General features: G+C 46.8%; 2 long non-coding RNA genes across 2 annotated transcripts in view; both read right to left on the reverse strand.

Annotated features, from left to right (window-relative positions):
- Positions 1-5,988: 5,988 nt before the first annotated feature.
- LOC142907324 (uncharacterized) lies at positions 5,989-32,300 on the reverse strand. The gene is made up of 3 exons (XR_012930949.1): positions 32,172-32,300; positions 25,893-26,027; positions 5,989-7,129 (listed from the first exon to the last, which is right to left on the reverse strand). It is a non-coding gene; the product is annotated as an uncharacterized LOC142907324 (long non-coding RNA).
- A 37,817-nt stretch (positions 32,301-70,117) lies between these two features.
- LOC142907339 (uncharacterized) overlaps positions 70,118-72,089 on the reverse strand; it is a 12,756-nt gene continuing 10,784 nt past the window's right edge. Inside the window, exon 3 of the long non-coding RNA XR_012930950.1 lies at positions 70,118-70,389. This is a non-coding gene — a long non-coding RNA (uncharacterized LOC142907339). The remainder of the gene's footprint in view (positions 70,390-72,089) is intronic.

Raw genomic sequence — 72,089 nt, forward strand, 5'->3', positions numbered from 1 at the left:
GCCACGGTGACGTCACCACGGCGCGTGCTGTGCCGGGCGAGGTGCAGCAGGTCACGTGACAGACCCAGCAGGTGACATGGGTTGACTGCTGCTGCTGCTGCTGTGCCAGGCTATGTGCAGGAGGAGGTCACGGGACAGACCCAGCAGGTGACATGGGTTGACTGCTGCTGTGCCAGGCTAGGTGCCGGTGCCGCTGGTGGTGGCCTCCTTCCCTAGGTCGACTCGGCCTCAAATGAGCCACCAGGTGCCGTGATGCGTAGCGGTGGACGTCGTCGCTAAGGGGAGAGAGACAAAGGCGGCCGTGGCGCGGTGGTGGTGACGACCACCCTCACCCACCTCGTGTGCCCACAGTGGCGGCCTTCATAGGAAGCGCTGCTCGCTACTGACAGCACTTTCCCCGACAGTCTGTGCAGGCTGTCCTGTGGGAACCTTTGTCTTTGGGTGGGTGAGTGAATGAGTGGGTGGGTGAGTGAATGAGTGGATGGCTGAATGAGTGAGTGAGTGGGTGGGTGAATGAGTAGTTAGGTAAGTGAATGAATGGGTGGGTGAATGAGTGAGTGGATGAGTGGTTGGGTGAGTGAATGGGTGGGTGAGTGAGTTAATGAGTAGATGTGATAGTGAATGAGTAGATGGGTGTGTGAGTGAAAGGGTGGGTGAGTGAATGGGTGGGTGAGTGAATGAGTGGATTGGGTGGGTTAGTGAACAGAAGGATAGTTGTGTGAATGAGTGGATGGGTTGGTGAATAAGTGAGTGGGTGGGTGAGTGAATGAGTGGGTGGGTGAGTGGTTGAGTTAGTGAATGAGTGGGTAGGTGAGTGAATGAATAGTTGGGTGAGTGAATGTGTGGGTGGGTGGGTGAGCGAATGAGTGGGGGGGGGGGGGGGCGGTGAATGAGTGGGTGGGTGAGTTAATGATTAATGGGTGAGTGATCGAGTTGGTGGGTGAGTGGATGAGTAGTGGGTGAGTGAAATAGTAGGTGGGTAAGTTGATGAGTGTATGGGTGAGTGAATGAGTGAGTGGATGGGTGAGTGAATGAGTGGGTGGGTGAGTTAATGAGTGGGTGATTTAGTGAATGAGTGCGTGGGCGAGTGAATGAGTGGGTCTGTAAGTTGATGAGTGTATGGGTGAGTGAATGAGTGGGTGTGTACCTTGATGAGTGCGTGGGCGAGTGAATGAGTCTAATTGCGGTTTGGGGAAGGCTCCTGAAATCTAGGCGGGGGTTGTTGGATCACCACACACAAGATGAGTGGATGAGTTGGTGAGTGACCCCACCCTACCTGGCCATTATATACTCATTCTACCGGCCAATTATGAACCCAACCTTTCATTATCACCAGCACCAATAATAATAATCATCATCATCACCAGCACCAATCATCATCACCAGCACCAATAATCATCACCAGCACCAGCACGAACCATTATTATCATAATCAGCACCAATAATCATCATCATGGCCAGCACCAATCATCATCATCATCATCCCCAGCACCAGGACCAATCATCATCATCACCATGACCAGCACGAACCATCATCATCATCATGACCAGCACCAATAATCATCATCACCAGCACCAATCATGATCATCTTCACCAGCACGAATTATCATCATCATCATCATAACCAGCACTCATCATCATGCTCATCATCATCACCAATCATCATCACCAGCACCAATCATCATCACCAGCAACAATCATCATCTTCATTACCAATCATCATCACCAGCATCAGCAATAATCATCATTGTCATCACCAATCATCAGTCGTCATCACCAGCACCAATAATCATCATTATCACCAGCACCAGCACGAATCATCAGCGTTATGACCAGCTCCAGCATCAATCATCATCATCATCACCAGCACCAATCATCATCATCACCAGCAGCAATCATCATCATCACCAGCACCAATCATCATTATCATCAACAGCACCAATTATAAATCATCATCACCAACCACCCACCACCACCCACCACCACTCACCTCCACCACTCACCACCAACCACCACCACCACCCACTACCCACCAACCACTAGCCACCACCACCAACCACGAGCCACAACAACCCACTACAAACCACGCACCTCCACCACCACCCGCCACCCACCACCACCAACCACCACCCACGACCAGCCACCACCAACCACCCACCACCACCCACCACCCACCACCCACCACCCCCCACCACCATCCACCACCACCTAGCACCACGCACCACCCATCACCACCCATCACCACCCATCACCACCCACCACCACCACCACCCACCATCACCCACCACCCACCATCACCCACCACCCATCTCCACCAACCACCCACCACCACCAAACCACCAACCACCTACCACCCACATCCACCAACCACCCACCACCACCCACTACCACCTCCACCACCCACCAACCACCACAACCACCCACCAACCACTACCATCCACCAACCACCACCCACAAACCACCACCACCACCACCCTCCAACCATCTCCATCACCCACCAACCACCACCACCACCCACCAACCACTACCATCCACCAACCATCGCCCACAAACCACCACTCACCAACCACCATAACCACCACTACCCACAAACACCCACCAACTACCACCTACCACCAACCACCACCACCCACCAAACACTACCACCACCCACCAACCACCACCACCCACCACCACCCATCCCCACCCACCAACCACAACAACCCACCACCACCCACCACCACCCATCCCCACCACCAATAACCCCCACCCACCACCCACAACCAATCACCACCAACCACCACCATCCACAACCAACGACCAACTCATCCAACCACAACCACCAGCAACTACAACCACCACCAACCACAACCACCACCTCCCCTCATCATCACATAATCATCATCCATCATCATCATCGCCACCCAACATCACCGTCACACATCACCACCCATCATGACCACCATCCTTCATCACAACCACCCATCACCTATCATCACCACCACAGACCCATCATCACCACCACCCATCATGATCAATCACCCAATATCACCAACCACCACCATCCACCAACCACCACCACCAACCACCACCACCCACAACCACCCACCCACAACCACCCACCCACCACCACCCTCCAACCACCACCACCCACCACCACCCCCAAGCAACCACAACTGCCACCCAAGAACCACCAATCACCACTAATCGCCAAATACCACAAATTACCAATCACCGTTAATCACCAATCACAACCAATAACCACCAACCGCCAAACACCAATCACCACCAATCACTGTTAATCACCAATCACCACCAAACAACACCAATCTCCAAACACCAATAACAACCATTCACCACGAATCACCAATCACCAACAATCACCAATCACCACCACTCACCATGAATCACCAATCACTATCAATCACCACCAATCACCATGAATCACCATGAATCACCAATCACCACCAAACACCATCCATAACCACCAATCTCCAATCACCTTTCACCACCAATCACCAATCACCACCAATCACAAATCACCACCAATCACCAATCATCACCAATCACCACCAATCACCACTAATCACCACCAATCTCCAATCACCACCAATCTCCAATCACCACCAATCACCACCAATCATCATCATCACCCATCATCACCACCCATCATGATCACCACCCTTCATCACTACCACCCTTCATCACTTCCAACTATCAAAACCACCACCAATCAACCATCATTATCACCATGACCAATCATCAGCACCACCCATCATCACTTTTACCTATCATAACCACCACCCATCAACCATGATCATCACTATGACTAATCATCACCACCACCCATTATCAGGGACCACCATCATCATCATTGCCACCAACCACCCAACATCACCATCACCCATCATTATCCTCACCACAAATCAGCATCATCACCCATCATAATCACCACCCATCGTGATCACCACCTTACATCATTAACACCAATTATCAGCATGAACACCCACCATCATCACCAACCATCATTATCACCATCTATCACAATCATCACCACCGATCATCATCAACCACCTATCAACACCACCACCACCGACCATCATCAACACACATCATCACCCATCAACCATCATCATCAACAGCCATCAGCACCAATCAAAATCACCACCCATCACCATCTATAACCATCATCACCACCCACCATCATCAACCACCACCACCCATCATCATCACCCATCATCATCACCACCCACGGCCACCACCCGCACTGCACCACGTGGTGCGGCAGCTGTGCGCGTGGGGGCGAGGCCTCGCGGAATTGACGTCATTTCTGGTACGTCATAGCCACGCCTCCACCGCCAGTCGAGAGGAATGCGCACGAGGGAGCAGCTGCAGACGACGTTGGAGAGCGAATCCTCAACGAGGTGAGCGTCCCTGTTGACGATGAGTGTTGTTTATCTTTATTTTACATTTTGACCGCAAACTAAAGCCTCATTATTGTTGATATGTTGGTATTTTTATTTTCTGCAATCAAATTAGGACTGCTAGATAGGTTACTTGGCATGCCCTGATATGTTGCTTTTACTGTCACTGTTTAGACATAAGCGAGTCAGCATTTTAAAATTAATAACTAACTTGTTTAAATCTCAGACTATGAATAACATGTCTACAATTATTGTTTTCTGATTGCTGGCACAATTGTGCCCTACATTTTATGTATTGAATGTTATTCAACATTGGGGAGGAGTCTGCCTTCATGTTCAGACCCCAGCTGCTGCCATAGTTGTCTCTAATCTGTGATGTCACAGCCACATGGGTGGTGTCTCTGACATCACGTGACCGACGACGTCATGCTCGTGTTATAACAAATAATTTAAGTAAGGTCATATGACCCTCATGACCTACAAGGCATAGGGGGGTTTTATCAAGAATTCGATTAATGCAAATGGGCTGTACAATAACATGCATGTGTGGATTAAATATCATTAAGTTTGGCGATTATGTTTAATGTAATAGGCTGGTGGAATAAACATGTTTGTGTGGATCGATGAGTGAGTGCTCAGAAGCACGTATGAGTGGCAAACAAGTGCGGGCGTTGGCTTGAAAGCAACAGGCATGGAAGTGATGGGATTGGTGCAGTGAGTGGCCAAATATGTAATATTTGAGAGGATGAGTGATTCAAATTGTTGCTAAATCTTAGCGTTGTTCCAAACTCCACAGGCCATCCAACTTCACGCAGAATCTACTCTTTCCCAACATGGACAGCCAAATCAAGTGGGCTGAGATCGTGGATGACTATGAGGGTAAGTCCCAGATACCTGCATCACGTGGCTTATATACAGAGGAGGAGGCTCCTTGATCAATTACTTTGAGTAGACATGGGTTGGTGATGGGAAGACGTAATGATCGAGTGTGCCAGAAACGATGGGTTTAAATCTGAATTTCAGCCATTTTTGTTTAAACTGGGGTCTCAAGCTTATGGAATTAATGGTCTCAGCATGCCCACAAAAACATGACTTGGACAGTTTTACTGCCATGTGATGAATATTTCTCAATAGCAGCTCCTGTTGTGTGGAAAGAGCTAATTACAGGGATCTTAAAATTCGTTCTGTGAAACTCCATGTTCTTCGTTCTCTAATTCATTACTCGTCCTTTGAATTACCTGTCTGCTCTTCGCAGGCCGGGAATCGTCGCGCCAGTCGACCACCTGGGGTGACATTATGGATAAAGTGGACCCTTTCCCAGGCCAAGGTTACAAGCATCGCTCCCCAAAGGTGTGTATGGGGTCTGTGGGGATCAAACACACAACATTCTCTACAAAACTAGCACACCATCTCTCCACATCACTTTTCTCACCACACCACCACCAATTAAATAGACCATCATAGAGCCTCATCATGTATCTATACCATCACAAGACACCATTTCTCTGGAAGATTCCTCTGCTTCACCTCTCTGTATATCAAAACCAGCTCCAGACACCATCAGCCAATCTCTCCACCATCCCACTCATGCATTGGTCATTTATTACCAATGAGGACAGAATGATATAAATCAGTCACATTAATTACGTCTGCTAGTTCAGTTGATTGGAAGTAGCCATTCCAGTTGCCCACTATGGGCACTGCGTGAAATTTGTCGAGATTATGGGCTACCAGATCTTTATAATGTAACATTCTGTGGAAACTATTGCCAGTGATGATTGTTGCCAACAATTGCTATGAAATATTCCCAGTCGATCACAGACTTAAGTGCATGTATGGGGTGTGTGAGGATATGAGGATGTAACATGTATTTTGATTATGTAGGGGTTGGGATAATTAAGGGTTAGGGCTACACGTACAATGTGATAAAAGTATTGATGGATAAGGTGTTATGTTATCAGGTGATTTTATATATTCAATCTTGATTTGAAATTTTCTTGACTGTGTATATTCATGCGAGTGTTAAAAGCGAGTTTGAATGAGTGAACGTGGATGTCTGCATCTGTACAAAGATGTGCGAGTATGCATTTGTGTTGGGTTTATGTGCACGTTTATGTTTGCGTGCATGTGGGTATTAATTTTTGTTTGCATGTGCATGTCTGAATATTAATGTGGTGATCTTTGCTTGAACAGAGGATAATTGGGGAGTTGAAAGACTTCAGCGGGGTGAAGCGTCTCCAGGAGAAGGACCTTGGGACGGTGAAACGCCTCATGATAGAGGAGCGCCTCTTTGAGGTGCAGCGCCTGGCAAGGGTGAAGTGCCGCACAGAGGAGACGTGCTTCAGAGACTATCTACTCAAGAAGAGACTCGTTAAAGTGAAGTGTTTCACGGATGAGAAGCGACTTCGTGAAATGAAGCTTTTTGATAAGAACTGTCTGGAGGAGGATGAGGAGAAGCACCTCATGGAGGAGAAGTACCTTGAGGAGGAGCAGTGCCCCGTCAGGACTGCTACCATCACCACCACTGCCAGCAACGCTGCCACCACCACCACCGCCGCCACCGCCACCACCGCCAGTGACACCAACGCCACTGCCACTGCCACCGCCACCACTGCCACCCCCGCCACGACCGCCACCACCGCCGCCGTCACCGCCACCACCGCGGCAACCACCACCTCTGCCACCACCACCACAACTTACTCCACCGACACCACCGCCACCACCTCTGTGGACGAGGAGGTTGCGGAGGATGAGGAGGAGAGAACGAAGAAAACAGAGAAGGGGGAGAAGATGGTGGTGGAGGATGAAGATGAAATGGAGGACGAGACAAAGGAGCAGGAGATGGAGGAGGTGCAGGTGGTGGAGGAGGTGATGCAGGGAAAGAAGAGGAAGCGAGGGGGCCTCGCTCACGTGGCAAGAGCGATCACCTCACTCCTCCGCCGCGTGCTGCTTTGTGGTGGCATGTCCACCACTCAGTAGGGGTGATGGTGGTGGTCGTGGATTGGTGCCAAGCATGACCACTATCACCATACTACCCACCCACCCCGTGATACATGCCACACACTTACCACACGGTTCCCCAAAGAGACGTTGCCACTGGGACCACAGCTGTTGAAGTGGAGAACGATTGCTACCAAGACACCACACACACACACGGGACTAGCCCAAAAGCATAGCTGGCCCCACCCTGGGCCCCTTCCATGCTGGTTTTTATCCAGGCAGTACTCATGGGATGACCTTGCCATGGTTTCCAGGACATGGAAGGGGCAGCTGACCCAGGGTGAGAGAGCTGGAGGGGTCTGGATCGGACAATGGACGACACCTGCCACATGGCAAGCCCCAGGGCCACCCTGTAAATAATACGGTTAAATACCATTGTTGTTGTTTGAACTAGAAACTCTGTAAAATAAACCCATGATGACAAAATCTCGTTGAATTGCTTGCAAGCGCTGCCTGCGTTGGTTAAATGTGCCTTGGCTCGGGTGTGCGGTTTTCCAGCTGTGTGGAGGTACAAGGACAAATATATAATGAGAGCCGTTTTGAGAGATGGTCCTTCTTTAGAGCACATACAAATGTCGGTGGGAAAAGATATTCAGGTGATTCGCCTCCTTCATAACACTGCCACTCTACTCCACTGCCCCACTGATCCACTGCTCCACTGCCCCACTGCTCAATTGATCCATTGCCCCTCTGCCCAACTGTCCCTTTGCTCCACTACCCCACTGCCCTACTACCCATTTGGCCCACTGCTCTTCTGCTCCGCTGTCCCACTGCCCCACTGCCCATCTGCTCAATTGCCCTACTGCTCCACTGCTCCCCAGCTCCAATGCTCCACTGCCCTTCTGCTCCACTGCACCTCTTCTCCTCTGCCCCTCTACCTCCCTGCCCCACTGCCCATCCGTTCCCCTCCTGCCACAGCAGTTGAAACAAATGTTTGAGTTTCTTAAACCCCCTGCCTCTGTCCACCAATCAGTAGAAATGGGCATGCCACAATCAAGCAGCAAGGTGCATGTGGTGTGTTTAAGTGTGGGTACTCCATCTTCTAAAATATCTGCCCAATGTGGAAGAGTAGAAGAAAACATCCTGTAAAGGGGCTCTCTAGAACTCGGTCTTGTAGAAATTATTCCTGCAACCAGAGGTATGATAAAGCAATTGCGAAATTGTGCCAACACTCCACAATTCAAATTGTTTTGGCAGAGTATTCAAAGAATGCTGCTGCTCACGATACAGGTTGCTACTTATGTATTTAACATGGCGGGTGTTTAGAGGCGGCCCAGTGACCGAGAGGTCAGAGCACTGAAGTGGGACCACGGAGTAACTGGGTTTGTATCCAGGCACCCGCCTGTGATCAAAGTGGGTTCTCAAGTCTAGCGAGTTCATGATCTCAGCCTGGTCGTCAATGACTGCGAAAAATAAACCATCACATGGCAGTAATGTGGTTCTGTACTTAAATTGCATGAGGCCCTCATAAAACCATGTTTTTACAAGGTCTGCATTGTGCACACAGAATCGCCCCTTGGATACGGAGAATCGGAGCGACCGCCCAGGGCCGCGAGCATTGGGAGGCCCTGCGCTTCAATGTCACGGGGGTGTCAGATGTAATACTTGCGGTGGAATTTGAAGGCGTCGGGGGCCCACATTCTGGGATTTTCCCCTGGCCTAGCACCCCTACGGACGGTCCTGTGTGTACATTGTTCAAAGTCTCGCACAGGCTTTTGCCAAACTCAATTAGGGCAATAAAAATAAAACGCATTACAGGACTGTGAAGGACATGGCATGTGAGCCCTCTAGCTCTCCCAAGTGCTTGTGGGTTGAACCGCGTGTTGTTCAGCAGGAATTCAGTGTTTTTGAAGGGAGGTGAGACAGTGAGACCCAGGTTAGTGTGGGTAGAGAGGTGAGTGTGACAGAAAGACAGACCCAGGTGAGTGAGTGTTGGAAGACAAGTGAGTGAGACAGTGAAACAGACCCAGGTGAGTGTGTGTGTGGGTAGAGGTGAGTGTGACATTTAGACAAACCAATTTGAGTGTGGAATGAGGTGTCAAAGTAAGACAGACCTAGGTGAGTGTGGTAGAGAGGTGAGTGTAACCGTGAGACAGACCCAGGTGAGTGAGTGTGGCTAGAGAGTTGAGTGTAACAATGAGAGACCCAGGTGAGTGAGTGTGTCTAGAGAGGTGAGTGTGACAGTGAGATAGACCCAGGTGAGCCCGGTCGTCCTTGACAACACAAAGAAGTAAGAACATTGTTACGACCAACGTTACAGGAGGGAGGATCCTGCTCTTTATTACGTGGATGAGAGGGCACTTGAATGGTACTCAGAAGTAGCTCCGTGATTACAGCTTCAGTGGGCCATTCTCTAACACAAGGCTTGCAATCTTCTGCTCGAGACACGAATGAGTAATTGTTTCCACGGCAGGATGGCAACATCCAACCCAGGTTAAAATTTGGGCAAAATTAGAAAATGCGGGTTTATTAATAAAAGACGTTGCAGTTTGGTTACCAAAGCAGTGGTTTTTCGGCATGTAGCATGGAGGAAGGGTAGATGTGAAGTTTAACGTCATTGTGTAAAAATTCAGAATGAGCGTACATCCACTGTCATTACGATCCACGTGTAGTGATACACTCAGAGACACTAGGAGCAGGAGGTACTCTATTTATTATAGCCTTCACAGGGTACAAGGGTTCATCTTCTTTGGTTCTTTCGGTAAAGTCACGTAGAATGAGAATAAAGTAATAAATTAATTAAATAAAATAACACGATAAAATTCTCACGACGTTTCGGCCACAACACAAGTGGCCTTCTTCAGGTGAAAGGAACAGACCTGTCAGGACGACAGAGCTTCAATGAACGTTGTTAAGCTTTGTAGCGTCTTTTAAGCTGGTTTAGAGAAGTGAGGCATCTTGACAAAGGGGTTTACATATCAAACAGGAGAATTTAGCATTGAAATAGCTAAGTGATTAGCTTGTGACTGGTCTTAGAAATAGCTATGTTAAAGTCAAAGCTTAAACATCCACAGAGACACCTAGTACAAATCAAACAGGATAATTTAGCATTGAAATAGCTGAGTGATTAGCTTGTGACTGGTCACAGAAATGGCTATGTTAAAGTAAAAGCCTACACATCCACAGAGGCACCTAGTATAAATTAAACAGGAGAATTTTGCATTGAAATAACTGAGTGATTAGCTTGTGACTGGTCATAGAAATAGCTGTATTAAAGTCAAAGCCTACACATCTACAGAGGCACCTAGTACATAGACACCAAAGGGGCTGCAACAACTCGACTATCATATAGTTAACCGATGTGAAAAACCTAAGTTTAAATTACATCAATATAATATATGTACTCAATATATTCTTCAATAAGCTGAGCTATTAACAGTAACTGGGTATACACTACACTATATAATGAATACCACATAGTAAACCAATAATTTTTTTTTATAAAAACTACCTCAATGTTATCAATTTACTCTATATATTCTCCAATCAGCTAAGCTACCAACAATAAGTCGTTATATATCAATGCTATATGGGGTAAAAATGGGTGGATTCTTACCTTCAACTTCCGCACCACAGATAGCTACGAGCCCCGTTCAGACGGACGAGTTCATCCATGGTCGGAATGGAGGAGGGGAGAGAGACAGCTGCGAGGCGCTGTTATACTCCATGTTGTAAACCATACCATTAACCGTGGTGTGAGAGGTGTTAAGAGTCAATGCCAGCGAAAGAGCTGCGGTCTGATGGTCATCGTAAAATACAATTAATTAAGAACAGAAATGGTTTAAAACATCTTTCCAATGGTTACCAAGCCAGAATCCATCTTCTCGGTTGAAATTGTCTCTGTGCTTGTATATGTGAATGGCCTCATGAACGAATCTCTCATGGTAGCCGGTTGGTTTGCAAAGAACCTCTGTCTTGGAGAAGTCAATGTCATGTGAGCCCACTGAATTATAACAGTGATCTGCTACGGCAGAGGAGTTAGTTCTACCGTATTTCAAGTCAGCTTTATGTTCGCGGATGCGGTCCGAGATATGTCGTTTGGTTTCTCCAATGTAGCTACTACTACAGAGGCACTTTGTTTGTAAACGCCCGTGTACTGTATGTCTGGAACAGCATCTTTTACAGATGGAACCAGATCACGGATTTTATGTACTGTGTTTTATGTACTGTGTTGAATCGGACCTGGATCTTGTGTAGGGTAAGGTGATGGTATTGAGTGGCTCCACAAGAGGATCCTTCTTCATGACTGGAGTGATGGCTTTGCGGATTGTGTAGTCAGAGTAACCATTAGCCCTGAGAGCCTGGTGTACGTGCTTGAGTTCACTGGTAATTTGTTCCTGGTCGGAAATTCATTGGGCTCTATGGTATAGAGTCTTGATGAGGAAGTTCTTCTGGGATGGATGGTGGTGGGAATCCGGTTTCAAGTAAGCATCTGTATGGATAGCTTTCCTGTAGACAGAGTGGCTCATTGAACCATCATGTTTCCTTTTAATTAAGACATCCAAAAAGGGTAGTTTGCCATCTTTTTCGACCTCCATGGTAAATCTGATGGCTGGGTGTATGGAATTGATGTGGTCGCGGAATTGGTCTAGAGCAGGCTGGCCATGTGGCCAGATGACAAAAGTGTCATCCACGTACCTCTTCCACAAGGTCGGGCGTAGAGTGGCAGTCTGGATGGCGTCAGTTTCAAATTTTTCCATGAATACGTTGGCTACAACCGGAGATAGGGGGGAGCCCATTGGGGTGCCCTCAGTTTGTTTGTAGAAAGTTCCATTCCAGGTGAAGAATGTGTTCGTTAAGCAATGTCTCACCAGGGGGGGTACATCAGTATGCAGTACCTGATGAACCAGGTCTTCAATGATAGCGATGGTGTCAGGTACTGGGACTTTGGTGAACAAGGACACCACATCAAAGCTGACAAGCAGGTCGTCTGGGGACAGAGAAATTTCCTTGATTGTCGATACCAGGTGAGTAGAATTTAGTACCACAGAGGTGTTTTTTTCCAGTGAAAGGTCGCAGTATATCAGCAAGAAAACATGCCAGTTTATAGGTGGGGGAGTTGATAGTAGAGACGATGGGACAAAGGGGTGTATCTTCTTTGCGTATCTTTGGAAGGCCATTTAATCTTGGTAGTCTGGCAGCAGAGGGTTTCAACGAGAACTGTTTGGTCTGATCAATTAATGCTGTTGAATCAAAGATGATTTTGTTCGTTTTGGTAACCAGGCTGTTGGTGGGATCTATTTTTATTTTTGTAAAGCTGCCATCGTTGAGTAGTTCTTGAATTTTGTTGTTATATTCTGTTTTGTCCATGATGACAGTGGCATTACCCTTGTCAGCTGAGAGGACGACAATATCATCTCTCTTTTTTAATTGCGATAATTTAAAGCGTTGATCTTTGCTGATGTTGCTAGGTGGCAACTTAGCGTTTTTGAGGGTTGCAGCGATTTCAGATCTTGCTACATCTGCAGAGATGTGACTCAAGCCCTTGAGTGCAACGTCGACATGGGCAATGATATCATTAACCGGTATGTGTCTCGGTGTGACAGCAAAGTTTAGACCTTTAGCTAAAACGGATTTCAGACCATCAGAAATGGAACTGTTTCTGCGATTAATTACGACTTTGTTGACGTCTATCTTTTCGGTATGTGGATCCGATTTTTTATTGGAGAGGTGATTGAATTTAGAAATCAAATTGTCCCTACATTTGGTCGACATAGTGGCAGCCGAAGAGGTAGTCATATTGTATACATGTTTACATGTTCCCAATCCGATGTAGACATTGTTGCTGTTAATGTTAAGTGTGATTTGTAGAGTGTCTTGTCTAACTGATCGAGTTCGGTGTGTGTAAGTCTGATTTTTTCCGATATTAGAGCGAAGCTAGTTCTAGCTAGAATTCGTTTTGCATTGAGAGAAGTTGCAGCAGCAGAGGTTAGTGTAAATGCGGTTGGTATTACCTTAGAATCACGGCATCTCTTCAGAAAGGTGAGAGACTCGATTAGTTGAGCCTTCTTATCCCGGAGTCTGTTGAATGATCTTAAGGTTGTGTGGAATCCCTCCCCGTAGAGGCGGTTAAATTTCGATTTAAAGCTTTCGTGACTGCAAGGATTCATCTTCTTTGGTTCTTTCGGTAAAGTCATGTAGAACGAGAATAAAATAATAAAATAATAAAATAAAATACCGCAATAAAATTCTCACGACGTTTAACATAGGTATTTCTATGACCAGTCACAAGCTAATCCCGCAGTTATTTCAATGCTAAATTCTCCTGTTTGATTTGTACTAGGTGCCTCTGTGGATGTGTAGGCTTTGACTTTAACATAGCCATTTCTGTGACCAGTCACAAGCTAATCACTCAGCTATTTCAATGCTAAATTATCCTGTTTTATTTGTACTAGGTGCCTGTGTGGATGTGTAGGCTTTGACTTTAACATAGCTATTTCTATGACCAGTCACAAGCCAATCACTCAGCTATTTCAATACTAAATTCTCCAGTTTGGTATGTAACCCCCTTTGACAAGGTGCCTCACTTCTCTAAACCAGCTTAAAAAACGCTACAAATCTTAGCATTCATTGAAGCTCTGTCGTCCCGACAGATCTGTTCCTTTCACCTGAAGAAGGCCACTTGCGTTGTGGCCGAAACGTCGTGAGAATTTTAGTGTTATTTTATTAATTTATTGTTTTATTCTCATTCTACCTGACTTTACCAAAAGAACCAAAGAAGATGAATCCTTGCAGTCATGAAAGCTTTAAATCGAAATTTAACCGCCTCTACGGGGAGGGATTCCACACAACCTTAAGATCATTCAACAGACTCCAGGATAAAAAGGCTCAACTAATTGAGTCTTTCACCTTTCTGAAGAGATGCCGCGACTCTAAGGTAATACCAACCGCATTAACACTAACCTCTGCTGCTGCAACTTCTCTCAATGCAAAACGAATTCTAGCTAGAACTAGCTTCGCTCTTATCTCGGGAAAAATCAGACTTACACGCACCGGACTCGATCAGTTAGACAAGACACTCTACAAAATACACTTAACATTGACAGCAACAATGTCTACATCGGATTGGGAACATGTAGACAATATGACTACCTCTTCGGCTGCAACTATGTCGACCAAATGTAGGGACAATTTGATTTCCAAATTCAATCACCTCTCCAACAAACAATCGGATCCAAACACCGAAAATATAGACGTCAACAAAGTCGTAATTAATCGCAGTAACAGTTCCATTTCTCATGGTCTAAAATCCGTTTTAGCTAAAGGTCTAAACTTTGCTGTCACACCAAGACACATACCGGTTAATGATATCATTGCCCATGTCGACGTTGCACTCAAGGGCTTGAGTCACATCTCTGCAGACCTAGCAAGATCTGAAATCACTGCAACCCTCAAAAACGCTAAGTTGCCACCTAGCAACATCAGCAAAGATGAACGCTTTGAATTATCTCAATTAAAAAAGAGAGATGATATTGTCGTCCTCTCAGCCGACAAGGGTAATGCCACTGTCATCATGGACAAAACAGAATATAACAACAAAATTCAAGAACTACTCAATGATGGCAGCTATACAAAAATTAAAAGAGATCCCACCCACAGCCTGGTTACCAAAACGAACAAAATCATCTCTGATTCAACAGCATTAATTGATCAGACCAAACAGTTTTCGTTGAAACCCTCTGCTGCCAGACCACCAAGATTATATGTCCTTCAAAAGATACACAAAGAAGATATACTCCTTCGTCCCATCGTCTCTACTATCAACTCCCCCACCTATTAACTGGCACGTTTTCTTGCTGATATACTGCGACTTTTCACTGGAAAAACCACCTCTGCGGTACTAAATTCTACTCACCTGGTATTGACAATCAAGGGTATTTCCCTGTCCCCAGACGACCTGCTTGTCAGTTTTGATGTGGTGTCCTTGTTCACCAAAGTCCCGGTACCTGACACCATCGCTATCATTAAAGACCTGGTTCATCAGGGACTGCATACTGATGTACCCCCCCTGGTAAGACATTGCTTAATCAACACATACTTCACCTGGAATGGAACTTTCTACAAACAAACTGAGGGCACCCCAATGGGCTCCCCCCTATCTCCGGTTGTAGCCAACGTATTCATGGAAAAATTTGAAACTGACGCCATCCAGTCTGCCACTCTATGCCCGACCTTGTGGAAGAGGTACGTGGATGACACTTTTGTCATCTGGCCACATGGCCAGCCTGCTCTAGACCAATTCCGCGACCACATCAATTCCATACACCCAGCCATCAGATTTACCATGGAGGTCGAAAAAGATGGCAAACTACCCTTTTTAAATGTCTTAATTAAATGGAGACATGATGGTTCAATGAGCCACTCTGTCTACAGGAAAGCTACCCATACAGTTGCTTACTTGAAACCAGATTTCCACCACCATCCATCCCAGAAGAACTCCCTCATCAAGACTCTATACGATAGAGCCCAATGCATTTCCGACCAGGAACACATTACCAGTGAACTCAAGCACGTACACCAGGTTCTCAGGGCTAATGGTTACTCCGACTTCACAATCCGCAAAGCCATCACTCCAGTCATGAAGAAGGATCCTCTTGTGGAGCCACTCAAAACCATCACCTTACCCTACATTGCAGGGGTCACTAAAAATATCTCCAAAATCCTGAATAAACACAAGATCCAGGTCCGATTCAACACAGTACATAAAATCCGTGATCTGGTTCCATCTGTAAAAGATGCTGTTCCAGACATACAGTACCCGGGCGTTTACAAACTAAAGTGCCTCTGTGGTAGTAGCTACATTGGAGAAACCAAACGACATATCTCGGACCGCATCCGCGAACATAAAACAGACTTGAAACACGGTAGAACGAACTCCTCTGCCGTGGCAGATCATTGTTATAATTCAGTGGGCTCACATGACATTGACTTCTCCAGGACGGAGGTTCTTTGCAAACCAACCGGCTACCATGAGAGATTCGTTCATGAGACCATTCACATATACAAGCACAGAGACAATTTCAACCGAGAAGATGGATTCTGGCTTAGTAGCCATTGGAAAGATGTTTTAAACCATTTCCGTTCTTAATCAATTGTATTTTACGATGACCTTCAGACCGCAGCTCTTTCGCTGGCATTGACTCTTAATACCTCTCACACCACGGTTAATGGTATGGATTACAACATGGAGTATAACAGCGCCTCGCAGCTGTCTTTCTCCACCTCCTCTGTTCCGACCATGGATGAACTCGTCCGTCTGAACGGGGCCCGTAGCTATCCGTGTTGCTAAAGTTGAGGGTAAGAATCCACCCATTTTTTTCCGCCATATAGCATTGTGATATTTAACGACTTATTGTTGGTAGCTTAACTGATTGGAGAATATATAGAGTTTATTGATAACATTGAGGTAATTTATATTTTAGTTTTTTATTGGTTCACTATGTAGTATTCATTATATATTGTAGTGTATACCCAGTTACTGTGAATAGCTCAGATGTGTAGGCTTTGACTTTCAACATAGCCATTTCTGTGACCAGTCACAAGCTAGTCACTCAGTTATTTCAATGCTAAATTCGCCTAGTTATTTCAATGCTAAATTATCCTGTTTGATTTGTACTAGGCGCCTCTGTGAATGTGTATGCTCTGACTTTAACATAGCTATTTCTGTGACCAGTTACAAGCTAATCACTCAGCTATTTCAATGCTAAATTCTATGCTAATTCCTTTGTCAAGGGATGCCTCTGCGGATGTGTATGCTTTAACTTAGCTATTTCAATGCTCAATTCTATGCTAATTCCTTTGTCAAGGGGTGCCTCTGCGGATGTGTATGCTTTAACTTTAACATAGCCATTTCTGTGACCAGTCACAAGCTAATCACTCAGCCATTTCAATACTAAATTCTATGCTAATTCCTTTGTCAAGGCGCTTTGTTTCTTCTCACACAGCTTAAAGGTCGCGATCTGAGCGTGGCTTTGTTCGCTCCAGCGCTGTCCTCCAGACAGTCTCGTCCCTTCACCTGATGAAGGCCGCTTGTGTTGTGGCCGAAACGTTGTGACAATTTTATTGTGTTATTTTATTTTATCAATTTATTATTTTATTCTCATTCTACGCGACTTTACCGAAAGAACCAAAGAAGATCTGCAAAGAGTGTAAAAAAGCCTAGAAAGGCAGAAGTAAACTACCTCCCCCCCTCACCCGGCAGGAGAGGATGAAGAGAGTCAAGAACAAGAGAGGATTCAGTTGCTTACTGAAGTAAAGAAAAGGGACAACCAAGTGATAAAATAAAAAATGTCCAAAACATTTGCACACAGAAGAAATTAAATCGTCAATCGAACGCCCAGCATAGATGACATCAAAGCCAGATGGCCAGCTCTATTTGAAGCATCTCACGTGAGTTACAAGTGCATGCTAATTAGAAAAATATTTCTAGTTCATATTTAAGACTTCATAGCTGATTTCCTTATTTGTTTTCAGATCCAGGATGAGTTTCAGAGAAGCACAATAGTACACCTTGAATAAAAAAAGTATGAAATAATTGCATACCTTTTTTGTGCTGTCTCAGGTACCAGTCTAATGAAACACTTCCTGTCATTAATAAGGTTTTCCAGGGAATCAGCTGCGACTCCAGGAAATCATTGGTCCCAGCCAAGAAATAGTGCATAGCACAAACTCCAATAACACCACAACATTTTACAGCTGGCTTTTTGTATGGATTAAACAAACATAGACGTAACATGTTAATCATTGAGCCTTATATGTGCTGGTAATCAAATCATATTTCCTTTGGAGCAGACTAGCTATTTTTTTTTCCGTTTACAGTTTCATTATAAGCTGTGTTGCTGATTTTAGCTTCATATTCATAGTTTATTTTTGTCATTTCAGGCTCCAAGCAATCCTAGCATCAACATGACCAGATATGTTGTCATTCGGTGTTTGATGGTGTACCTTGGGGAATCTACAGATCAACTCTTAAAAGAGTATGCTGTAAATGGAAGTGCATGTTAATATCCCACTCTTCTTTCTCCCATGTCTTGGGAAGGTCAAATCACAAAATGAGGTAGTAACTATTTCTCCCAGTAAATGTAATTATTGGGAAGCTAGAGTTTTATAGTTTTGTGAAGTCATGTAAGTATCATGGTCCTCTGTAAGTATGTGAAGTTTTTTTTTTCATTCGGGAATTTAAATACAACGGCAAAAATACGTATTACTAAATGCTCACCATCTCAATCTGATTTCACCAACGGGTAGGGGCTGTGGGGTGTTCTACGATCCCACAGAGCCCCGGCCCTCGGCTGAGAAGCGTATATAAGGCGGACCTCTGGAGAGGTTCGTGGCAGTTGAAGACCGAAGCCTGAAGACCTGCTAGAGAAGGACCTTGGACCCCTAACCCCGCTGTCCTTGTAAGGGCCAGGTCTGAGAAGCCAGTGGCTGGACCTGTACCTTGGCTGGGTCAGGTTAGACAGCCTCCCGTAGGATATCATAGCCGGAGGACCTGGAGCGCAGCCGGGGTAGGCACGCTACGTCGGCGGCGTATGATAGGCAGTGTGGAAGAAATACGTGAGATAGGCTGTACGAGTAGTTAGTGTACAGTAGTTAGTGGGGTGTGTGTAATAAATACGTGGCCTCTACAAGTGTCTCCGGAACTCACTACACAAGTACATTATCTCAGATTTTTCAAAAACACTGATGTGAATGGGGTGCAATATGTGCAATAGCTATGAGAGCCCCAGTTTTTCATGTCCAAAGGGTTGGAAGCCATTTGGGAGATGTTACATTTTGACCTTCTCCTTTGGCTGTACAGTCAGAACTAAACATTGTTCTGCTATTTCAGGATGCTGATGAAGACTGTGTCGCAGGTCCTAGCTGTACAAAAGATGAAGATCTACAACATCAAGACTAATACTACAGAAGGTACCGAAGACAGTGTAGTGGTAGAGGGCATGAAAGTTCTGACTGCTCTGGGTAACTTTCCAAGGGCTTGCTTCATGATCGTTGGGTTGGCTTATGCATTGAATCTTGCCTATCCCAAGGAGTTCAGCTACACATTGGAAGTCTTCCAGAAACTCCTCCTCGAGCTGGATTGTTCAAAGCCGTCCCCAAAAGTGAACAGTCTCAAGAATAAGCTGTTAGCTTAAGAAAAGATACCCTTGCGAAATGAAAGGGAATTGTTAAGTCACTGTTCTAACTGTTCAGGTCCTTTTTTTATGGGCCTATTCAAGCAAAGGAGCGAGAGGTCAGTGCAGTGGTAGACAGCGCTTAAAAGCTTGTTATCCAGAGGTTGTATGACTGTCAAAGTTCTGCGTTATAGGCCTATACATCTGATAGGCTATCAGAGAATGCACCGATTTGTCATTGAAAGCCATCTTTATTTTTGTTTAATGTTTGCTTTTATTTTTTGGCAATGTTTCTTGGGTGTTCTAACATTGTGCTTTCTTCTGATGTGACGCTGACCGAGGCCATTGCAAGTGTTTGTTCGAAAGGAATAGATGTAAGATGCATGGAACATCTGTAGGCCGTGTTAGTTTACTTGTTAGGAAGCCATGCTTGTAATTGTGCATGTTAAAAAAGATAGGTCCACCTGGATTGTGGATTATGGCTACTAGTATAAGTACATAGAATGCAAGTCAATTCACGTGCTGTTTCAATCTCTTTTAGCTGTTTAAAAAACATATTGGCCCTTAGGATTTCAATTTGCGCACATAAGAAAGAAATATTATGAAAGTATCTTTACAGATTTTTTTTAAACATTGTCGTAATTTAAATGCACTAACAAGACTAAAACCTTGAATCACATCCAAAAAAGTAATCTGTGCCTGTAATGCCCACAAATCATTAATAGACTTCAGGTATTGTATCCCTATTGTACAGATACATTATTTCTGTCTTTGTTTTTTCATAGCCCCTCTTTATTTTGTACTTGTAATGTTGGATAAACATGTTGAGACAAAATTGCACGAAAAAATGTTAACCTGCTGTTCCTTTTCATAGTTCTTATCTTTTTCATGGTGCTCGGTTGACTTAACGTAAGTGATTTGTGGCACCATGATGGCATGCTATTGGGTGGATTAGAAATATAAATGTTATGGCAACAGACATTAAGTATTTTATTTAATAAATCCAAATCATTGATCCAGATATTTAGTAAGCTTATATCAATTTCACCCAGACAATTAGTACATGTAAATCAATTTCACCCAGATCATTAATAAATATTAATCAGATTCCACCAGATATTTAGTAAATCTAAATTGCCATTGCTCAGATATTTAGTAAATATAAGTCACTTTTCCTTGTAAAATCTATTTGTATTTACACTATTTTTCAGGCTAAATAACTCATCATTTGGTATGCTATTACTAAATCCAACACATTTTAACTGTTGCTTTTATTCAAGGGTGCCGTAAAGGGGTGGAAGGTTAGGACGATTCTAAGAGCTCAGGCTGATTTAGGGCCCAGAAGAGCAGACCCCCTTTTCTTTTCTTATTTCTTTTCTCTTTTTTATACATACATTAAATGTGCTAGGGCCAACTCATGCACTAAATGTGTATTTTGTCCGTTTTGACCATAGATTTAATATTTAAAAAAAACAAATAATGTATTTACCGTTTCAGTCACACCCCTACCCCTCACAATGTTTCATTCCACCTGCGCTGTCCGAGCTACGATCGCTGGTGTAGCGTCTCTTGCTTATTGCACTTGCTATGGTGCAGTGCAGACAGTGACACACGCAGGCATGTCACATCAAAAGTCAGGGCATCAAAAACGGAAAGAAAAGAAGGAAAGAGAAGACAGAGAACGCCGAAGTCGACAGTATGTCACACAGTATTTCAAAAAGAAAGGTAGCTTGCCCTATTCCTGTATTCCAAAACTTTCAGAGTTACTTATTTTTGTTGCTACATGACCTGCTTTTATCTAGCTAGCTTAGTAAAATAATTACTGAATTATGATTTACATCCAACAATAATAACATCTCTGCTGTCTCCGGGGTTATCATGTCTCGTAGACACAGATTCAGCGGCTGCTGCACACCCACGTCCTCCTTCCCCCACGTCCCCCGTCCCCGCCGAACAAGGTGAGCCTGAGCGCGAAAATTCACGAAGATTGAAGCCTCTAAACACGTCTTATCTACTGTGTTCGCCACATGATGATAACTTTACAAAACAAAAAGTAATCTACACGCTTCAAAATTTACAAAATCAGTTTGCCGTGTGTGTCGTTTGTTCTGTGAAGTGACAGTGCTGCTGCTACGAGCGATGCTGTCAAACTTGACGTTCTTAATGTGAATAAAATGCCCCAGAAAAAATAATATAAAATTGGATAAAACATGTGTCTGTAGTAACCATTGGATATAAGGAGTTTACAAAATATATATTTTAATATTTTATATTAAGAAAACTGAATAGGCCAATAAAAATAATATGGTTATTATTACGTGTGTGTGTGTGTGTTTGACTTATACAGATGCAGAGTCAGCTTTATTGTCTCCACCTCGTTCTCCTACTAATGACCCAGTCCTCTCAGTGTCAGGTAAGGTGAACATAGTCAGCTACCAAGGTAGTAAAAAACTAATTAAGTTTTGGATTGTCTAATATTTTCTTGTGTTGTATAGTTATATGTTTCATATAATATTATTCAACAATGCAGTTAAGAAAATATTAATTCTAAGCTGTAACTTGTTGTTGACTGGGGGACAAAAATGATTTTGCTATCCTAACCCCACCGAAACAAGAGAGAGACAGAGTTTTGCCAGGAAAGAGTGTGGAAGTTGAGGAAGTGGTGAGAATAATTGAATATGAGCACAGAGGGAGCCCTAAGTGTAAAGGAAGATAACAGAAGAGAGGAAGATGAGAGACCAGAGGAAGCCATGAGAGCAGACTCAGAGGAAGATGAGAGAACAGGGGAAGCCATTAGAGCAGAGGAAGATGAGAGAACAGGGGAAGCCATGAGAGCAGACTCAGAGGAAGATGAGAGACCAGGGGAAGCCATGAGAGCAGACTCAGAGGAAGATGAAGAAGAGACTTGTGTCAAATGATCCTGGTTTGTGGCCAGCAAAAAATAGCAATGCAGACAGAGAAAAAAATGTGGAAAAAATAGCTTCTTCTAAAGATAAAGAACAAGAAATGCCACATGATTCAAAAGGTAAAAGCCTTCCCCGAATACCTCAAGTACACAAAGTCAGGAAATTGCAGGGAAAAGATTAAGAGAGACTGGATCATTTACAGCCAAAGCACAAATGCACTATTTTGTATTCCTTGTGTATTATTTGGTCATGAGCTAAAGAAACCTTGTATGAGCGCACTAAGCAGTCAACATGGTTATAAAATCAAAGACATAACATGGCGTCGAATGTATGATAAATTCCCTAACCACGAAAGCAGCAAAGCACACAGGGAGTGCTACTTAAAATGGAAAACCTTACAACAGTCTGTAATGGCAGCTGTCCCTGGGGGAATAGACAGCAAGCTGAAGAAGCTCATACAAACAGAAATAGACAAAAATAGAGCTATTCTGAAGAGGATACTAGATGTAACCTTGTTCTTGGCCTCTCGAAATTTACCCTTTAGGGGTAAAACAAAAGACTTGGGGGACATTCATAATGGCAACTTCATGGGCACCCTTGAGCTCCTGTCCCATTATGACCCACTACTCAACGAACATCTCCAAAAAGTCAGAGACAAAAAACAGGAACAAAATTAACACACTATTTAAGCTCAGATATTCAGAAGGAATTTATTGAGTCATGTGGAAAACGAGTGTTAAGTAGTATTCTTTAGGAAAGGGAGGAATCAGTCTATTATTCAGTCATTTGCGATGCTACTCCTGATATTTCACATACAGAGCAAAATGTATTACTCTTACGATATGTAGGTTTTGATAAAGAAAACAAGAAATGGGAGGTTGTTGAAAGGTTTTTGGAGTTTAAAGATTTTCACAAAAAAACAGGAAGTGAGATTGCAGACATGATTGTAAATGTGCTTAACAGTCATGGCATAGATCTGAATGACTGCAGGGGCCAAGGCTATGATAATGGGGCAAACATGTCTGGAAAAATCAAGGGGGTTCAAGCCCAATTATTTAAAAAAATGAGCTGGCTACTTTTTCCCCTTGTGCATCTCATACTCTGAACCTTGTTGGTGTGCATGCAGCTCAATCAAGTCCAGAGGTTACCAACTTTTTTGGCTTTGTCAATCGCCTTTATGCACTTGTTAGTGCCAGCCCAGAGCGATGGGCCATCTATAAGGCAAAAACGGGTTGCACTTTACATCGTCTGTCAGACACTCGGTGGAGTGCAAGGGTTAAGGCTGTTCAACCTATAGCCAAGCACCTGCCCAGTGTCCTAGAAGCTCTTGATGCCATCCTCTCAACCTGCAGTCTGACACCAGAGGCTCGGTCTGAAGCCAGCGGCCTAAAAAATATTTTGAAACTTTTGATACTGTTTTCTGTTGACTGTTTGGGTCAAAGTTCTGCAAGCCATTGACAAAAGGAATATTATTCTCCAGTCAGGGAAATTAACTCTTGAGACAGAAGCAGAAAATATCAGAGCATTGCAGGAGGAGATGCAACATCTGAGGGATGAATGGGAGAGTTTCTTTTCTGAAGCATCACTTGTTGCCCAACAGATGAGCATTAACCCTCTGTTCAGGTCAGGATTCAGCCGCCAGAGGAAAAGAAAACGGTTTCACGATGAGACAGAGGTAGAGGGAGCAAGGGAGCACAGTGCAGACACCATATTCAAAAACACTGTGTTTCTTCCCATGATGGACCACATAATCAATGACTTAAGTACCAGGTTTGCCACAACAGCTGAGATCTTGGATCAGTTTTCTGTAGTTGTAAAAATTGGTCAGTTACGTGATGATCAAATCCATTCTGTATGCAAGCCATTGATTTCAAAATACAACACTGATCTGACTTGTGAATTTGAAGATGAAGTCAGACACCTCAACTCTGTATATAGGGCCACTTTCCCAGGGTGTCCGTCACCAATTTATCTGCTTAACAGCATTTACAAGATGCAGCTGCAGAGTATTTTTGGGCAGGTCTCCATAGTTTTGCGAATATTTTGCACACTGCCTGTGACCGTTGCTGGTGGCGAGAGAGCATTCAATAAGCTGAAACTGATAAAAAAAAATTATCTGAGGTCTGCTATGTTGCAGGATAGACTTTGTCACCTTGCCATACTATCCATTGAAAGCAAACTGGCAAGAAAGCTGAACTTTGATGATTTGATACGTGATTTTGCCAGCAGAAAGGCACGCCGCTGGGCCATTATAAAGTGATGTTGAACATAACTTTCTTAGACCTGGATAACAAACAGTTGATGTCTGGTTCAGTACTTGTTTAGTCCTGGACTGGTTTAGGCCTGGCATTACTCCTGGTGTGTCTTCATTTTGAGCCCTTTTGGCCTAGCTAGTTTTATTCCTGGACTGATTTAATTATGGGTTATTTCTAGCTGATGTTTCCTGATTGAGCAGTTTGACCCAGCTAAAGCTTGTTCATGTAAAGTATATGTCAATATGTGTACATTATGTTCTGTTGTGCTTGCAATTGCAATTGAGATAATAAATGTTCTCCCTTTTATGTAAACAAGTAAATATTTCTATATTTTTTTCTTGTTTTTGTAGGCTTTGTACTCATCTTTAGACATTTTAACTATGCAATGTGCTAAGTATCTTTTTTTAAAGTATACTGGGCATGTTTATTGGGTTAAATTTTACCTGTAAAAAATGTAGGGGGCCCAGACATTTTGGTTTCCATAGGGCCCAGAATTTCTGGCGGCACCTCTGGCTACGACAACCAAGAAAACAAATACATCCCTCTTATGCTCACAGAGACACCCACAGAGACCCAGAGAGACACCCATACAGATCTACAGAGATACCCATAGACTCACAAAGGCACCAATCGAGACCCACAGCTACATCCCAGTGAGACGCACAGACACAGAGACACCCACAGAGACCCACAACTATATCCCTGTGAGACTCGCACAGACAGTCACACACAGGACCAGCACCAATACCGCTTCGAGGTGCAAGAGAAGATTGGCGAGGGAGGGCAGGGAGTGGTGCTGCGGTGCGTGGAGCACAATACGGGATTCCTGGTGGCTGTCAAGATGCTGGCACTGCCCATCAAGTGGGTTGGGGCAGGGGTGATGGGGTTGGTGGTGGTGGTGTGGGTGGGTGCTGGTGGTGTTGTTGGTGGTGGTCTTAACACAGCGGCCACAGTCATAATTAGAAATGAATACAATAATAGATAATAAATGGAAGTAAATACATAGTTACAAAATAATGAGTATAATAGTAAACAATAATGATAATAACCTCCGAAAAACTCTCTCTAACTATAAACTGAAACTATCTCACTAAGATAATTACCGCTGTAAAACTACTATGACCCACAGACACACATAGAGATTCATGGACACCCATAGACACCCATAGATACCCACAGAGACCCACAGACTTGCTGTGTGCACGCAGCCCTACCAAGATGGAGATGCAGAGAGGATGGAGCTGAAGGTGATCACGGAGCTGCAGGGGGAGGGCAGTGCTGAGCTGCATGGCGTCATCCGCGTCCTGCTCTCGTTCCACTTCCGCGGACACAACTGTATCGTGCTGGAGCTGTTGAAGAATGCATCATCACCATTGTTATTATCGTCATCATTATCGTCATTATCATCGTCATTGTGATCGTCATTGTCATCGTCATTGTCATCATCATTGTCATCATCATCTTCATTATCGTCATCATCGTTATCGTCGTCATTGCTGCAGCTGCCGCCGTCGGGATAGCCTCTACGACTTGAGCAAGCGAGCGGTGATCTGGCGCATCGACGATGCCGCGTTGAGGTCGTACACCAGGGGCATCGTCCACTTCCTGGCCCACGCCAAGTCCCACGGCATCGTCCACGCGGTCATCCAAGCCGGTGAGAGCGGAGGGCACTCTGGGGGCACGCACGCTCCCCACGACGCTCTCACGCTCGCTCCTGGTGTAGCGGTGGTGTAGTAAACATCGCCCAGTGGGGGAGACAAAGGCGGCCGGGCGTGGTACTGGCCACCCACCCCCTCTGTGTGTGCAACAGTGACATCCTTCATAGGCAGTGCTGCTACTCGCTACTACTAACAGCACTTGGCCCTACAGCCTGTTAGCGGCTGCACGAGGGGACCTTTGCATTTGTCGTTGTTCATGGTCGTGCTGTGGTTCGATCCACTGCTGGCTGACCGCTCTCAGGGCAACCTCTGAGCGTGACCTCCCCTCGCCTCCCTGTGTGCGTCCAGGACAACGTGATGCTCTCTCAGGCTGGCCACATGAGAGTCACCGATTTTGGTTGCAGCTTCTATGTGGACAATCAATGTGAGTGGCCTGACGTGTGTGTGTGTGTGGGTGCCTGTCCGGCAAAACAACCCCTATCTCCTCACGGTGCCGGACGGGCAACTCTATCGTGGACAGTGCTTTGGGGGGAGGGCTAATTCCGAATGGCTCCTCCCCTCATGGCGTCTGTGACCACCGCAGGGGTTAAACGGGGGCTCTGGACGGGTGTGAGGGGCTGGTAACCCCTCCACCTTCAAAAGATTACCACGAAACTACGACTTAAATATGTAACTAATAAGCTTGTGCTGGAGGCCCCGGGGGGACAGGCGTCTGTGACGTCTCCTGGCCAAACCCCAATTGGCGGAGCGAGGAGATTGAATCTCTACCCTCGGGGTTCCTCCAGAAACAATGAAAAGCCACTTCGTTTGGCCACGTGGAATGTTCGAACGCTCACTGCGGAGGAGGGGCTGCCACTCCTCTGTCAGGAGCTGGACCGGTACCGCCTGAATATCTGTGGCATTCAGGAGGTCCGGTGGACCAGTTCTGGCTCCTGTCACCATGAGGGGTGGACAGTCCTCTACTCGGGGCAGCAGACTGCCAAACAACAGGGCGTGGCTCTTCTTTTGAACAGAAGAATGAAGGGGGCGTGGGAGCGTGGCGGTGAGGTGTGGGGAAGCTGTAAGCCCCAGGCTACTTTGGGCTCGTCTTCCCATCAATCGGAGGCGAGGATTGGTGGTCGTGGTTACTTATGCCCCCACCGAAGACGAACATCCGTGGAGGGATACAGGCAAAGCCGATGAGTCAGATGCCTGCTATTAGCTCCTGTCACAGGTGCTAGCTAAAGTGGCCCCTCGGGATAGAGTCATCTTGTTGGGTGACTTCAATGCCCGAGTTGGTCATGATGCTGGCACCTGGTCTGGAGTGATTGGAGGGCATGGGCCAGATCAGCTAAATAATGCTAGGAGGCTGCTAGATTTTTGTGCAGCCCATGGGCTTGTAATTACCTACACATTGTTCTGGCATTGGCGCATCCACACAACATCATGGTTGCATGCCGGGTCCAGGCAAGAACATCTGCTGGACTACATAGTGACGGACCAGTGGATGCCCATGTACTTGACACCAGGACCTACCGTAGGGCTGATCTGCCCTCTGACCATCGACTAGTCATCTGTAAGATGCACCTGCCATTCTTCCACTCCGGTGGTGGGTGTACACCCAGGACCCCATTCCAACCTAAAGTGGCCTGGTCTCAGCTGATGAAAGTTGCAAGTGAGAATTTCATCACCGCGTGCGACTGGGGTTGGCATCGTCCCCTACTCCTCCTGATGTAGAGGGTAAATCGGCGAGGTTTAGGACTGTGACTCATGCAGCTGCAATGGCTGCTTTGGGTACGCGGTCCAGACCTCCCCAGAGACCCTGGCTGACAAAAGAGGTGTTCAGGATGGTTGAGAAAAAGCGACAGGCCCACTCTCATCGGCTACAGCATTCCACGTCTGAGAATGATGAGGCTTACCGCTTTCGCTCGGAGGTTCGGAGAGCCGTGAGGCGCTGCAAGGATGGGTGGTGGTCGCGGGTTGCTACGGAGATGGAGTCTGCCTCAGTGGCCCGCGATCACAACTCCCTATTTAACTCCATCAAAAAAGTAACCTGCAGCGCCACACCAAATTACCATCATTAGGGGAAGAAATGGTGATCCAATCTCCGACCCCCAGGAACAGGTTTGCAGATTTGCTGAGCATTTCTAAGAGGCCCCCCCACGCATCAACGGGGTTTTCACCTTTTTTCTTATGTATGGCCGTGACAACGAACCCCCTGTTGAGGCCCAATTGGGCTTGGTCCCCTCCAAAGATGCTAATAGAATCGAGGAATCGCTCTGGTTCAACCTCGATAGGCTCCGGGAAGCACGGGAGGCTGCATTGACGAACACGACCAAGAGGCAGCTCGCCAATGAATGATTGACGGGCCGACATACCTCCAACCACAAATGGACCGTGGGTCACAAGGCATGGCTCCACTGTGGGCTGCGGCTGCACTTGCCTACAACGACAGGCAACCCAGAAGAGGGGGGGCTGTGGGGTGGTTCTAGAATCCCCCGCAGCCCCTCTCAACGGGTGGGGGCTGTGGGGTGTTCTACAATCCCACAGAGCCCTGCCCCTCGACTGAGAACCGTATATAAGGCGGACCTCTGCAGAGGTTCGTGGCAGTTGAAGACCGAAGCCTGAAGACCTGCTAGAGTAGGACCTTGGACCCCTAACCCCGCTGTCCTTGTAAGAGCCGGGGCTCTGTGAGGCCAGTGGTGGACCCTGGGACTCTCTTACCTGATGTCCTTGTAAGAGCCAGGTCTGAGGAGCCAGTGGTTGGACCTGTACCTTGGCTGGGTCAGGTCAGACAGCCTCCCGTAAGGTATCATAGCCGGAGGACCTGGAGCGTAGTCGGGGTAGGCATGCTACGTAGGCGGCATATGATAGGCTGTGTGGAAGAAATACGTGAGATAGGCTGTACGAGTAGTTAGTGTACAGTAGTTAGTGGGGTGTGTGTAATAAATACGTGGAGTCTACTAGTGTCTCCGGAACTCACTACACAAGTACATTATCTCAGATTTTTCAAAAACACTGATGTGAATGGGGTGCAATATGTGCAATAGCTATGAGAGCCCCAGTTTTTCATGTCCAAAGGGGTGGAAGCCATTTGGGGGATGTTACATTTTGACCTTCTCCTTTGGCTGTACAGTCTGAACTAAACATTGTTATTGCTATTTCAGGATGCTGATGAAGACTGTGTCGCAGGACCTTGCTCTACAAAGGATGAAAATCTACAACATCAAGACTAATACTTCAGAAGGTCCCGAAGACATCGGTATCGTGGTAGAGGGCATGAAAGTTCTGAATGCTCTGGGTAACTTTCCAAGGACTTGCTTCATGCTCGTTGGGTTGGCTTATGCATTGAATCTTGCCTATCCCAAGGAGCTCAGCTACACATTGGAAGTCTTCCAGAAACTCCTCCTCGAGCTGGATTGTTCAAAGCTGTCCCCAAAAGTGAACAGCCTCAAGAATAAACTACTAGCTTTAGAAAAGCGACCCTTGCAAAATGAAAGGGAATTGTCAAGTCACTGTTCTAACTGTTCAGGTCCCTGTTTTTACGGGCCTATTCAAGCAAAGGAGCGAGAGGTCAGTGCAGTAGTAGACAGCGCTTAAAACCTTGTTATGCAGAGGTAGCTTATAGTTTCTAATAACCGAGTCTGACTGTCAAAGTTTTGCGTTATAGGCCTATACATCTGATAGGCTATCAGAGAATGCACCGATTTGTCATTTAAAGCCATCTTTATTTTTGTTCAATGTTTGCTTTAATTTTTTTGGCTGTTTCTTTGGTGTTCTAACATTGTGCTTTCTTCTGATGTGACGCTGACCTAGGCCATTGCAAGTGTTTGTTCGACAGGAATAGATGTAAGATGCAAGGAACATCTGTAGGCTGTGCTAGTTTACTTGTTAGGAAGCCATGCTTGTAATTGTGCATGTTAAAAAAGATAGGTCCACCTGGATTGTGGATCAATTCACGTGATGTTTTAATCTCTTTTAGCTGTTTTATAAACACATTGGCCCTTAGGATTTCAATTTGCGCACATAAGAAATAAATATTATGAAAGTATCTTTCCAGATTTTTTTATAGATTGTCGTAATTTAAATGCACTAACAAGACTAAAACCTTGAATCACATCCAAAAAAGTAATCTGTGCCTGTAATGCCCACAAATCATTAATAGACTTCAGGTATTGTATCCCTATTGTACAGATACATGATTTCTGTCTTTGTATTTTCATAGCCCCTCTTTATTTTGTACTTGTAATATGTTGGATAAACATGTTGAGACAAAATTGCACAAATAAATGTTAACCTGCTGTTCCTTTTCATAGTTCTTATCTTTTTCATGGTGCTCGGTTGACTTAACGTAAGTGAATTGTGGCACCATGAAGGCATACTTTTGGGTGGATAAGAAATATAAATGTTATGGCAACAGACATTAAGTATTTTATTTAATAAATCCAAATCATTGATCCAGATATTTAGTAAGCTTATGTCAATTTCACCCAGACAATTAGTACATGTAAATCAAATATTTAGTAAATCTAAATTACCATTGTTCAGATATTTAGTAAATATAAATCACTTTTCCTTGTAAAATCTATTTGTATTTACCCTATTTTTCAGGCTATATAACTCATCATTTGGCATGCCATTACTAAATCCAACACATTTTAACTGTTGCTTTTATTACCATGTGTCACTTCGTTGCCACATTTTTTTAAAGTAACAATGGGTCACATAGACACCCAGAGAGACCTACAGATTTGCACGGTTGGCTACGTACGGCGCTAAAGAGGTTCAACATACAGGTTGGTGCTGATGAATTCTGACTACCCAATAAGTTGTATTTGTATTCTTGGGTCTTTCGGTAAAGTCACCACGTAGATAGGTTCAAAGAAAGTAGCAAAAAATAACAAAAAACTAAGACGTTTCGATCGCAACAAAAGCGGTCGTCAAAGACTTTTAAAACGGCCTGCATCAGCACCTTTCCACCTCCTTGTTTCCTCCTGATGACGATTGCTTGTGTTGCGATCGAAACGTCGTAGTTTTTTGTTATTTTTCTTTACCTATCTACGTGACTTTACCAAAAGCCCCAAGAATATTAATTCCTGTAGTCACGAAAGCTTCAAGTAAAGATTTAAGTTGTGTGTAGAGACAGTCCCCCGGGCTACGGAAGGGTGAGGAGGTGCCCCAGATCCGTAACCCTGATGAGAGACGCAGACTGCAAATATACAGCAGCAGGCGTCAGGGTTGGCATCGCACCTACGACCTCCTGGATACCAGGCGAGGTAGTTAACATCTCATAGACGAGGCGAGGTTATGGGTGAGACGAGGTGAGGTGATGGGTGAGGTGGGAGACGACGTGAGGTGATGGGTGAGGTGATGGGTGAGGTGGGAGACGAGGTGAGGTGATGAGTGAGGTGGGAGACGAGATGGGTGAGGAGAGAGACGAGGTGAGGTGATGGGTGAGTGACGAGGCGAGGTGATGGGTGAGGAGAGACGAGGTGAGGTGATGGGTGAGAGACGAGGTGAGGTGATGGGTGAGGTGAGACAAGGTGATGGGTGAGGAGACAGACGAGGTGATGGGTGAGGAGAGACGAGGTGAGGTGATGGGTGAAGTGAGACGAGGTGATGGGTGAGGAGACAGAGGAGGTGATGGGTGAGGAGAGACGAGGTGAGGTGATGGGTGAGGTAAGACGAGGTGAGGTGATGGGTGAGGAGAGACGAGGTGAGGTGCTGCGTGAGGGGAGACGAGGTGAGGTGAGGGGTGAGGAGAGACGAGGTGAGGTGATGGGTGAGGAGGGGGACAAGGTGAGGTGGAGGTTGACGAGGTGGTGAGGAGCAGCGAGACGCGCAGATCCCCCTCACCGATGTCGATCCGCGTGGCCCCGCGGTGCCCGAGGCGCCATCGCGGGCGGAGGAGGCCGCGAGGACGACTCAGAGACAGCCGCCATTGCTGGGGCGAGACGGGGGTGGGGGGTTTCCCGCGCTTTTGAAGACGCGTGACGTCACCCCCCTTGCCCCCCCCCCTCGTCACGAACCGACGGTGACGTCACCACGGCGCGTGCTGTGCCGGGCGAGGTGCAGCAGGTTACGTGACAGACCCAGCAGGTGACATGGGTTGACTGCTGCTGCTGCTCCTGTGCCAGGCTAGGTGAAGGAGGAGGTCACGGGACAGACCCAGCAGGTGCCATTGGCTGACTGCTGCTGTGCCAGGCTAGGTGCATGAGGAGGAGGTCACGGGACAGGCCCAGCAGGTGTCATGGGTTGACTGCTGCTGTGCCAGGCTAGGTGCATGAGGAGGAAGTCACGGGACAGACCCAGCAGGTGACATGGGTTGTCTGCTGCTGTGCCAGGCTAGGTGCCAGTGCCGCTGGTGGTGGCCTCCTTCCCTAGGTCGACTCGGCCTCAAATGAGCCACCAGGTGCCGTGATGCATAGAGGTGGACGTCGTCGCTAAGGGGAGAGAGACAAAGGCGGCCGTGGGGCGGTGGTGGTGACGACCACCCTCACCCACCTCGTGTCCCCACAGTGGCGGCCTTCATAGGAAGCGCTGCTCGCTACTGACAGCACTTTCCCCGACAGTCTGTGCAGGCTGTCCTGTGGGAACCTTTGTCTTTGGGTGGGTGAGTGAATGAGTGGGTGGGTGAGTGAATGAGTGGATGGCTGAATGAGTGAGTGAGTGGGTGGGTGAATGAGTAGTTAGGTAAGTGAATGAGTGGGTGGGTGAATGAGTGAGTGGATGAGTGGTTGGGTGAGTGAATGGGTGGGTGGGTGAGTTAATGAGTAGATGTGATGGTGAATGAGCAGATAGGTGTGTGAGTGAAAGGGTGGGTGAGTGAATGGGTGGGTGAGTGAATGAGTGGATTGGGTGGGTTAGTGAACAGAAGAATAGTTGTGTGAATGAGTGGATGGGTTGGTGAATAAGTGAGTGGGTGGGTGAGTGAATGAGTGGGTGGGTGAGTGGTTGAGTTAGTGAATGAGTGGGTAGGTGAGTGAATGAATAGTTGGGTGAGTGAATGTGTGGGTGGGTGAGCGAATGAGTGGGGGGGGGGGGGGTGAATGAGTGGGTGGGTGAGTTAATGATTATTGGGTGAGTGAACGAGTTGGTGGGTGAGTGGATGAGTAGTGGGTGAGTGAAATAGTAGGTGGGTAAGTTGATGAGTGTATGGGTGAGTGAATGAGTGAGTGGGTGGGTGAGTGAATGAGTGGGTGGGTGAGTTAATGAGTGGGTGAGTGAGTGAATGAGTGCGTGGGCGAGTGAATGAGTGGGTCTGTAAGTTGATGAGTGTATGGGTGAGTGAATGAGTGGGTGTGTACGTTGATGAGTGCATGGGCGAGTGAATGAGTGCGTGGGTGAGTGAATGAGGGGGTGGGTGAGTAAATGAGAGGGTGCGTGAGTGATTGAGTACGTGGGCGAGTGAATGAGTCTAATTGCGGTTTGGGGAAGGCGCCTGAAATCTAGGCTGGGGTTGGTGGATCACCACACACAAGATGAGTGGATGAGTCGGTGAGTGACCCAACCTTACCTGGCCATTATATACTCATTCTACCGGGAAATTATGAACCCAACCTTTCATTATCACCAGCACCAATAATAATAATCATCATCATCACCAGCACCAGCACCAATCATCATCACCAGCACCAATAATCATCACCAGCACGAACCATTATAATCATAACCAGCACCAATAATCATCATCATGGCCAGCACCAATCATCATCATCATCATCATCCCCAGCACCAGGACCAATCATCATCATCACCATGACCAGCACGAACCATCATCATCATCATGACCAGCACCAATAATCATCATCACCAGCACCAATCATGATCATCTTCACCAGCACGAATCATCATCATCATCATAACCAGCACCAGCACTCATCATCATGCTCATCATCATCACCAATCATCATCACCAGCACCAATCATCATCACCAGCAACAATCATCATCTTCATTACCAATCATCATCACCAGCACCAATCATCATCACCAGCATCAGCAATAATCATCATTGTCATCACCAATCATCAGTCGTCATCACCAGCACCAATCATCATCATTATCACCAGCACCAGCACGAATCATCAGCGTTATGACCAGCACCAGCACCAATCATCATCATCATCACCAGCACCAATCATCATCACCACCAGCAGCAATCATCATCGTCACCAGCACCAATCATCATTATCATCAACAGCACCAATTATAAATCATCATCACCAACCACCCACCACCACCCACCACCACCCACCACCACTCACCTCCACCATCCACCATTCACCACCAACCACCACCCACTACCCTCCAACCACTAGCCACCACCACCCACCACCACCCACCACCAACCACGAGCCACGACAACCCACTACCAACCACGCACCTCCACCACCACCCGCCACCCACCACCACCACCACCAACTACCACCCACGACCACCCACCACCAACCACCCACCACCACCCACCACCCACCACTACCCACCACCATCCACCACCACCTAGCACCACGCACCACCCACCATCACCCACCACCCATCTCCACCAACCACCCACCACCCACCACCACCAAACCACCAACCACCTACCACCCACATCCACCAACCACCCACCACCACCCACTACCACCTCCACCAACCACCACAACCACCCACCAACCACTACCATCCACCAACCATCACCCACAAACCACCACCACCCTCCAACAACCTCCATCACCCACCAACCACCACCACCACCCACCAACCACTACCATCCACCAACCACCACCCACAAACCACCACCCACCAACCACCATAACCACCACTACCCACAAACACCCACCAACTACCACCTACCACCAACCACCACCCACCAAACACTACTACCACCACCCACCAACCACCACCACCCACCACCACCCATCCCCACCCACCAACCACCACCACCCACCACCACCCACCACCACCCATCCCCACCACCACCCACCACCACCCATCCCCACCACCACCCACCCCCACCCATCACCCACAACCAATCACCACCAACCACCACCATCCACAACCAACGACCAACTCATCCAACCACAACCACCAGCAACTACAACCACCACCAACCACAACCACCACCTCCCCTCATCATCACATAATCATCATCCATCATCATCATCCATCATCATCGCCACCCAACTTCACCGTCACACATCACCACCCATCATGACCACCATCCTTCATCACAACCACCTATCATCACCACCACCACAGACCCATCATCACCCCTACCACCCATCATGATCAATCACCCAATATCACCAACCACCACCATCCACCAACCACCACCACCAACCACCACCACCATCACCCACAACTACCCACCCACAACCACCCACCCACCACCATCCTCCAACCACCACCACCCACCACCACCCCCAAGCAACCACAACCGCCACCCAAGAACCATCAATCACCACTAATCGCCAAATACCACATATTACCAATCACCGTTAATCACCAATCACAACCAATAACCACCAACCGCCAAACACCAATCACCACCAATCACTGTTAATCACCAATCACCACCAAACAACATCAATCTCCAAACACCAATAACAACCATTCACCACGAATCACCAATCACCAATCACCACCAATCACCATGAATCACCAATCACCATCAATCACCACCAAACACCATCCATAACCACCAATCTCCAATCACCTTTCACCACCAATCACCACCAATCACAAATCACCACCAATCACCAATCATCACCAATCACCACCAATCACAACAATCACCAATCACCACTAATCACCACCAATCTCCAATCACCACCAATCTCCAATCACCACCAATCATCATCATCACCCATCATGATCACCACCCTTCATCACTACCACCCTTCATCACTTCCAACTATCAAAACCACCACCAATCAACCATCATTATCACCATGACTAATCATCACCACCACCCATTATCACGGACCACCATCATCATCATTGCCACCAACCACCCAGCATCACCATCACCCATCATTATCCTCACCACAAATCAGCATCATCACCCATCATAATCACCACCCATCGTGATCACCACCTTACATCATTAACACCAATTATCAGCATGAACACCCACCATCATCACCAACCATCATTATCACCATCTATCACAATCATCACCACCGATCATCATCATCCACCTATCAACACCACCACCACCGACCATCATCAACACACATCATCACCCATCAACCATAATCATCAACAGCCATCAGCACCCATCATAATCACCACCCATCACCATCTATAACCATCATCACCACCCACCATCATCAACCACCACCACCCATCATCATCACCCATCATCATCACCACCCACGGCCACCACCCGCACTGCACCACGTGGTGCGGCAGCTGTGCGCGTGGGGGCGGAGCCTAAGCGGAAGTGACGTCATTTCTGGTACGTCTTAGCCACGCCTCCACCGCCAGTCGAGAGGAATGCGCACGAGGGAGCAGCTGCAGACGACGTTGGAGAGCGAATCCTCAACGAGGTGAGCGTCCCTGTTGACGATGAGTGTTGTTTATCTTTATTTTACATTTTGACCGCAAACTAAAGCCTCATTATTGTTGATATGTTGGTATTTTTATTTTCTGCAATCAAATTAGGACTGCTAGATAGGTTACTTGGCATGCCCTGATATGTTGCTTTTACTGTCACTGTTTAGACATAAGCGAGTCAGCATTTTAAAATTAATAACTAACTTGTTTAAATCTCAGACTATGAATAACATGTCTACAATTATTGTTTTCTGATTGCTGGCACAATTGTGCCCTACATTTTATGTATTGAATGTTATTCAACATTGGGGAGGAGTCTGCCTTCATATTCAGACCCCAGCTGCTGCCAGTTGTCTCTAATCTGTGATGTCACAGCCACATGGGTGGTGTCTCTGACATCACGTGACCGACGACGTCATGCTCGTGTTATAACAAATAATTTAATTAAGGTCATATGACCCTCATGACCTACAAGGCATAGGGGGGTTTTATCAAGAATTCGATTAATGCAAATGGGCTGTACAATAACATGCATGTGTGGATTAAATATCATTAAGTTTGGCGATTATGTTTAATGTAATAGGCTGGTGGAATAAACATGTTTGTGTGGATCGATGAGTGAGTGCTCAGAAGCACGTATGAGTGGCAAACAAGTGTGGGCGTTGGCTTGAAAGCAACAGGCATGGAAGTGATGGGATTGGTGCAGTGAGTGGCCAAATATGTAATATTTGAGAGGATGAGTGATTCAAATTGTTGCTAAATCTTAGCGTTGTTCCAAACTCCACAGGCCATCCAACTTCACGCAGAATCTACTCTTTCCCAACAACATGGATAGCCAAATCAAGTGGGCCGAGATCGTGGATGACTATGAGGGTAAGTCCCAGATACCTGCGTCACGTGGCTTATATACAGAGAAGGAGGCTCCTTTATAAATTACTTTGAGAAGACATGGCTTGGTGGTGATGGGAAGACGTAATGATCGAGTGTTCCAGAAACGATGGGTTTATATCTGAATTTCAGCCATTTTTGTTTAAACTGGGGTCTCAAGCTTATGGAATTAATGGTCTCAGCATGCCCACAAAAACATGACTTGGAAAGTTTTACTGCCATGTGATGAATATTTCTCAATAGCAGCTCCTGTTGTGTGGAAAGAGCTAATTACAGGGTTCTTAAAATTCGTTCTGTGAAACTCCATGTTCTTCGGTCTCTAATTCATTACTCGTCCTTTGAATTACCTGTCTGCTCTTCGCAGGCCGGGAATCGTCGCGCCAGTCGACCACCTGGGGTGACATTATGGATAAAGTGGACCCTTTCCCAGGCCAAGGTTACAAGCATCGCTCCCCAAAGGTGTGTATGGGGTCTGTGGGGGTCAAATACACAACATTCTCTACAAAACTAGCACACCATCTCTCCATATCACCTTTCTCACCACACCACCACCAATTAAATAGACCATCATAGAGCCTCATCATGTATCTATACCATCACAAGACACCATCTCTCTAGAACATTCCACGACCTCACCTCTCCATATATCAACACGAGCTCCAGACACCATCAGCCAATCTCTCCACCATCCCACTCATGCATTGGTCATTTATTACCAATGAGGACAGAATGATATAAATCAGTCACATTAATTACGTCTGCTAGTTCAGTTGATTGGAAGTAGCCATTCCAGTTGCCCACTATGGGCACTGCATGAAATTTGTCGAGATTATGGGCTACCAGATCTTTATAATGTAACATTCTGTGGAATCTATTGCCAGTGATGATTGTTGCCAACAATTGCTATGAAATATTCCCAGTCGATCACAGACTTAAGTGCATGTATGGGGTATGTGAGGATATATGAGGATGTAACATGTATTTTGATTATGTAGGGGTTGGGATAATTAAGGGTTAGGGCTACACGTACAATGTGATAAAAGTATTGATGGATAAGGTGTTATGTTATCAGGTGATTTTATATATTCAATCTTGATTTGAAATTTTCTTGACTGTGTATATTCATGCGAGTGTTAAAAGCGAGTTTGAATGAGTGAACGTGGATGTCTGCATCTGTACAAAGATGTGTGAGTATGCATTTGTGTTGGGTTTATGTGCACGTTTATGTTTGCGTGCATGTGGGTATTAATTTTTGTTTGCATGTGCATGTCTGAATATTAATGTGGTGATCTTTGCTTGAACAGAGGATTATTGGGGAGTTGAAAGACTACAGCGGGGTGAAGCGTCTCCAGAAGAAGGACCATGGGATGGTGAAACGCCTCATGGTAGAGGAGCGCCTCTTTGAGGTGCAGCGCCTGGCAAGGGTGAAGTGCCGCACAGAGGAGACGTGCTTCAGAGACGATCTACTCAAGAAGGGACTCGTTAAAGTGAAGTGTTTCACGGATGAGAAGCGACTTCGTGAAATGAAGCTTTTTGATGAGAACTGTCTGGAGGAGGATGAGGAGAAGCACCTCATGGAGGAGAAGTACCTTGAGGAGGAGCAGTGCCCCGTCAGGACTTATACCATCACCACCACTGCCAGCAACGCTGCCACCACCACCACCGCCACCACTGCCACCCCCGCCACGACCGCCACCACCGCCGCCGGCACCGCCACCGTCACCGCCACCACCGCGGCAACCACCACCTCTGCCACCACCACCACAACTTACTCCACCGACAACGCCACCACCACCGCTGTCACCTCAGCCACCGCCAGCACCACCACCACTGCTGCCACCGACACCCTTGACGTTACCGCCACCACCTCCACCACCGCCATGGCAACCACCACCAACGCAACCAACACCACCACTACCGCCACCACCGACACCACCGCCACCACCTCTGCCACCTCCGTGGACGAGGAGGTTGCGGAAAATGAGGAGGAGAGAACGGAGAAAACAGAGAAGGGGGAGAAGATGGTGGTGGAGGATGAAGATGAAATGGAGGACGAGACAAAGGAGCAGGAGATGGAAGAGGTGCAGGTGGTGGAGGTGGTGATGCAGGGAAAGAAGAGGAAGCGAGGGGGCCTCGCTCACGTTGCAAGAGCGATCACCTCACTCCTCCGCCGTGTGCTGCTTTGTGGTGGCATGTCCACCACTCAGTAGGGGTGATGGTGGTGGTCGTGGATTGGTGCCCACCATGACCACTATCACCATACTACCCACCCACCCTGTGATACATGCCACACCCACCCACCCCGTGATACATGAAACACACTTACCACACACGGTTCCCCAGAGAAACGTTGCCACTGGGACCACAGCTGTTGAAGTGGAGAACGATTGCTACCAAGACACCACGCACACCACACACACACGGGACTAGCCCAAAAGCATAGCCGGCCCCACCCTGGGCCCCTTCCATGCTGGTTTTTATCCAGGCAGTCCTCATGGGATGACCTTGCCATGGTTTCCAGGACATGGAAGGGGCAGAAAAGCCAGGGTGAGAGAGCTGGAGGGGTCTGGATCGGACAATGGACGACACCTGCCACATGGCAAGCCCCAGGGCCACCCTGCAAATAATACGGTTAAATACCATTGTTCTTATTGGTACTATAAACTCTTTGAAATAAACCCATGATGACACAAAATATATTTGAACTGCTTGCAAGTGCTGCCTGAGTTGGTTAAATGTGCCTTGGCTCGGGTGTGCAGTTTTCCAGCTGTGTGTGGAGGTACAAGGACAAATATAGAATGATCGCCGTTTTGAGAGATGGTCCTTCTTTAGAGCACATACAAATGTCGGTGGGAAAAGATATTCAGGTGATTCGCCTCCTTCACAACACTGCCACTCTACTCCACTGCCCCACTGATCCACTGCTCCACTGCCCCACTGTCCCACTGCTCAATTGATCCATTGCCCCTCTGCCCAACTGTCCCTTTGCTCCACTACTCCACTGCCCTACTACCCATTTGGCCCACTGCTCTTCTGCTCCGCTGTCCCACTGCCCATCTGCTCAATTGCCCTACTGCTCCACTACTCCAATGCTCCACTGCCCTTCTACTCCACTGCCCCTCTACCTCCCTGCTCCACTGCCCATCTGTTCCCCTTCTGTAACAGCAGTTGAAACAAACGTTTGAGTTTCTTAACCACCCCTGCCTCTGTCCACCAATCAGTAGAAATGGGTACGCCACAATCGAGCAGCAAGGTGCATGTGGTGTGTTAAAGTGTGGGTACTCCTTCATCTTCTAAAATATCTGCTCAGTGTGGAAGAGTAGAACAAAACATCGTGTAAAGGGGCTCTCTAGAACTCGGTCTTGTAGAAATTATTCCTGCAACCAGAGGTATGATAAAGCAATTGCGAAATTGTGTCAACACTCCACAATTCAAATTGTTTTGGCAGAGTATTCAAAGAATGCTGCTGCTCACGAAACAGGTTGCAACTTATGTATTTAACATGGGGGGTGTTTAGAGGCGGCCCAGTGACCGAGAGGTCAGAGCACTGAAGTGGGACCACGGAGTAACTGGGTTTGAATCCAGGCACCCGCCTGTGATCAAAGTGGGTTGTCAAGTCTAGCGAGTTCATGATCTCAGCCTGGTCGTCAATGACTGCGAAACATAAACCATCACATGGCAGTAATGTGGTTCTCTACTTAATTTGCGTGAGGAGGCCCTCGTAAAACCATGTTTTTAGAAGGAGGTCTGCATTGTGCACACAGAATCGCCCCTTGGATATGGAGATTCGGAGCGACCGCCCAGGTCCGCGGGCATTGGGGGGGCCCTGCGCTTCAATGTCACGGGGGTGTCAGATGTAATACTTGCGGTGGAATTTGAAGGCGTCGGAGGCCCACATGCTGGGATTTTCCCCTGGCCTAGCACCCCTATGGACGGTCCTGTGTGTACATTGTTCAAAGTCTCGCACAGGCTTTTGCCAAACTCAATTAGGGCAATAATAATAAAACGCATTACAGGACTGTGAAGGACATGGCATGTGAGCCCTCTAGCTCTCCCAAGTGCTTGTGGGTTGAACCGCGTGTTGTTCAGCAGGAATTCAGTGTTTTTGAAGGGAGGTGATACAGTGAGACCCAGGTTAGTGTGGGTAGAGAGGTGAGTGTGACAGAAAGACAGACCCAGGTGAGTGAGTGTTGGAAGACAAGTGAGTGAGCATGTGAAACAGACCCAGGTGAGTGTGTGTGGGTAGAGGTGAGGGTGACATTGAGCCAGACCAATGTGAGTGTCTGTGGAATGTGGTGTCAAAGTAAGACAGACCCAGGTGAGTGTGGTAGAGAGGTGAGTGTAACAGTGAGACAGACCCAGGTGGGTGAGTGTGACTAGTGATGTGAGTGTGACAGTGAGACAGACCTAGGTCAGTGCGTGTGGATGAGGTGAGTGTGACAGTGAGACAGACCCAGGTGAGTGAGTGTGGCTAGAGAGTTGAGTGTAACAGTGAGAGACCCAGGTGAGTGAGTGTGGCTAGAGAGGTGAGTGTGACAGTGAGACAGACCCAGGTGAGTTAGTGTGGCTAGAGAGGTGAGTGTAACAGTGAGACAGACCCAGGTGAGGGAGTGTGTCTAGAGAGGTGAGTGTGACAGTGAGACAGACCCAGGTGAGCCCGGTCGTCCTTGACAACACAAAGAAGTAAGAACATTGTTACGACCAAGATTACAGGAGGGAGGATCCTGCTCTTTATTACGTGGATGAGAGGGCACTTGAAAGGTACTCAGAAGTAGCTCCGTGATTACAGCTTCAGTGGGCCATTCTCTAACACAAGGCTTGCAATCTTCTGCTCGAGACACGAATGAGTAATTGTTTCCACGGCAGGATGGCAACATCCAACCCAGGTTAAAATTTGGGCCAAATTAGAAAATGCGGGTTTATTAATAAAATACGTTGCAGTTTGGTTAGCAAAGCAGTGGTTTTTCGGCATGTAGCATGGAGGAAGGGTAGATGTGAAGTTTAACGTCATTGTGTAAAAATTCAGAATGAGCGTACATCCACTGTCATTACGATCCACGTGTAGTGATACACTCAGAGACACTAGGAGCAGGAGGCACTCTATTTATTATAGCCTTCAGAGGGTACAAGGGTTCATCTTCTTTGGTTCTTTCAGTAAAGTCACGTAGAATGAGAATAAAATAATAAATTAATCAAATAAAATAACACGATAAAATTCTCACGACGTTTCGGCCACAACACAAGTGGCCTTCTTCAGGTGAAAGGAACAGACCTGTCGGGACGACAGAGCTTCAATGAACGTTGTTAAGATTTGTAGCGTCTTTTAAGCTGGTTTAGAGAAGTGAGGCATCTTGACAAAGGGGTTTACATATCAACAGGAGAATTTAGCATTGAAATAGCTGAGTGATTAGCTTGTGACTGGTCTTAGAAATAGCTATGTTAAAGTCAAAGCTTAAACATCCACAGAGACACCTAGTACAAATCAAACAGGATAATTTAGCATTGAAATAGCTGAGTGATTAGCTTGTGACTGGTCACAGAAATGGCTATGTTAAAGTCAAAGACAACACATCCACAGAGGCACCTAGTATAAATTAAACAGGATAATTTTGCATTGAAATAACTGAGTGATTAGCTTGTGACTGGTCATAGAAATAGATGTATTAAAGTCAAAGCCTACACATATACAGAGGCACCGAGTACATGGACGCCAAAGGGGCTGCAACAACTCGACTATCATATAGTTAACCGATGTGAAAAACCTAAGTTTAAATTACATCAATATAATAAATGTACTCAATATATTCTTCAATAAGCTGAGCTATTAACACTAACTGGGTATACACTGCACTATATAATGAATACCACATAGTAAACCAATAAAACAAATTAAATAAAAACTACCTCAATGTTATCAATTTACTCTATATATTCTCCAATCAGCTAAGCTACCAACAATAAGTCGTTATATATCAATGCTATATGGGGTAAAAATGGGTGGATTCTTACCTTCAACTTCCGCACCACAGATAGCTACGAGCCCCGTTCAGACGGACGAGTTCATCCATGGTCGGAATGGAGGAGGGGGAGAGACAAAGCTGCGAGGCGCTGTTATACTCAATGTTGTAAACCATACCATTAACTGTGGTGTGAGAGGTGTTAAGAGTCAATGCCAGCGAAAGAGCTGAGGTCTGATGGTCATCGTAAAATACAATTAATTAAGAACAGAAATGGTTTAAAACATCTTTCCAATGGTTACCAAGCCAGAATCCATCTTCTCGGTGGAAATTGTCTCTGTGCTTGTATATGTGAATGTCCTCATGAACGAATCTCTCATGGTAGCCGGTTGGTTTGCAAAGAACCTCCGTCTTGGAGAAGTCAATGTCATGTGAGCCCACTGAATTATAACAGTGATCTGCTACGGCAGAGGAGTTAGTTCTACCGTATTTCAAGTCTGCTTTATGTTCGCGGATGCGGTCCGAGATATGTCGTTTGGTTTCTCCAATGTAGCTACTACCACAGAGGCACTTTAGTTTGTAAACGCCCGGGTACTGTATGTCTGGAACAGCATCTTTTACAGATGGAACCAGATCATGGATTTTATGGACTGTGTTGAATCGGACCTGGATCTTGTGTTTATTCAGGATTTTGGATATCTTTTTAGTGACCCCTGCAATGTAGGGTAAGGTGATGGTTTTGAGTGGCTCCACAAGAGGATCCTTCTTCATGATTGGAGTGATGGCTTTGCGGATTGTGTAGTCAGAGTAACCATTAGCCCTGAGAGCCTGGTGTATGTGCTTGAGTTCACTGGTAATTTGTTCCTGGTCGGAAATGCATTGGGTCTATGGTATAGAGTCTTGATGAGGAAGTTCTTCTGGGATGGATGGTGGTGGGAATCCAGTTTCAAGTAAGCATCTGTATGGATAGCTTTCCAGTAGACAGAGTGGCTCATTGAACCATCATGTCTCCTTTTAATTAAGACATCCAAAAAGGGTAGTTTGCCATCTTTTTCGACCTCCATGGTAAATCTGATGGCTGGGTGTATGGAATTGATGTGGTCGCTGAATTGGTCGAGAGCAGGCTGGCCATGTGGCCAGATGACAAAAGTGTCATCCACGTACCTCTTCCACAAGTTCGGGCGTAGAGTGGCAGTCTGGATGGCGTCAGTTTCAAATTTTTCCATGAATACGTTGGCTACAACCGAGATAGGGGGGGAGCCCATTGGGGTGCCCTCAGTTTGTTTGTAGAAAATTCCATTTCAGGTGAAGTATGTGTTCATTAAGCAATGTCTCACCAGGGGGGGTACATCAGTATGCAGTACCTGATGAACCAGGCCTTCAATGATAGCGATGGTGTCAGGTACTGGGACTTTGGTGAACAAGGACACCACATCAAAGCTGACAAACAAGCAGGTCGTCTGGGGACAGGGAAATTCCCTTGATTGTCGATACCAGGTGAGTAGAATTTAGTACCACAGGGGTGTTTTTTTTCCAGTGAAAGGTCGCAGTATATCAGCAAGAAAACATGCCAGTTTATAGGTGGGGGAGTTGATAGTAGAGACGATGGGACAAAGGGGTGTATCTTCTTTGCGTATCTTTGGAAGGCCATATAATCTTGGTGGTCTGGCAGCAGAGGGTTTCAACGAGAACTGTTTGGTCTGATCAATTAATGCTGTTGAATCGGAGATGATTTTGTGCGTTTTGGTAACCAGGCTGTTGGTGGGATCTATTTTTATTTTTGTAAAGCTGCCATCGTTGAGTAGTTCTTGAATTTTGTTGTTATATTCTGTTTTGTCCATTATGACAGTGGCATTGCCCTTGTCAGCTGAGAGGACGACAACATCATCTTTCTTTTTTAATTGAGATAATTCAAAGCATTGATCTTTGCTGATGTTGCTAGGTGGCAACTTAGCGTTTTTGAGGGTTGCAGCGATTTCAGATCTTGCTACATCTGCAGAGATGTGACTCAAGCCCTTGAGTGCAACGTCGACATGGGCAATGATATCATTAACCAGTTTGTGTCTCGGTGTGACAGCAAAGTTTAGACCTTTAGCTTAAACGGATTTCAGACCATCAGAAATGGAACTGTTACTGCGATTAATTACGACTTTGTTGACGTCTATCTTTTCGGTATGTGGATCCGATTTTTTGTTGGAGATGTGATTGAATTTGGAAATCAAATTGTCCCTACATTTGGTCGACATAGTTGCAGCCGAAGAGGTAGTCATATTGTCTACATGTTTACATGTTCCCAATCCGATGTAGACATTGTTGCTGTTAATGTTAAGTGTGATTTGTAGAGTGTCTTGTCTAACTGATCGAGTTCGGTGCGTGTAAGTCTGATTTTTTCCGAGATTTGAGCGAAGCTAGTTCTAGCTAGAATTCGTTTTGTAATGAGAGAAGTTGCAGCAACAGAGGTTAGTGTAAATGCGGTTGGTATTACCTTAGAGTCGCGGCATCTCTTCAGAAAGGTGAGAGACTCGATTAGTTGAGCCTTCTCTTCCCGGAGTCTGTTGAATGATCTTAAGGTTGTGTGGAATCCCTCCCCGTAGAGGCGGTTAAATTTCGATTTAAAGCTTTCGTGACTGCAAGGATTCATCTTCTTTGGTTCTTTCGGTAAAGTCACGTAGGATGAGAATAAAATAATAAAATAATAAAATAAAATAACGCAATAAAATTCTCACGACGTTTAACATAGCTATTTCTATGACCAGTCACAAGCTAATCCCTCAGTTATTTCGATGCTAAAGTCTCCTGTTTGATTTGTACTAGGTGCCTCTGTGGATGTGTAGGCTTTGACTTTAATATAGCCATTTCTGTGACCAGTCACAAGCTAATCACTCAGCTATTTCAATGCTAAATTATCCTGTTTTATTTGTACTAGGTGCCTCTGTGGATGTGTAGGCTTTGACTTTAACATAGCCATTTCTGTGACCAGTCACAAGCTAATCACTCAGCTATTTCAATGCTAAATTATCCTGTTTGATTTGTACTAGGTGTCTCTGTGGATGTTTAAGCTTTGACTTTAACATAGCTATTTCTAAGACCAGTCACAAGCCAATCACTAGTCATTTCAATGCTAAATTCTCCTATTTGATTTGGACTAGGTGCCTCTGTGGATGTGTAGGCTTTGACTTTAACATAGCCATTTCTGTAACCAGTCACAAGCTAATCACTCAGCTATTTAAATGCTAAATTATCCTGTTTGATTTGTACTAGGTGCCTCTGTGGATGTGTAAGCTTTGACTTTAACATAGCTATTTCTACGAACAGTCACAAGCTAATCACTCAGCTATTTCAATGCTAAATTCTCCTGTTTGGTATGTAAACCCCTTTGACAAGGTGCCTCACTTCTCTAAACCAGCTTAAAAGATGCTACAAATTTTAACAACATTCATTGAAGCTCTGTCGTCCCGACAGATCTGTTCCTTTCACCTGAAGAAGGCCACTTGCGTTGTGGCCAAAACGTCGTGAGAATTTTAGTGTTATTTTATTAATTTATTGTTTTATTCTCATTCTACGTGACTTTACCGAAAGAACCAAATAAGATGAATCCTTGCAGTTATGAAAGCTTTAAATCGAAATTTAACCGCCTCTATGGGGAGGGATTCCACACAACCTTAAGATCATTCAACAGACTCCGGGATAAGAAGGCTCAACTAATTGAGTCTCTCACTTTTCTGAAGAGATGCCGCGACTCTAAGGTAATACCAACCGCATTTACACTAACCTCTGCTGCTGCAACTTCTCTCAATGCAAACGAATTCTAGCTAGAACTAGCTTCGCTCTTATCTCGGAAAAAATCAGACTAACACGCACCAAACTCGATCAGTTAGACAAGACACTCTACAAATTACACTTAACATTGACAGCAACAATGTCTACATCGGATTGGGAACATGTAGACAATATGACTACCTCTTCGGCTGCCACTATGTTGACCAAATGTAGGGACAATTTGATTTCCAAATTCAATCACCTCTCCAACAAAAAATCGGATCCACACACCGAAAAGATAGACGTCAACAAAGTCGTAATTAATCACAGTAACAGTTCCATTTCTCATGGTCTGAAATCCGTTTAAGCTAAAGGTCTAAACTTTGCTGTCACACCAAGACACATACCGGTTAATGATATCATTGCCCATGTCGACGTTGCACTCAAGGGCTTGAGTCACATCTCTGCAGACATAGCAAGATCTGAAATCGCTGCAACCCTCAAAAACGGTATGTTGCCACCTAGCAACATCAGCAAAGATGAACGCTTTGAATGATCTCAATTAAAAAAGAGAGATGATATTGTCGTCCTCTCAGCCGACAAGGGCAATGCCACTGTCATCATGGACAAAACAGAATATAACAACAAAATTCAAGAACTACTCAATGATGGCAGCTATACAAAAATAAAAAGAGATCCCACCAACAGCCTGGTTACCAAAACGAACAAAATAATATCTGATTCAACAGCATTAATTGATCAGACCAAACAGTTTTCGTTGAAACGCTCTGCTGCCAGACCACCAAGATTATATGGCCTTCCAAAGATACGCAAAGAAGATACACCCCTTTGTCCCATCGTCTCTACTATCAACTCCCCCACCTATAAACTGGCATGTTTTCTTGCTCATATACTGCGACCTTTCACTGGAAAAAAACACCTCTGTGGTACTAAATTCTACTCACCTGGTATCGACAATCAAGGGAATTTCCCTGTCCCCAGACGACCTGCTTGTCAGCTTTGATGTGGTGTCCTTGTTCACCAAAGTCCCAGTACCTGACACCATCGCTATCATTGAAGACCTGGTTCATCAGGTACTGCATACTGATGTACCCCCCCTGGTGAGACACTGCTTAACGAACACATACTTCACCTGGAATGGAACTTTCTACAAACAAACTGAGGGAACCCCAATGGGCTCCCCCCTATCTCGGTTGTAGCCAATGTATTCATGGAACAATTTGAAACTGACCCCATTCAGACTGCCACTCTACGCCCGACCTTGTGGAAGAGGTACGTGGATGACACTTTTGTCATCTGGCCACATGGCCAGCCTGCTCTAGACCAATTCCGCGACCACATCAATTCCATACACCCAGCCATCAGATTTACCATGGAGGTCGAAAAAGATGGCAAACTACCCTTTTTGGATGTCTTAATTGAAAGGAGACATGATGGTTCAATGAGCCACTCTGTCTACAGGAAAGCTATCTATACAGATGCTTACTTGAAACTGGATTCCCACCACCATCCATCCCAGAAGAACTTCCTCATCAAGACTCTATACCATAGAGCCCAATGCATTTCCGACCAGGAACAAATGACCAGTGAACTCCAGCACGTACACCAGGCTCTCAGGGCTAATAGTTACTCTGACTACACAATCCGAAGAGCTATCACTCCAGTCATGAAGAAGGATCCTCTTGTGGAGCCACTCAAAACCATAACCTTACCCTACATTGCAGGGGTCACTAAAAAGATATCCAAAATCCTGAATAAACACAAGATCCAGGTCCAATTCAACACAGTACATAAAATCCGTGATCTGGTTCCATCTGTAAAAGATGCTGTTCCAGACATACAGGACCCGGGCGTTTACAAACTAAAGTACCTCTGTGGTAGTAGCTACATTGGAGAAACCAAACGACATATCTCGGACCGCATCCGCGAACATAAAGCAGACTTGAAATACGGTAGAACTAACTCCTCTGCCGTAGCAGATCACTGTTATAATTCAGTGGGCTCACATGACATTGACTTCTCCAAGACAGAGGTTCTTTGCAAATCAACCGGCTACCATGAGAGATTCGTTCATGAGGCCATTCACATATACAAGCACAGAGACAATTTCCACCGAGAAGATGGATTCTGGCTTGGTAACCATTGGAAAGATGTTTTAAACCATTTCTGTTCTTAATTAATTGTATTTTACGATGACCATCAGACCTCAGCTCTTTCGCTGGCATTGACTCTTAACACCTCTCACACCACGGTTAATGGTATGGTTTACAACATGGAGTATAACAGCGCCTCGCAGCTGTCTCTCTCCCCCTCCTCCATTCCGACCATGGATGAACTCGTCCGTCTGAACGGGGCTCGTAGCTATCTGTGGTGCCGAAGTTGAAGGTAAGAATCCACCCATTTTTACCCCATATAGCATTGATATATAACGACTTATTGTTGGTAGCTTAGCTGATTGGAGAATATATAGAGTAAATTGATAACATTGAGGTAGTTTTTATTTAATTTGTTTTATTGGTTTACTATGTGGTATTCATTATATAGTGCAGTGTATACCCAGTTAGTGTTAATAGCTCAGCTTATTGAAGAATATATTGAGTACATTTATTATGTTGATGTAATTTAAACTTAGGTTTTTCACATCGGTTAACTATATGATAGTCGAGTTGTTGCAGCCCCTTTGGCGTCCATGTACTAGGTGCCTCTGTAGATGTGTAGGCTTTGACTTTAATACAGCTATTTCTATGACCAGTCACAAGCTAATCACTCAGTTATTTCAATGCAAAATTCTCCTGTTTAATTTATACTAGGTGCCTCTGTGGATGTGTAGTCTTTGACTTTAACATAGCCATTTCTGTGACCAGTCACAAGCTAATCACTCAGCTATTTCAATGCTAAATTATCCTGTTTGATTTGTACTAGGTGTCTCTGTGGATGTTTAAGCTTTGACTTTAACATAGCTATTTCTAAGACCAGTCACAAGCTAATCACTCAGCTATTTCAATGCTAAATTCTCCTGTTTGATATGTAAACCCCTTTGTCAAGATGCCTCACTTCTCTAAACCAGCTTAAAAGACGCTACAAATCTTAACAACGTTCATTGAAGCTCTGTCGTCCCGACAGGTCTGTTCCTTTCGCCTGAAGAAGGCCACTTGTGTTGTGGCCGAAACGTCGTGAGAATTTTATCGTGTTATTTTATTTGATTAATTTATTATTTTATTCTCAATCTACGTGACTTTACTGAAATAACCAAAGAAGATGAACCCTTGTACCCTCTGAAAGCTATAATAAATAGAGTGCCTCCTGCTCCTAGTGTCTCTGAGTGTATCACTACACGTGGATCGTAATGACAGTGGATGTACGCTCATTCTGAATTTTTACACAATGACGTTAAACTTCACATCTACCCTTCCTCCATGCTACATGCCGAAAAACCACTGCTTTGGTAACCAAACTGCAACGTCTTTTATTAATAAACCCGCATTTTCGAATTTTGCCCAAATTTTAACCTGGGTTGGATGTTGCCATCCTGCCGTGGAAACAATTACTCATTCGTGTCTCGAGCAGAAGATTGCAAGCCTTGTGTTAGAGAATGGCCCACTGAAGCTGTAATCACGGAGCTACTTCTGAGTACCATTCAAGTGCCCTCTCATCCACGTAATAAAAAGCAGGATCCTCCCTCCTGTAACGTTGGTCGTAACAATGTTCTTACTTCTTTGTGTTGTCAAGGACGACCGGGCTCACCTGGGTCTGTCTCACTGTCACACTCACCTCTCTAGACACACTCACTCACCTGGGTCTCTCACTGTTACACTCAACTCTCTAGCCACACTCACTCACCTGGGTCTGTTTCACTGTCACACTCACCTCATCCACACGCACTGACCTAGGTCTGTCTCACTGTGACACTCACATCACTAGTCACACTCACCCTCCTGGGTCTGTCTCACTGTTACACTCACCTCTCTACCACACTCACCTGGGTCTGTCTTACTTTAACAACACATTCCACAGACACTTACATTGGTCTGTCTCAATGTCACACTCACCTCTACCCACACACACTCACCTGAGTCTGTTTCACTGTCTCACTCATTTGTCTTCCTACACTCACTCACTTGGGTCTGTCTTACTGTCACACTCACCGCTCTACCCACACTAACCTGGGTCTCACTGTCTCACCTCCCTTCAAAAACACTGAATTCCTGCTGAACAACACGCGGTTCAACCCACAAGCACTTGGGAGAGCTAGAGGGCTCACATGCCATGTCCTTCACAGTCCTGTAATGCGTTTTATTATTATTGCCCTAATTGAGTTTGGCAAAAGCCTGTGCGAGACTTTGAACAATGTACACACAGGACCGTCCATAGGGGTGCTAGGCCAGGGGAAAATCCCAGCATGTGGGCCTCCGACGCCTTCAAATTCCACCGCAAGTATTACATCTGACACCCCCGTGACATTGAAGCGCAGGGCCCCCCCAATGCCCGCGGACCTGGGCGGTCGCTCCGAATCTCCATATCCAAGGGGCGATTCTGTGTGCACAATGCAGACCTCCTTCTAAAAACATGGTTTTACGAGGGCCTCCTCACGCAAATTAAGTAGAGATCCACATTACTGCCATGTGATGGTTTATTTTTCGCAGTCATTGACGACCAGGCTGAGATCATGAACTCGCTAGACTTGAGAACCCACTTTGATCACAGGCGGGTGCCTGGATACAAACCCAGTTACTCCGTGGTTCCACTTCAGTGCTCTGACCTCTCGGTCACTGGGCCGCCTCTAAACACCCCCCATGTTAAATACATAAGTAGCAACCTGTATCGTAAGCAGCAGCATTCTTTGAATACTCTGCCAAAACTATTTGAATTGTGGAGTGTTGGCACAATTTCGCAATTGCTTTATCATACCTCTGGTTGCAGGAATAATTTCTACAAGACCGAGTTCTAGAGAGCCCCTTTACAGGATGTTTTGTTCTACTCTTCCACATTGGGCAGATATTTTAGAAGATGGAGTACCCACACTTTAACACACCACACGCACCTTGCTGCTTGATTGTGGCATACCCATTTCTACTGATTGGTGGACAGAGGCAGGGGGTTTAAGAAACTCAAACATTTGTTTCAACTGCTGTGGCAGGAGGGGAACGGATGGGCAGTGGGGCAGGGAGGTAGAGGGGCAGAGGAGAAGAGGTGCAGTGGAGCAGAAGGGCAGTGGAGCATTGAAGCTGGGGAGCAGTGGAGCAGTAGGGCAATTGAGCAGATGGGCAGTGGGGCAGTGGGACAGCGGAGCAGAAGAGCAGTGGGCCAAATGGGTAGTAGGGCAGTGGGGTAGTGGAGCATTGGGACAGTTGAGCAGAGGGGCAATGGATCAATTGAGCAGTGGGGCAGTGGGGCAGTGGAGCAGTGGATCAGTGGGGCAGTGGAGTAGAGTGGCAGTGTTATGAAGGAGGCGAATCACCTATATATCTTTTCCCACCGACATTTGTATGTGCTCTAAAGAAGGACCATCTCTCAAAACGGCTCTCATTATATATTTGTAATTGTACCTCCACACAGCTGGAAAACCGCACACCCGAGCCAAGGCACATTTAACCAACGCAGGCAGCGCTTGCAAGCAATTCAACGAGATTTTGTCATCATGGGTTTATTTTACAGAGTTTCTAGTTCAAACAACAACAATGGTATTTAACCGTATTATTTACAGGGTGCCCTGGGGCTTGCCATGTGGCAGGTGTCGTCCATTGTCCGATCCAGACCCCTCCAGCTCTCTCACCCTGGGTCAGCTGCCCCTTCCATGTCCTGGAAACCATGGCAAGGTCATCCCATGAGGACTGCCTGGATAAAAACCAGCATGGAAGGGGCCCAGGGTGGGGCCAGCTATGCTTTTGGGCTAGTCCCGTGTGTGGTGTGTGTGGTGTCTTGGTAGCAATCGTTCTCCACTTCAACAGCTGTGGTCCCAGTGGCAACGTCTCTTTGGGGAACCGTGTGGTAAGTGTGTGGCATGTATCACGGGGTGGGTGGGTAGTATGGTGATAGTGGTCATGGTTGGCACCAATCCACGACCACCACCATCACCCCTACTGAGTGGTGGACATGCCACCACAAAGCAGCATGCGGCGGAGGAATGAGGCGATCGCTCTTGCCACGTGAGCGAGGCCCCCTCGCTTCCTCTTCTTTCCCTGCATCACCTCCTCCACCACCTGCACCTCCTCCATCTCCTGCTCCTTTGTCTCGTCCTCCTCCATTTCATCTTCATCCTCCACCACCATCTTCTCCCCCTTCTCTGTTTTCTCCGTTCTCTCATCCTCATCCTCCGCAACCTCCTCGTCCTCGGAGGTGGCAGAGGTGGTGGCGGTGGTGTCGGTGGTGGCGGTAGTGGTGGTGTTGGTTGCGTTGGTGGTGGTTGCCATGGCGGTGGTGGAGGTGGTGGAGGTGGTGGAGGTGGTGGCGGTAGCGTCAAGGGTGTCGGTGGTGTCGGTGGCAGCAGTGGTGGTGGTGCTGGCGGTGGCTGAGGTGACAGCGGTGGTGGTGGCGTTGTCGGTGGAGTAAGTTGTGGTGGTGGTGGCAGAGGTGGTGGTTGCCGCGGTGGTGGCGGTGACGGTGGCGGTGCCGGCGGCGGTGGTGGCGGTCGTGGCGGGGGTGGCAGTGGTGGCGGTGGTGGTGGTGGCAGCGTTGCTGGCAGTGGTGGTGATGGTATAAGTCCTGACGGGGCACTGCTCCTCCTCAAGGTACTTCTCCTCCATGAGGTGCTTCTCCTCATCCTCCTCCAGACAGTTCTCATCAAAAAGCTTCATTTCACGAAGTCGCTTCTCATCCGTGAAACACTTCACTTTAACGAGTCCCTTCTTGAGTAGATCGTCTCTGAAGCACGTCTCCTCTGTGCGGCACTTCACCCTTGCCAGGCGCTGCACCTCAAAGAGGCGCTCCTCTACCATGAGGCGTTTCACCATCCCAAGGTCCTTCTCCTGGAGACGCTTCACCCCGCTGAAGTCTTTCAACTCCCCAATTATCCTCTGTTCAAGCAAAGATCACCACATTAACATTCAGACATGCACATGCAATCAAAAATTAATACCCACATGCACGCAAACATAAACGTGCACATAAACCCAACACAAATGCATACTCACACATCTTTGTACAGATGCAGACATCCACGTTCACTCATTCAAACTCGCTTTTAACACTCGCATGAATATACACAGTCAAGAAAATTTCAAATCAAGATTGAATATATAAAATCACCTGATAACATAACACCTTATCCATCAATACTTTTATCACATTGTACGTGTAGCCCTAACCCTTAATTATCCCAACCCCTACATAATCAAAATACATGTTACATCCTCATATATCCTCACACACCCCATACATGCACTTAAGTCTGTGATCGACTGGGAATATTTCATAGCAATTGTTGGCAACAATCATCACTGGCAATAGTTTCCACAGAATGTTACATTATAAAGATCTGGTAGCCCATAATCTCGACAAATTTCACGCAGTGCCCATAGTGGGCAACTGGAATGGCTACTTCCAATCAACTGAACTAGCAGACGTAATTAATGTGACTGATTTATATCATTCTGTCCTCATTGGTAATAAATGACCAATGCATGAGTGGGATGGTGGAGAGATTGGCTGATGGTGTCTGGAGCTGGTGTTGATATATGGAGAGGTGAGGTCGTGGAATGTTCTAGAGAGATGGTGTCTTGTGATGGTATAGATACATGATGAGGCTCTATGATGGTCTATTTAATTGGTGGTGGTGTGGTGAGAAAGGTGATGTGGAGAGATGGTGTGCTAGTTTTGTAGAGAATGTTGTGTATTTGACCCCCACAGACCCCATACACACCTTTGGGGAGCGATGCTTGTAACCTTGGCCTGGGAAAGGGTCCACTTTATCCATAATGTCACCCCAGGTGGTCGACTGGCGCGACGATTCCCGGCCTGCGAAGAGCAGACAGGTAATTCAAAGGACGAGTAATGAATTAGAGAACGAAGAACATGGAGTTTCACAGAACGAATTTTAAGATCCCTGTAATTAGCTCTTTCTACACAACAGGAGCTGCTATTGAGAAATATTCATCACATGGCAGTAAGACTTTCCAAGTCACGTTTTTGTGGGCATGCTGAGACCATTAATTCCATAAGCTTGAGACCCCAGTTTAAACAAAAATGGCTGAAATTCAGATATAAACCCATCGTTTCTGGAACACTCGATCATTACGTCTTCCCATCACCACCAAGCCATGTCTTCTCAAAGTAATTGATAAACGAGCCTCTGTATATAAGCCACGTGATGCAGGTATCTGGGACTTACCCTCATAGTCATCCACGATCTCAGCCCACTTGATTTGGCTATCCATGTTGTTGGGAAAGAGTAGATTCTGCGTGAAGTTGGATGGCCTGTGGAGTTAGGAACAACGCTAAGATTTAGCAACAATTTGAATCACTCATCCTCTCAAATATTACATATTTGGCCACTCACTGCACCAATCCCATCACTTCCATGCCTGTTGCTTTCAAGCCAACGCCCGCACTTGTTTGCCACTCATACGTACTTCTGATCACTCACTCATCGATCCACACAAACATGTTTATTCCACCAGCCTATTACATTAAACATAATCGCCAAACTTAATGATATTTAATCCACACATGCATGTTAATGTACAGCCCATTTGCATTAATCGAATTCTTGATAACCCCCCCCCCCCCCCCTATGCCTTGTAGGTCATGAGGGTCATATGACCTTACTTAAATTATTTGTTGTGGTTGGATGAGTTGGTCGTTGGTTGTGGATGGTGGTGGTTGGTGGTGATTGGTTGTGGGTGGTGGGTGGGGGTGGGTGGTGGTGGTAGTGTTTGGTGGGTGGTGGTAGTGTTTGGTGGGTGGTGGTGGTTGGTGGTAGGTGGTAGTTGGTGGGTGGTGGTAGTTTGTGGGTAGTGGTGGTTATGGTGGTTTGTGGGTGGTGGTTGGTGGATGGTGGTTGGTGGGTGATGGAGGTGGTTGGAGGGTGGTGGTGGTGGTTATGGTGGTTGGTGGGTGGTGGTGGTTTGTGGGTGGTGGTTGGTGGATGGTAGTGGTTGGTGGGTGGTTGTGGTGGTGGTTGGTGGTGGGTGGTTGGTGGGTGTGGGTGGTTGGTGGGTGTGGGTGGTGGGTGATTGTGGGTGGTGGGTGATGGTGGGTGGTGATGGGTGGGTGATGGGTGGTGCGTGGTGGGTGGTGGTTGGTGGTGGTGGGTGGCGGGTGGTGGTGGTGGGTGGTTGGTAGTGGGTTGTCGTGGCTCGTGGGTGTTGGTGGGTGGTGGTGGCTAGTGGTTGGTGCTTGTGGGTAGTGGGTGGTGGTGAGTGGTGGATGGTGGAGGTGAGTGGTGGTGGGTGGTGGTGGGTGGTTGGTGATGATGATTTATAATTGGTGCTGTTGATGATAATGATGATTGGTGCTGGTGATGATGATGATTGGTGCTGGTGCTGGTCATAACGCTGATGATTCGTGCTGGTGAAAATGATGATGATTGGTGCTGGTGATGACTGATGATTGGTGATGACAATGATTATTGCTGATGCTGGTGATGATGATTGGTAATGAAGATGAGGATTGGTGCTGGTGATGATGATTGGTGCTTGTGATGATAATTGCTGATGATCATGATGATGAGTGCTGGTGCTGGTTATGATGATGATGATTCGTGCTGGTGAAGATGATCATGATTGGTGCTGGTGATGATTATTGGTGCTGGTCATGATGATGATGGTTCGTGCTGGTCATGGTGATGATGATGATTGGTGCTGTTGCTGGCCATGATGATTATTGGTGCTGGTTATGATGATAATGGTTCGTGCTGATTATTGGTGCTGGTGATGATTATTATTATTGGTGCTGGTGATAATGAAAGGTTGGGTTCATAATTGCCCGGTAGAATGAGTATATAATGGCCAGGTATGGTGGGGTCACTCACCAACTCATCCACTAATCTTGTGTGTGGTGATCCACCAACCCCCGCCTTGATTTCAGGCGCCTTCACCAAACCGCAATTAGACTCATTCACTCGCCCACGCACTCATTCACTCACGCACCCACTCATTTACTCACCCACCCCCTCATTCACTCACCCACGCACTCATTCACTCGCCCATGCACTCATCAACATACCCACCCACTCATTCACTCACCCATACACTCATCAACTTACAGACCCACTAATTCATTCATCCACCTACTCATTCTCTCACTCACCCACTCATTACCTCTCCCACCCACTCATTCACTCACCCACCCACTCATTCACTCACCCATACACTCATCAACTTACCCACCTACTATTTCACTCACCCACTACTCATCCACTCACCCACCGACTCGTTCACTCACCCATTAATCATTAACTCACCCACCCACTCATTCACTAACTCAACCACTCACCCACCCACTCACTTATTCACCTACCCATCCACTCATTCACACAACTACCCTTCTGTTCACTAACCCACCCAATCCACTCATTCACTCACCCACCCATTCACTCACACACCCATCTACTCATTCACCATCACATCTACTCATTAACTCACCCACCCACCCATTCACTCACCCACCCACTCATCCACTCACTCATTCACCCACCCACTCATTCACTTACATAACTACTCATTCACCCACTCACTCACTCATTCAGCCACCCACTCACTCACTCACCCACCCAAAGACAAAGGTTCCCACAGGACAGCCTGCACAGACTGTCGGGGAAAGTGCTGTCAGTAGCGAGCAGCGCTTCCTATGAAGGCCGCCACTGTGGGCACACGAGGGGGGTGAGGGTGGTTGTCACCACCACCGCGCCCCGGCCGCCTTTGTCTCTCTCCCCTTAGCGACGACGTCCACCGCTACGCATCACGGCACCGGGTGGCTCATTTGAGGCCGAGTCGACCTAGGGAAGGAGGCCACCACCAGCGGCACCGGCACCTAGCCTGGCACAGCAGCAGACAACCCATGACACCTGCTGGGCCTGTCCCGTGACCTCCTCCTCCTGCACCTAGCCTGGCACAGCAGCAGTCAGCCAATGGCATCTGCTGGGTCTGTCACGTGACCTCCTCCCCCTGCACCTCGCCCGGCACAGCACACGCCGTGGAGACCATCGCCAAGATGGCGGCACCCAGGATGAGATCTACGAGCTCTCCTTGATGAGGGAACCGCGGAATCCAAAATCAACACCGCTGACGCCCTCGAAGCCGGTGGTGATGGCCGAGTGGGCCTCCGGCGTGTCGCCCAAGCCCAACGCGGCCACCATCAACAAGCACGTGCAGCAGCGCGTCGTGGAGTCCTTCTTCAAGAACTACGACCGCGACCGTGATGGCTACATCTCGCAGCAGGACTTCGAGCAAGTCGCGGCCAACTTCCCCTTCCTCGACTCGTTCTGCGTGATCGACAAAGCCCAAGAAAGACGAATCCAAGATGGCCGCCTGAGTCGCGCGTGCGCTCCCGGGGCGTTCCCCGGGCCGCGCTCCGAGCAGCGGCTGGCGGGGGCCGTTTGTGAGGGGGCCGAGGGAGCCGACAGAAGGAGCCGAGGGGGCCGAGGGGGCCGGCGGGGGCCGACGGGGGCGGGGCGGGCCGACAGAGCCGGGGGGGGGGGCGACGGAGCCGGGGGGGGGGCAACAGAGCCGGGGGGGGGGGCGACGGAGCCGGGGGGGGGGCGCGACGGAGCCGGGGGAGGGGGGCGACAGAGTCGGGGGGGGGCGACGGAGCCGGGGGGGGGGGCCCGACGGAGCTGGGGGAGGGGGGCGACGGAGCCGGGGGGGGGGCGACAGAGCCGGGGGGGCCGACGGAGCTGAGGGAGGGGGGCGACGGAGCCGGAGGGGAGGGGGAGGGGGCGACGCGTGAGCAGAGGGAGCCAACACTGACTTTCTCACACATCATACACTGACTCACTCACACATCATGCGCTTACTCACTCACACATCATACACTCGCACAACCACTGACCCATTCACTCATCATACACAGGTTCACTCATTGTGTGCTGGCTCACTCGCACATCATACACTCACTCACACTGCCGCTGACTCACTCACACATCATACACTGACTCACTCATCATGCGCTGACTAACACATCGTGCGCTGACTCACACATCATACACTCACGCTGCTGCTGACTCACTCACACATCATACACTGACTCACTCATCATACACTGACTCACATATCATACACTCACTCAACCTAATACGCACTCAATCATCATACAGTGACTCGCACATCATACACTCACTCACGCTGCTGCTGACTCACTCACACATCATACACTGGGAGTGTCGTGCTGCCAGCTATGGCTGCAGGTTTTTCTCGTAAGTGTTATGTATATCGTTTATTGTTAAATTTAAAATGACAGTTCCTATGATTACTGTTGTTACATTGTTTTTTTATAGCTTTATTTTGGTGATTCAAAAACATATGGTTAATCTAAATTGTCTTATAGTTGTTGTTGGCTTGCACCACATTGTGATTTTTGCACACAGCGTTTTAATACGTTTTTTTTGTGTGTGGAATATTTCCTGGTTCATTCCAGGATGTTTCTGTTGCACGTCGTCGCTTTGGGATGTTCTGTGTTCATATTTTGTTTGTTGCGGTTGCACCCGACTTAAGAGCCGCATGGCTCACAGGGCTATACCTAAATAAATGAAACTTGAAACACCGTAAAGTTGCCTTAAATAGGCAGAGAAGGTAAGGCTGAGTGACAATGGGACAAAGTTAGCATGAGGTATGCATGGAGCAAAGTGGGGCGCGGCAGTGGGTGCTGCCGAGCCCCACTTTGCTCCATGCATACCTCATGCTAATTTTGTCCCATTGTCACTCAGCCTTACCTTCTCTGCCTATTTAAGGCAACTTTACTGTGTGCTTATCTCTGTGCTGGCTCGCTCTACTTGGTCGTCTGTGTGTGTGCAGTCTGCATTTTGAGGTTCATACTTGCAATTTAGCAAACTTTTGAAATAGCGTGATCAACCGGACTATGCGTTAATTGTGTTTTGACCGACCGTCTGTGTTGCTTTACATGGTTTCCAAAAATTTTGCTAAACCCTGTTTGTCTGGTATGCTTCTCCCTCTGTGTCCCCTGTTGTATTTGTGTCAGTTCCCCCTACTTGGGTGTCTGTATATACATCTGAGGTTATGTGTCTCCCCTCTCTCATAATTTAGCTCTTCTGTACCTGATGATGGCTGCTTGTGTTGCAACCGGAACGTCGTATGCTATTATGTTATTTTATTATTTCTTATTTATATGTGACTTTACCGAAAAAAATAGGTTTTACCCTTTTAACTGGCAGAAAAAAAACTGACACCTTCATTCAAGGCATCATGTTTGCAATAACCGCAACACTAGCAGTCAAAATGCAAACAAAAAGACAACTCTGATAATTATATGCACTGTCCTTGAATTTGATTGGTCCACACCCAAGACGGCTTTCTTTAGAGCCTAGTCTCCATTGGTGTTGGACCAGAAGACGCCAAAAGGCGTACAACTCAAAAATAGCGCACTATCAGAGTATTGAGGGCTCGGGGTGAGCATTTACATTATGAGACCTCCTTTGCCAGTAACAAGATATAGTAATAGGTTTTACCCTTTTAACTGGCACAAAAAACTGACACCTTTATTCAAGGCATCAAAAACATATTGACCCTTAGGATTTCAATTTGCGCATATAAAAAAGAAATAATATTGAAGTATTTTTACAGATATTTTTTAAACATTGTCGTAATTTAAATACACTAACGAGACTAAACCTTGAATCACATCCCAAAAAGTAATCTGTGCCTGTAATGTTCACAAATTATAAATAGACTTCAGGTATTGTATCCCTATTGTACACATACATGGTTTGTGTCTTTGTTTTTTCATAGCCCCTCTGTATTTTGTACTTGTAATATGTTGGATAAACATGTTGAGACAAAATTGCACAAATACATGTCAATCTGCTGTTCCTTTTCATAGTTCTTATCTTTTTCATGGTGCTCGGTTGACTTAACGTAAGTGAATTGTGGTACCATGAAGGCATGCTATTGTGTGGATTAGAAATATAAATGTTATGGCAACAGACATTCAATACAAGTATTTTATTTAGTAAATCCAAATCATTGATCCAGATATTTAGTAAGCTTATATCAATGTCACCCAGACAATTAGTACATGTAAATCAATTTCACCCAGATCATTAATAAATATTAATCAGATTCCACCAGATATTTAATAAATCTAAATTACCATTGCTCAGATATTTAGTAAATATAAATCACTTTTCCTTGTAAAATCTATTTGTATTTACCCTATTTTTCAGGCTATATAACTCATCATTTGGCTTGCTATTACTAAATCGAACACATTTTAACTGTTGCTTTTATTACCATGTGTCACTTCGTTGCCACAATTTTTTTAAGTAACAATGGGTCACTCATTATAGACACCCAGAGAGACCTACAGATTTACACGGTTGGCTACGTACGGCGCTAAAGAGGTTCAACATACAGGTTGGTGCTGATGAATTCTGACTACCCAATAAGTTGTATTTGTATTCTTGGGTCTTTCGGTAAAGTCACCACGTAGATAGGTTCAAAGAAAGTAGCAAAAAAACAAAAAACTACGACGTTTCGATCGCAACAAAAGCGGTCGTCAAAGACTTTTAAAACGGCCTGCATCAGCAGCTTTCCCCCTCCTTGTTTCCTCCTGATGACGATTGCTTGTGTTTCGATCGAAACGTCGTAGTTTGTTTGTTATTTTTCTTCACCTATCTACGTGACTTTACCAAAAGCCCCAAGAATATGAATTCCTGCAGTCACGAAAGCTTCAAGTAAAGATGTAAGTTGTGTGTAGAGACAGTCCCCCGGGCTACGGAAGGGTGAGGAGGTGCCCCAGATCCGTAACCCTAATGAGAGACGCAGACTCCAAATATACAGCAGCAGGCGTCAGGGTCGGCATCGCGCCTACGACCTCCTGGATACCAGGCGAGGTAGTTAACATCTCATAGACGAGGTGAGGTGATGGGTGAGGTGAGACGAGGTGAGGTGATGGGTGAGGTGGGAGACGAGGCGATGGGTGAGGAGAGAGACGAGGTGAGGTGATGGGTGAGGAGTGACGAGGTGAGGTGATGGGTGAGGTGAGACGAGGTGAGGTGATGGGTGAGGTGAGACGAGGTGATGGGTGAGGAGACAGACGAGGTGATGGGTGAGGAGAGACGAGGTGAGGTGATGGGTGAGGAGAGACGAGGTGGGGTGATGGGTGAGGAGAGACGAGTTGAGGTGATGGGTGAGGAGAGACGAGGTGATGGGTGAGGAGAGACGAGGTGAGGTGATGGGTGACGAGAGACGAGGTGGGGTGATGGGTGAGGAGAGACGAGTTGAGGTGATGGGTGAGGAGAGACGATGTGAGGTGATGGGTGAGGAGAGACGAGGTGAGGTGATGGGTGAGGAGATACGAGGTGAGGTGATGGGTGAGGAGAGACGAGGTGGGGTGATGGGTGAGGAGAGACGAGGTGAGGTGCTACGTTAGGAGAGACGAGTTGAGGTGATGGGTGAGGAGAGACGAGGTGAGGTGATGGGTGAGGAGGGGGACGAGGTGCTGGGTGAGGAGGGGGACGAGGTGAGGTGGACTTTGACGAGGTGGTGAGGAGCAGCGAGACGCGCAGATCCCCCTCACCGATGTCGATCCGCGTGGCCCCGCGGTGCCCGAGGCGCCATCGCGGGCGGAGGAGGCCGCGAGGACGACTCAGAGACAGCCGCCATTGCTGGGGCGAGACGGGGGTGGGGGGTTTCCCGCGCTTTTGAAGACGCGTGACGTCACCCCCCTTGCCCCCCCCTCACCCCCTCCCCTCCACTCGTCACGAAGCCACGGTGACGTCACCACGGCGCGTGCTGTGCCGGGCGAGGTGCAGCAGGTCACGTGACAGACCCAGCAGGTGACATGGGTTGACTGCTGCTACTGCTGCTGCTGTGCCAGGCTAGGTGCAGGAGGAGGTCACGGGACAGACCCAGCAGGTGACATGGGTTGACTGCTGCTGTGCCAGGCTAAGTGCACGAGGTCACGGGACAGACCCAGCAGGTGACATGGGTTGACTGCTGCTGTGCCAGGCTAAGTGCACGAGGTCACGGGACAGACCCAGCAGGTGACATGGGTTGACTGCTGCTGTGCCAGGCTAGGTGCCGGTGCCGCTGGTGGTGGCCTCCTTCCCTAGGTCGACTCGGCCTCAAATGAGCCACCAGGTGCCGTGATGCGTAGCGGTGGACGTCGTCGCTAAGGGGAGAGAGACAAAGGCGGCCGTGGCGCGGTGGTGGTGACGACCACCCTCACCCACCTCGTGTGCCCACAGTGGCGGCCTTCATAGGAAGCGCTGCTCGCTACTGACAGCACTTTCCCCGACAGTCTGTGCAGGCTGTCCTGTGGGAACCTTTGTCTTTGGGTGGGTGAGTGAATGAGTGGGTGGGTGAGTGAATGAGTGGATGGCTGAATGAGTGAGTGGGTGGGTGAATGAGTAGTTAGGTAAGTGAATGATGGGTGGGTGAATGAGTGAGTGGATGAGTGGTTGGGTGAGTGAATGGGTGGGTGAGTGAGTTAATGAGTAGATGTGATAGTGAATGAGTAGATGGGTGTGTGAGTGAAAGGGTGGGTGAGTGAATGGGTGGGTGAGTGAATGAGTGGATTGGGTGGGTTAGTGAACAGAAGGATAGTTGTGTGAATGAGTGGATGGGTTGGTGAATAAGTGAGTGGGTGGGTGAGTGAATGAGTGGGTGGGTGAGTGGTTGAGTTAGTGAATGAGTGGGTAGGTGAGTGAATGAATAGTTGGGTGAGTGAATGTGTGGGTGGGTGGGTGAGCGAATGAGTGGGGGGGGGGGCGGTGAATGAGTGGGTGGGTGAGTTAATGATTAATGGGTGAGTGATCGAGTTGGTGGGTGAGTGGATGAGTAGTGGGTGAGTGAAATAGTAGGTGGGTAAGTTGATGAGTGTATGGGTGAGTGAATGAGTGAGTGGATGGGTGAGTGAATGAGTGGGTGGGTGAGTTAATGAGTGGGTGATTGAGTGAATGAGTGCGTGGGCGAGTGAATGAGTGGGTCTGTAAGTTGATGAGTGTATGGGTGAGTGAATGAGTGGGTGTGTACCTTGATGAGTGCGTGGGCGAGTGAATGAGTCTAATTGCGGTTTGGGCAAGGCTCCTGAAATCTAGGCGGGGGTTGTTGGATCATCACACACAAGATGAGTGGATGAGTTGGTGAGTGACCCCACCCTACCTGGCCATTATATACTCATTCTACCGGGCAATTATGAACCCAACCTTTCATTATCACCCGCACCAATAATAATAATCATCATCATCACCAGCACCAATCATCATCACCAGCACCAATAATCATCACCAGCACCAGCACGAACCATTATCATCATAATCAGCACCAATAATCATCATCATGGCCAGCACCAATCATCATCATCATGATCATCCCCAGCACCAGGACCAATCATCATCATCATCACCATGACCAGCACCAATAATCATCATCACCAGCACCAATCATGATCATCTTCACCAGCACGAATTATCATCATCATCATCATAACCAGCACCAGCACTCATCATCATGCTCATCATCATCACCAATCATCATCACCAGCACCAATCATCATCACCAGCAACAATCATCATCTTCATTACCAATCATCATCACCAGCATCAGCAATAATCATCATTGTCATCACCAATCATCAGTCGTCATCACCAGCACCAATAATCATCATTATCACCAGCACCAGCACGAATCATCAGCGTTATGACCAGCTCCAGCATCAATCATCATCATCACCAGCACCAATCATCATCATCACCAGCACCAATCATCATTATCATCAACAGCACCAATTATAAATCATCATCACCAACCACCCACCACCACCCACCACCACTCACCTCCACCACTCACCACCAACCACCACCACCACCCACCAACCACTAGCCACCACCACCAACCACGAGCCACAACAACCCACTACAAACCACGCACCTCCACCACCACCCGCCACCCAACACCACCAACCACCACCCACGACCAGCCACCACCAACCACCCACCACCCCCCACCACCATCCACCACCACCTAGCACCACGCACCACCCATCACCACCCATCACCACCCACCACCACCACCCACCATCACCCACCACCCATCTCCACCAACCACCCACCACCACCAAACCACCAACCACCTACCACCCACATCCACCAACCACCCACCACCACCCACTACCACCTCCACCACCCACCAACCACCACAACCACCCACCAACCACTACCATCCACCAACCACCACCCACAAACCACCACCACCACCACCCTCCAACCATCTCCATCACCCACCAACCACCACCACCACCCACCAACCACTACCATCCACCAACCATCGCCCACAAACCACCACTCACCAACCACCATAACCACCACTACCCACAAACACCCACCAACTACCACCTACCACCAACCACCACCACCCACCAAACACTACCACCACCCACCAACCACCACCACCCACCACCACCCATCCCCACCCACCAACCACAACAACCCACCACCACCCACCACCACCCATCCCCACCACCAATAACCCCCACCCACCACCCACAACCAATCACCACCAACCACCACCATCCACAACCAACGACCAACTCATCCAACCACAACCACCAGCAACTACAACCACCACCAACCACAACCACCACCTCCCCTCATCATCACATAATCATCATCATCATCGCCACCCAACATCACCGTCACACATCACCACCCATCATGACCACCATCCTTCATCACAACCACCCATCACCTATCATCACCACCACAGACCCATCATCACCACCACCCATCATGATCAATCACCCAATATCACCAACCACCACCACCACCAACCACCACCACCCACAACCACCCACCCACCACCACCCTCCAACCACCACCACCCACCACCACCCCCAAGCAACCACAACTGCCACCCAAGAACCACCAATCACCACTAATCGCCAAATACCACAAATTACCAATCACCGTTAATCACCAATCACAACCAATAACCACCAACCGCCAAACACCAATCACCACCAATCACTGTTAATCACCAATCACCACCAAACAACACCAATCTCCAAACACCAATAACAACCATTCACCACGAATTACCAATCACCAACAATCACCAATCACCACCACTCACCATGAATCACCAATCACTATCAATCACCACCAATCACCATGAATCACCATGAATCACCAATCACCACCAAACACCATCCATAACCACCAATCTCCAATCACCTTTCACCACCAATCACCAATCACCACCAATCACAAATCACCACCAATCACCAATCATCACCAATCACCACCAATCACCACCAATCTCCAATCACCACCAATCTCCAATCACCACCAATCACCACCAATCATCATCATCACCCATCATGATCACCACCCTTCATCACTACCACCCTTCATCACTTCCAACTATCAAAACCACCACCAATCAACCATCATTATCACCATGACCAATCATCAGCACCACCCATCATCACTTTTACCTATCATAACCACCACCCATCAACCATGATCATCACTATGACTAATCATCACCACCACCCATTATCAGGGACCACCATCATCATCATTGCCACCAACCACCCAACATCACCATCACCCATCATTATCCTCACCACAAATCAGCATCATCACCCATCATAATCACCACCCATCGTGATCACCACCTTACATCATTAACACCAATTATCAGCATGAACACCCACCATCATCAACAACCATCATTATCACCATCTATCACAATCATCACCACCGATCATCATCAACCACCTATCAACACCACCACCACCGACCATCATCAACACACATCATCACCCATCAACCATCATCATCAACAGCCATCAGCACCCATCATAATCACCACCCATCTATAACCATCATCACCACCCACCATCATCAACCACCAGCACTCATCATCATCACCCATCATCATCACCACCCACGGCCACCACCCGCACTGCACCACGTGGTGCGGCAGCTGTGCGCGTGGGGGCGGAGCCTCGCGGAAGTGACGTCATTTCTGGTACGTCATAGCCACGCCTCCACCGCCAGTCGAGAGGAATGCGCACGAGGGAGCAGCTGCAGACGACGTTGGAGAGCGAATCCTCAAGGAGGTGAGCGTCCCTGTTGACGATGAGTGTTGTTTATCTTTATTTTACATTTTGACCGCAAACTAAAGCCTCATTATTGTTGATATGTTGGTATTTTTATTTTCTGCAATCAAATTAGGACTGCTAGATAGGTTACTTGGCATGCCCTGATATGTTGCTTTTACTGTCACTGTTTAGACATAAGCGAGTCAGCATTTTAAAATTAATAACTAACTTGTTTAAATCTCAGACTATGAATAACATGTCTACAATTATTGTTTTCTGATTGCTGGCACAATTGTGCCCTACATTTTATGTACTGAATGTTATTCAACATTGGGGAGGAGTCTGCCTTCATGTTCAGACCCCAGCTGCTGCCATAGTTGTCTCTAATCTGTGATGTCACAGCCACATGGGTGGTGTCTCTGACATCACGTGACCGACGACGTCATGCTCGTGTTATAACAAATAATTTAAGTAAGGTCATATGACCCTCATGACCTACAAGGCATAGGGGGGTTTTATCAAGAATTCGATTAATGCCAATGGGCTGTACAATAACATGCATGTGTGGATTAAATATCATTAAGTTTGGCGATTATGTTTAATGTAATAGGCTGGTGGAATAAACATGTTTGTGTGGATCGATGAGTGAGTGCTCAGAAGCACGTATGAGTGGCAAACAAGTGCGGGCGTTGGCTTGAAAGCAACAGGCATGGAAGTGATGGGATTGGTGCAGTGAGTGGCCAAATATGTAATATTTGAGAGGATGAGTGATTCAAATTGTTGCTAAATCTTAGCGTTGTTCCAAACTCCACAGGCCATCCAACTTCACGCAGAATCTACTCTTTCCCAACATGGACAGCCAAATCAAGTGGGCTGAGATCGTGGATGACTATGAGGGTAAGTCCCAGATACCTGCATCACGTGGCTTATATACAGAGGAGGAGGCTCCTTGATCAATTACTTTGAGTAGACATGGGTTGGTGATGGGAAGACGTAATGATCGAGTGTGCCAGAAACGATGGGTTTAAATCTGAATTTCAGCCATTTTTGTTTAAACTGGGGTCTCAAGCTTATGGAATTAATGGTCTCAGCATGCCCACAAAAACATGACTTGGACAGTTTTACTGCCATGTGATGAATATTTCTCAATAGCAGCTCCTGTTGTGTGGAAAGAGCTAATTACAGGGATCTTAAAATTCGTTCTGTGAAACTCCATGTTCTTCGTTCTCTAATTCATTACTCGTCCTTTGAATTACCTGTCTGCTCTTCGCAGGCCGGGAATCGTCGCGCCAGTCGACCACCTGGGGTGACATTATGGATAAAGTGGACCCTTTCCCTGGCCAAGGTTACAAGCATCGCTCCCCAAAGGTGTGTATGGGGTCTGTGGGGGTCAAATACACAACATTCTCTACAAAACTAGCACACCATCTCTCCACATCACCTTTCTCACCACACCACCACCAATTAAATAGACCATCATAGAGCCTCATCATGTATCTATACCATCACAAGACACCATCTCTCTAGAACATTCCACGACCTCACCTCTCCATATATCAACACCAGCTCCAGACACCATCAACCAATCTCTCCACCATCCCACTCATGCATTGGTCATTTATTACCAATGAGGACAGAATGATATAAATCAGTCACATTAATTACGTCTGCTAGTTCAGTTGATTGGAAGTAGCCATTCCAGTTGCCCACTATGGGCACTGCGTGAAATTTGTCGAGATTATGGGCTACCAGATCTTTATAATGTAACATTCTGTGGAAACTATTGCCAGTGATGATTGTTGCCAACAATTGCTATGAAATATTCCCAGTCGATCACAGACTTAAGTGCATGTATGGGGTGTGTGAGGATATATGAGGATGTAACATGTATTTTGATTATGTAGGGGTTGGGATAATTAAGGGTTAGGGCTACACGTACAATGTGATAAAAGTATTGATGGATAAGGTGTTGTGTTATCAGGTGATTTTATATATTCAATCTTGATTTGAAATTTTCTTGACTGTGTATATTCATGCGAGTGTTAAAAGCGAGTTTGAATGAGTGAACGTGGATGTCTGCATCTGTAAAAAGATGTGTGAGTATGCATTTGTGTTGGGTTTATGTGCACGTTTATGTTTGCGTGCATGTGGGTATTAATTTTTGATTGCATGTGCATGTCTGAATGTTAATGTGGTGATCTTTGCTTGAACAGAGGATAATTGGGGAGTTGAAAGACTTCAGCGGGGTGAAGCGTCTCCAGGAGAAGGACCTTCGGACGGTGAAACGCCTCATGGTAGAGGAGCGCCTCTTTGAGGTGCAGCGCCTGGCAAGGGTGAAGTGCCGCACGGAGGAGACGTGCTTTAGAGACTATCTACTCAAGAAGGGACTCGTTAAAGTGAAGTGTTTCACGGATGAGAAGCGACTTCGTGAAATGAAGCTTTTTGATAAGAACTGTCTGGAGGAGGATGAGGAGAAGCACCTCATGGAGGAGAAGTACCTTGAGGAGGAGCAGTGCCCCGTCAGGACTGCTACCATCACCACCACTGCCAGCAACGCTGCCACCACCACCACCGCCGCCACCGCCACCACCGCCAGTGACACCAACGCCACTGCCACCGCCACCACTGCCACCCCCGCCACGACCGCCACCACCGCCGCCGTCACCGCCACCACCGCGGCAACCACCACCTCTGCCACCACCACCACAACTTACTCCACCGACAACGCCACCACCACCGCTGTCACCTCAGCCACCGCCAGCACCACCACCACTGCTGCCACCGACACCACCGACACCCTTGACGCTACCGCCACCACCTCCACCACCTCCACCACCAACGACCCCCCTGCCGCTAACGCCACCACCACCACCACCTCCACCACCACCACCACCACCGCCATGGCAACCACCACCAATGCACTTGTTAGTGCCAGCCCAGAGCGATGGGCCATCTATAAGGCAAAAACGGGTTGCACTTTACATCGTCTGTCAGACACTCGGTGGAGTGCAAGGGTTAAGGCTGTTCAACCTATAGCCAAGCACCTGCCCAGTGTCCTAGAAGCTCTTGATGCCATCCTCTCAACCTGCAGTCTGACACCAGAGGCTCGGTCTGAAGCCAGCGGCCTAAAAAATATTTTGAAACTTTTGATACTGTTTTCTGTTGACTGTTTGGGTCAAAGTTCTGCAAGCCATTGACAAAAGGAATATTATTCTCCAGTCAGGGAAATTAACTCTTGAGACAGAAGCAGAAAATATCAGAGCATTGCAGGAGGAGATGCAACATCTGAGGGATGAATGGGAGAGTTTCTTTTCTGAAGCATCACTTGTTGCCCAACAGATGAGCATTAACCCTCTGTTCAGGTCAGGATTCAGCCGCCAGAGGAAAAGAAAACGGTTTCACGATGAGACAGAGGTAGAGGGAGCAAGGGAGCACAGTGCAGACACCATATTCAAAAACAGTGTTTCTTCCCATGATGGACCACATAATCAATGACTTAAGTACCAGGTTTGCCACAACAGCTGAGATCTTGGATCAGTTTTCTGTAGTTGTAAAAATTGGTCAGTTACGTGATGATCAAATCCATTCTGTATGCAAGCCATTGATTTCAAAATACAACACTGATCTGACTTGTGAATTTGAAGATGAAGTCAGACACCTCAACTCTGTATATAGGGCCACTTTCCCAGGGTGTCCGTCACCAATTTATCTGCTTAACAGCATTTACAAGATGCAGCTGCAGAGTATTTTTGGGCAGGTCTCCATAGTTTTGCGAATATTTTGCACACTGCCTGTGACCGTTGCTGGTGGCGAGAGAGCATTCAATAAGCTGAAACTGATAAAAAAAATTATCTGAGGTCTGCTATGTTGCAGGATAGACTTTGTCACCTTGCCATACTATCCATTGAAAGCAAACTGGCAAGAAAGCTGAACTTTGATGATTTGATACGTGATTTTGCCAGCAGAAAGGCACGCCGCTGGGCCATTATAAAGTGATGTTGAACATAACTTTCTTAGACCTGGATAACAAACAGTTGATGTCTGGTTCAGTACTTGTTTAGTCCTGGACTGGTTTAGGCCTGGCATTACTCCTGGTGTGTCTTCATTTTGAGCCCTTTTGGCCTAGCTAGTTTTATTCCTGGACTGATTTAATTATGGGTTATTTCTAGCTGATGTTTCCTGATTGAGCAGTTTGACCCAGCTAAAGCTTGTTCATGTAAAGTATATGTCAATATGTGTACATTATGTTCTGTTGTGCTTGCAATTGAGATAATAAATGTTCTCCCTTTTATGTAAACAAGTAAATATTTCTATATTTTTTTCTTGTTTTTGTAGGCTTTGTACTCATCTTTAGACATTTTAACTATGCAATGTGCTAAGTATCTTTTTTT

Source organism: Petromyzon marinus, chromosome 77 (assembly GCF_048934315.1).
Source record: "Petromyzon marinus isolate PM22_M1 ecotype Great Lakes invasive population chromosome 77, UKy_Petmar_22M1.pri1.0, whole genome shotgun sequence".
In the NCBI taxonomy this organism is placed as follows: domain Eukaryota; kingdom Metazoa; phylum Chordata; class Hyperoartia; order Petromyzontiformes; family Petromyzontidae; genus Petromyzon; species Petromyzon marinus.